We start from the raw sequence: 72,089 nt of genomic DNA on the forward strand, positions 1-72,089 counted from the left end.
ATACATTGCTGTTAAATTCCTCCAAGATGTTTTCAGCTTCATGTCATTTCTCCATTTCGAACCTGACCACTGTTGCATGCCGCCGAACATTGTTAAAACTTTCTTCAGCGCCAAGACCTGACAATATCTTTTGCTTTACCCTGACAAAAGAGATCCAGTATACAGGGATGCACATGTAATCAGTCATCTGACGACTGGTCCAGACGTCTGGCATCAGGTGGATGGTGTGAACAACATTTTGCTGCAAAGCTTGTCCAACCAACTGCACCACATTGTGATGCAGTACTGGAACGGCCACTCTGATAAAATAAGTCCTACTTGGTACCTTCCATTTTGGGCATCCACAAATTCTGATATTGTTGTTGCATGCACACTCTGCTCACCTGGGTATTGTAAAGACTAAGGAGATGTTACGAACACAATTTTGGTGGCCTGGGATGGATTTGGAGATAGAGAGAATGGTTAGAGAATGTGTTGAGTGTTGCGCAAGCGATAAAATTCTTAAAACTAAACAAATGCCCATGGTTTGTAGGAATTTACCCAATCACCCGTGGGACGAGATTGCCACTGATATTCTAGGGCCTCTCCCTGGTGTATCAGACACTCCTTATCTGATTGTTGTAATTGATTTGTATTCTAGATGGATTGAGGTGTGTGCTGTAAATGATATTACGTCTCATTCTGTTATTAAGTTTCTGGAAGAAATTTTCAAAAGGGAAAGTTTTCCTAATAGTATTTTGTCGGACAATGGTCCCCAATTCTGTTCTTCTGTTTTTAGCGATTACTTGGATCATCGTGGTGTTTTTCATAAGAAATCCTCATTGTATCATCCCAAGACCAATGGTGCTGTTGAGAGGGTGAACAAAACGCTAAAATAATGTATTCAGCTTGCAAGGGCTAATGGTTTAAATTGGAAAGTGGCCCTCAAAGAAAGGATAGATGCCTATCGCTGTTCACCTCACTCCACCACTGGAAGATCTCCTTTTGAATTATTTAAAGGCAGAATTCCCAATACGATGTGGTGTCCTGCTTGCATGAAGTTGAATAAAGGTTTGGTGGATAATCGCATTGGTCCTTGGAGGGAGAAGGAGTTGGAGAAACAAGCCAATAGGAAATTGTATTTTGATGATAAAAAATGTGTTCATTTTCAAGAAGTCAATATAGGTGATTTTGTCAAAATAAAGGCACCTGTTGGACGTCAATCCTGGTCTAAATACACAAATGTAAGATCTGTAATAAAAGTTTTTAGGAATGCTATCAAAACTAATGATGGAAGAATTTGGAACAAAAGTCGTGTAGTTGTAGTAAAGTCCAGGGGTTGTGAACAAGATGATCCTGTTTCTGATAAACATTTGTTTGGTCCCATCGTTGTTCCTCCACTTAGTTCTAGCAGTACTCCTGGTGTTCGTGCTAGGAGCCAAAGATTACGCAAGGCTCCTGCTTACATGAATGACTATGTATGAACATGTTTTCCTTGTCTTTTGTTTGTTTCCATAGTCCTGTTCATTTTTCACATTTATCTTGCCTGTTTGTTTTTCTTTGCTTTGTTAAGAAGGGAGATGTGTAATGCCAAGCTTTGCATGCCTTTCTCTCCATGTCCTGTTCTCTTTAGAATATAGAACTTGCTCTCTGTGGTGTTCTGTACTAGGAATGTCCTGCCGGGATTCCTGGCAGTTGAGCCTGTGCTTCCTGTGGATGAGGTTTAATAAATCCTACCTCGTGAAACTACAACAATTGTACTTTATTATTTTAGTGGTAAACACCACAAGAGTCCCACTCCTTCCACAAATGAAAAAGGAAGGCGGTCCAGTGCTAACATTTTTGCCAGATTCCCGTTTACAAATGTGCGGTTGGGTGGTTTCGCTCCTGGGGCTACTCCTGCCTAAACACGCCTGTAATAGTAGCCTAGATTGTCTCCTTTTCTTGGGACACTGACACAGGCATCTTTTGAAAAGTAGATGTTAGTAGTCGACTCAATGCGCGTCATGGTGGGGCAGTCACTGTATGCCGTGGTGTCTCTATCATCTCACTTCTAATGCCATTGTGAAGTCGCTGAGGTGGGTGAATCTGCAAGTATACTGCTGGGGACAGGGCTGCTTTGTGCAAAAATGTCACCCTTTTCTTCATCATAAACACCTTCCCCCATAACTGGACTGATAACTGCTTTTCTCCGGCTCCCCCATCACCATGTTCAGTCATTTTTTTAAGGTGCTTCTCCCACTTGATTGTGTGGTGTTTTTTTATATGGGTCATCTGGCCTCCAGCACCATATTGTGTACCAGGCTTAACTTGATGAACATTCACGTGTCAAATGGTACATACTGCAATGTGCTCCCCCTCTTTACTAACTATAAAAAAGTCCCAAACTGGTGAGGAATACTTTTTTACCAGGCCAATGCCTTAAGAAAAACTGAAGGTAGGTGGGCATTTCATCGATTGCCTCTCTGCTTCTCCTGAGGAAGGGGTTGGTGCGGGACTCAGCTGGGGATTCGTAAATATCGGAGCTGGTGGCAGTCCTGTGTCATATCCCTCTGAGCTGGTTGAATAGCAATGTCAGATTCCTCTGTGTCTCCTTCCACCATGACTACCTTGTAATCATCATCCTCCGCTTCATCCCCTTCCATAAGTCTAAGTCTTTCAGGTACTTTTCTTTTCCCTTGCCTCTTTGTTTGTCTCCTGGTCTCTGTCGGGGTCCACTCCACGTCCCTATCATCATCATCAGAAGTGGTGCTTGGAGAAGATGGTGCTCTAGTACCATTCCTTTTCCTTGCTGGAGATCTTGAAGCCAATGATTCTAAAAGAGGAGGTTCAGCTTCTTGCTCTGAAAGAAGCTCAGCTCCAAAATCAGACAAATGTGCCATCGCTGCATGCAGCTGCTGTCCACTTTGCTGTGTTTCCATAAACGATTGTGTACTACTTTGCAAAAGGGACAAGTCCAAGTCAACATCACTATTCATCAGCGTCAACATGATTGCACTGGCTGCTTCACTGACAGGCATGGCCCTTGGCTTAGATTGGGGGTGCTGTTGATGTAGGAATGCTGTTCTCATCTTGTTCCCCGGACGGCGGTGCGGCAGGCATAACTTTCCTGGAAAAGTTTGCGGCACACCAGTGGTGAAATCTGCAGCTTCTGCTCCCCACTAGCCACTTTGTTGGCAGCACCTTTCCTTGAGGCCATCTTGAAGCTGTCAGTTGGCAATGGCATTTAGCTTCACAACAAGCTGAGGAGATGACCGTGTTGCGTAGTTAGTCCAGCATCACGTCGTCCACAGGCCTTCTGTCTAGCAGTACTGTGGGTGATGTCTCTTCTCTTGTGCACCTTAAAGCAAACAAGCAAGAAAAACATCAGTAAAAGGTAGCATTGTTGCAGTTTAAATAATAATACAAACAAAGAATATCATTTAGTGTGGTTACTTAAGGTATTATAAATAATTAACAATAGAATTCGCTCTACAAATTGATGGCAGTCAAAGGAAACTGGAACCCTGCTTATTAACCGTGTGAGAACATGCTATTGAAAATCCCGTTGCTTTAGTTTATATTGGCAGTTTGAGCACCCAGACATGTTTCTTCTCTCAATCGCAGGCTCGCAGGCAAAAGACACACAATTGTGGCATTTAAGTGGTGTTTTCAGTCGTCTTTAGATACTCACCGTCACAAATATTAACGATTTTTGGTCCTAGGACTGTTGTATTTTTTTGCTGTATTTTGGCAAATTGGACGTTTGTGCTTTTTTTCTTTATAAAGAGAAAAATATTCTCTTTTCTACAGTTAGCTTAGTAAATATTGTGTCCTTGTTTACTGCAACTGGTGCTATGTAAAGCACTCTGATACTCGATTTGGGTCAAGTTTGCGCTATATAAAACTATGGGGAAAAAAACCAGTGTTTCCATCGCAAAATGGAAAACAACTCCAACATAAACTTTCATGGAAGGATAAGAAAGAGCAACAAAACATACAGATGTAACTGTTCGCTTTATTTACATCACAAGGGATGTGGCTCTCAGGGAGGTGCAGCCATCAAATGATAATAGAATAATCCTTACACAATGAATGCAGTGGTGCACCTATAGCAGACATGGGGTTGATTAATTGATGGCAGATGTTAGGAAAATGGTTGGAAAAAAAATCTAAAAATAAAATGATAAGATAAAAAGGAATAAAAAAAGAAATTAAAATAACAAATATTAAAAAGTAAAAAAATCTCTCCGGCAAATCAATCCAGATTGGAGGACATACGTTAAGTTACAACTATCATTCTTCAAATAGTTGTAACCTCCGGACTCTGACACGTACTAGACCTTAGCTATAAAGCACTTGTTCTTTTTTTTATTTGAATCTTAAGGTATGTCCCCCCCGTTTTGGATTGGTTTGCCGGTAGATATTGTCCTGATATGTGGTCTATTCAAGCAGTGGTTTGAATATGACAGGGTGCTGACCATAGCAGTAAGTTTGTTTTCCTCCTTTAATGTTTCATGAATTTACCCGTGCAAGGGAACCTGCTTTTACAGTTAACTACTTTAACCTGAACCGTGAATATAGAATAATAGCAGTATCAAAAAACACAACTGCAATGGACTGAACTATCATGATTTGACTCATTCATTGAGTAAGAGACAACATATTTACCATGATAAGAATAGTCTAACCCTACTATGGATGAGGGTTGTTTTGACAGACACCTTACTATTGCATGTGTGTTTCGCTCTCTCACGCCTGTATCCCTCTGGAGTGGCTGGACCCGCCCGTCCTCACATGATTTTCTTGCAAAGTTATCCTTTGCCTACTTACTGTAATTATGAAGATGAGTACATTTATTGTCACCACCCCTTTAGATAACCATAAGCGATGCTTCAGCATTCTTTCATTTTACCCTTAGGTGCCCAACCTCTTCCATGTTAACTTCAGTCCTGAGGAAGACCCTGGTAGTAAGGCTTACAGGGACCTACACGCTTTCAGGGGTCGAAACATTGATGCCCGTATCATCAACAGTACTTGGCTTACTGTGATTTTTTGTTACACATTCTATGTAAACCATTGTGTGAATTATCTGATTTATCGTTTTTTGCCTCTCAATGATTATGCCAACGGAATAGTAAATTTGTGTTATGCACTATTCCTTAACTTCACATACCTCACTACCTTCACTTAAATCATCCACACCTTACCCGAACCTTGTGCCAACCCTCTAGTTGGGCACTCGAACAATGTTTTTAAATGTGTTTCTAATTGGAATATGTGTTCAGTGTGATTAAATAACACTGTTGCAATAATATATTTTCCGCTTGATTTTGTTTGCATGTAATTGTATAGTTTTTTGTTTACACGATTTGATGCAATAATAATTGGGACCACCCTTTATTATACTGTCTTACACCCAGATCCCAGTGATTTTGGGTTTAACCTGTTTATATAACAATCATCCATGCAAGCAAATGGCAAATGACCACAATGGTTGGACACACAAAATGGCTGCCTGTCATTGCCACATGGTCATCAACAACAACAACACAGAGCAAAAAGGCATTGGGAACAAAGAGGAGACATGCAGGCCTATGGCAAAAGCACACTGGCTACCTAAACAAAATAACCACCGACTGATCCCAGGCTAAACCAGCAAACAACATGCCATGTCCACAACATAATGAAAGAAGAACAACACCTGCAAGTATATGGCAAAAGCACCCTGGATGCCTATGCAAAATGGCCACTAGCCACATGGTAAAACAGCAAGTAAGGAGGCATGGGGAACAGAGAGAAGATATGCAGGCCTATGGCAAAAGCACACTGGCTGGCTACACAAAATGGCCACCAGCCACATTGTCAGAACAAATACAACTAGCAAGGAGTCTTGGTCACTGACAAACAGAGAATACATGCAGGCTTATGGGAAAAGCACACTGACTGGCTACACAAAATGGCCACCAGCCACATAGTCACAACAACAACAACCAGCAAGGAGGCATGGTCACAAACAGAGAGACATACAGCCCTTTGGCAAAAGCACACTGGCTGGCTACACAAAATGGCCGCCAGCCACATGGTCAGAACAACAACAAGCAGGAGGTCTTGGAAAACAAAGAACACATGCAGGAAAAGGGTCGACACTGACTATACAAAATGGAGCCTGCCTACATGGCTTAATGATCAACAAAGGCATTTGGTTGCCTATGCCAAACACAAATACACACACACACTGGCCCGACAAAAGAGGCATGGTAACACAGAGAACACAGCATTAATTCAGCAATGTCAAAAATGAAAATTCACAGGGCTAAAAATGTTCAAACACACATCCTCCAAAGGCATTACTTCACTTAAACACTGTCTTCAGGGACAAAAATGTGAAATACCACAAAAGCACATTTGAATACAATGCTATTCATGGCCTAAATGACCACAAAACGAGTTGTTTCATGCACCCATGAACAATACAGGGCCTACTGGCTGGAAGGCCCATTGGCAGACTAAGCCACTTAGTGAATTAAATCAATCAATATTGCAAACTTATTAAAAAACATGGAGAAGAAAATCCACTCAACTGTGAAACTATTTTCCTTTACAAAAGAAGATACATTTCATGCAAACAAATAACTAGAGCCCTACTAAAACTGCAGGCCAACTGCCACAATACATTTTTAAAATTGAATCAACGAACAAATAAATCCAGGTGCACACCCTCAGTAAAACAAACTACACCCTTAAACACCATTTTTTCAACTTACCTTTTTAATATTTTTAAAAAAGTCCTTAAATCCAATAGCATATATGCCGCAGAGAAGGAGAGTGATTCTCCTAGCTCCAAATGCAAAGGAAAAGTGACCAAAGTCCTGGGAGGAGCCTGTGAACATGGACAGGAAGATGGAGTCTCTGGGGCACATCCTTCTGGTTTGAATTTCTTTTTTTTTTAGAAATGGCTTCTCACACAAAAAATACAACTACAACATCAGTTTGAGAAGAAAATCCACTCCAAATGTCTCTCAGCTGCATTGTCCAGCAGAAAAGCTGAATGACTATTCCATTTGCAATTCCGTTCTGCACTCAGAATGCTAGATTGGTGCCGTTGTGTCAGGAAGCCGTGCGAGTGAGCATGAAGTCTCATTGAAACTCACTAGCGGTGTGGGACATCTCACGCATGCTTGCAAGAGGCCTGTGAGTCTCGACACTCAAGGTTGAGTGGCTAAAGAAAACTCAGCTGTGCGAATGGAAAACAAACTCAGCTTTGCACCGGAATGGCAGAATTCAGGAATTTCACATTCCTCCGCAGAGCTCGCAGTGCCCGAATTTCACAAAATCTGCCAAGTGCCCCAGCTTAGTGACTAAGTTGTGCGAATGTCTGTATGAGACTATCAGTTGGTGTCTAAGTGGCTGTATGGGTTGGTGAGTGGGCACGTGAGTAGCTGTATGGGTGATTGATTGGTTTTCCAAGTACCTGTGTGATAGTGCGAGGGTGTGTCTGACTGCCTGCATGGATGAGTGAGTGGGTGAGTCAAAGGCTGTTTGGGTTAGTGAGTGCATCTGTGAGGGGATGTATGGGTGACTGAGTGTGTGTATGGCTGTGCCAGTGAGTAAATGAATGTGTCTGTGATATATGGGTGAGTAACTACATATGTGAGAGACAGTATAGGTGTGTGTTGGAGTATGTGATTTACTGTATGTGTGTGTGATTGATTGTGAGAGTGGCTGTATGGGTGAGTGTGTGCTTGTGTCAGTGACTGGATAGGTGAGTGAGTATGTGTTATAGTATCTGTATGAATAAGTGAGTGTGTGTGTGTATAGCTTTATAGGTAAGTGGCTGTGGGTGACTCTATGGGTGAATGGGTAGGTGTGTGAGTAGCTCTATGGGTAGCTGACAGTGGGTAAGTTTTTCGTTTTTTTTTTTTTTACAGACTTTTACCGCGCACAGCCACCCGAAGGCATCCCAGCGCCTTTCGCTCACTCATTCAATAGATTAGACAGGTGAGTTTTGACCAGCCTCCTGAATTTTTGGTGGTTGGATTCCAACCTGATGAAGTCAGGAAGGTTGTTCCAGAGGTTGGTCGCTTGAAGGGAGAAGCGTCATCGCCCGTACGTACTCTCCTTGTTTTTGGGACCACTAACAGATTTTTGTTGCTAGATCTGAGGGTCCGTGAGGGGAGGTAGGTGGAGAACATGGCTTGAATTAATCCAGGGCCAGTCTTATAGAATGCTTTGTGTACAGTGATCAAAGCCTTGAACTCTACCCTCCTTTGCACGGGTAGCCAATGTAAATGGCGCAACCCAGGTCTGGCGGATGTTCTCCGTGGGATGTCCAGCAATAGACGTGCGGCACAATTTTGCACAGTCTGAAGGGTTTTCAAGGTATTTTGCGGAGCTCCCAAATAGAGGGCGTTAGCGTAATCAAGCCGTGATAATATCAAGGCTTGTACCAAAATCCGCCTGGAATCGAATGGGAGGAGTTTGATGACTTTTCTGAGTTGTCTCAGCAAGGCAAAGCAGGTCCCTGCTACCTTGCGAACCTGTACTCCAAGGTTAAGAGCGGGGTCGAGCAAACCCCAAGGCTCTTAATTTGGTTTCTTGGCGGGGGAGGCTGACCAAGGCATAATGGCCACCAATCATCAATATTAGACGGGGGCTTTTGTCCCAGAAGCATCACCTCCGTTTTAGCACCATTCAATTTTAAGAAGGAACTGTCCATCCAAGCATGAATGTTTTCCAGACAAGAGGAGAGGTTATTATAGGGGGCATTCTTAGATGATAGCGAGATGATCAATTGTGTGTCATCTGTGTATGTCACCAGTTGTACTCCCCAGGGCAGAACCACCTCAGCCAGAGGCCTCATATAGATATTAAAAAGGGTGGGGCTGAGGGAAGAGCCCTGAGGAACACCACACTGGAGACACATTTGAGGGGAGGACACATTGTCCTCAAAGACTGCAAAGGTCCTTTCCGTTAGGAAGGAGCGAAGTCAGTTAAGTACATGGCCCCCAACCCCTACTTCTCTTAGCCTCTGGAGCAAGATGTTATAATTCACGGTATCAAAAGCCGCGCTGAGATCTAAGAGAAGTATTGCGGCGTTTCCTCCATTGTCAAGGATTTTCCTAGTTTCCTCTACTACCGTGATAAGGGCGGTTTCTGTACCCTGGAGGCTACGAAAGCCAGTTTGCGTGGAATGAAGAGTATTCCTTTCCTCCAGGAAGGTCGAGAGCTGGGAATTCACATATTTTTCAGCTAGTTTGCTGACACATGGTAGTAGAGATATCGGCCGGTAATTTGCCCAATCCTCAGGATTGAGATTCGTTTTTTTAAGAGTGCCTTTACTCTAGCTTGTTTCCACACAGGGGGCACCATACCAGATTTCAATGAGGAATTTATCACCTCCTGAACCAGTGGGGTAACGGTCTCTGAAACCGATGAAGGAACACCGGGGATGCAGGGTCAAGAGGAGAACACGATTTTAAATTTTTAAGCAGTGTCTAAGTGGTCGGGCCATCTATAGGAGGGAAATCCTTAAGCTCTGCCATGTCTTCTGCCGGCCCAACACAAAATTCCGGAGGGGAATGAGGGAAAGAGGAGTAGATATTTAAAACTTTTTGGGAGAAAAAGGTGGCAAGTTCATTGCAGCGTAATTGTGCTTTACTGGGATCGACTAGGGAGGCAGGAGGTGTAATCAATGATTTAAAGATTTTAAAAATTTCGCGGGGAGCATTGGCTGAGGTGTTAATTTTTTCCTGGAAATAGTTGGCTTGGGTAGTTTTAATTTCATGTTTATATCTCTTGAATGCTAACTTATAGCTCTCCTTACTAGCAACAGTGAAGCTTTTCCTCCATTTCCTTTCCTCTTGTTTACAGCACCGCTTAAGTACTCTGAGTTCTCTGGTATACCATGTTTTTTTTTTTCTCTCCTAGTTTATGAGAGAGTTGGGACTTGGGGAGGGTCAAGTCTAGAGAGTTTTCGACCCACTGATTGAATTGGGCGTTAGCTTCTGTGGGGTCGTTCTTTAGACTAGGTAAGGATTCCCTAAGGTTGGAATTCCAGCTGTCTACCGAGAGCTTGGACCAAACTCGAGTTATCCTCTTAAAGGCAACTGCAGGTCTGTCCCTTCCCATCAAGGACAGACTGAAACGTAGCAGTTTATGGTCTGACCAAGGGATTCTGATTGAGTCAGTGAACTTCAAATTTCCTAGATTAGTGTAGCAGTGATCCAGGGTATGTCCAGCTTTATGCGTGGGCCCTACGACTAGTTGTGTTAGCTGGAGTGCTTCCAAGCTGGAAGTTAGTTTGAGACAGGCGGGGAATCGGGCTCATCAAGATGTATATTGAAATCACCTAGGATTGTGAAGTTGGAGGAAGTGCATGCAAGGGTGATTGCGTTAGTAAACAGTTCCTCACAAAATTGCCCATATGTACCTGGGAGTCTATATACTAGCAGTCCTGATAGGGTGCAGGTGGGGGAGAGTGCAATGGTGAACATAAAACTTTCAGCTCCAGAGATGTTCACTTTCTCAATTCTGCCTGTCACTTCTTCTCTTAGAATAATGCCGATGCCTCCACCTCTCGTATCCATCCGGTTTTGCCTTAGGATAGTATAGCCAGGGGGGAGTGCACGGACAATATCAGGGTCGGAACTCTCGGTAGTCCAGGTTTCCGTAAGAAATAGGACATCGAGCTCTTGTTCCTCTAAGAGTAAATGAAGCTGGATCGCATGACCAGGAAAGGATCTACAATTGAGTAGTCCTAAGGAAATTGGGCGGGGAGAGGCTTCATTGTGCCTGGTGATGTCCTGGGTAAAGCTGAACTCGCACCCTGTACATGAAGGTAAAGTTCTGGTGTGTGTTGTTAATATTCCACATTGAGTGTTTACATTATTCCTTAGTGACAGTAGGGTATTGCGACTGTACGTTATGTGACGGTGGATAAGGTCTGAAGAGGCAGAGTGGCTGGGCCCTGGGTCCGTCCTGGCCCGGACGGGCCCAGACGGGCTTACCTCAGGCACACCTCCGGTGCTATTACGGCGCGTCCGCACTGCGCGTCCACTGCACGGAGGCATGGGGGCGTGTTTAAGTATCTGCACGAGTGCCTGGGTTAATCAGGACTAGAGCACCAACCGACCATGGGGAACCTCCCCAAGATGGCTGTCGCGTACAGTGCCCTTCGCCTCCAAGTTCGAGGTTGTACTAAGCCCTATGTGGGTCTAAAATGAAATGTCAGCGTGTCCCTGATTAAAATTGCCACAAAGCGAAAATAAAATGAGAACACAATGACAAAATGCAATTTTTAAAATCGGCCTGGAAGCAGGCTATGTAGCGAGTGTAATGGGTGTAAAAGCTGGTGTAAGCTCTCCCGGCAGCCGCCTACGAAGAGTGGCTGTATTGGTGTTGAGTGGATATATTACTGGCTGTATCTGTGAGTAAGTTGGTGTATGAGTGGCTATATGGGTGACTGAGTAGATGTGTGTATGGACCTATGAATCAATGAGTGGGTGTGTAAGTACTGGTATGGGTATATCAATGTTTTTGAGAATGTTTGTATGGAACTTGGAGTAAGTATATAAAATGTTGTATTGGGGTGTGAGTGTGTGTGTCAGAGATTCTATGGATGATGTTATCATTGATGCCATTAGTGATGTCATTTGATATATCATCAGTGATGTTGTCAATGATGTCACTGACCATATCGTGAGTGATGTAATATGTGAGGTCATAACCAGTGCATTTTGGGGGCGGGTTATAGTTAGCTCAGCTATATATAACTGGTGAATTTCTCTGGTTTACAAGTGAAACCTGAGCCTAACCTTGACGTCTCTGTAACCTTTGTTTTCTTCAGTGAATTTCTATGTTTTTTTAACTAGAAGTCACGTTTGCAGCGTGGTGGAGAAATGGGGCCAGGCCTCCGACCAGCTCTCAGGAATCCCACTTTGTAAAATGTGCAGAAGGTACCAAGAGGGTTTCTTTGCGCCCAAGGTCCTTCAGGAGTAAAATGGACTTCATCCCCCAACAAGTAGTTCACCACGAGACACGTTTGCAGAGTGGTGGAGAAAGGGGCATGACCTCGGACGACCTCTTAGCAATCCCGCTATGTGGGACTTATTGGAGAAAACAGGAGGGGTAGTTGGCCCCCAAGTATCTGCTTGGGGGCCAACTACCCCTCCTATTACCTCCAGTAAGTCCCACAAAGCAGGATTGCTGAGACCTGGTAGGAGGCCATGCTCCCTTTCTCCACCACTCTGCAAACGCTCCTTCTGGAGCACTACTAGTAGGGGATGAAGTTGCCTTGGCTATTGAGGGTCCTGGGGGAAAACTACCCCTCCTGTTAACTCAAGCAAGTCCTACACAGTGGGTTTGATGAGAGGTTTTCAGTTACCATGCTCCCTTTTTCCATCTCTCTGCAAACGTGTTTCCTGGCACACTACTTGTTGGGGCTAAAGTCCCCTTGGGTCTTGAGGGTCCTTGACTCCAACTAGCCCTCCTGTTACATCCAATAAGACCCACACAGGTAGATTACAGAGAGTTCATCAGAGCCCACGTCCCCTTCCTCCACCACTCTGCAAACATGCCTCCTGGTGCACTACTGGTTGGGGGAAGAAGTCCACTTAAGTCCTGAGGCCCTCAAAAGGCAAGGGGACCTCATCCTCCCACCAGCAGTGTGCTGAGAAGTATGTTTACAGAGTGGTGGAGAAAGGGGGTGTGGCCTCCGACCACCCTCAGCAATCCCACCATGTGGGACTTACTGGAGGTAACAGGAGGTCTTGTTGGCCTCTAAAGACCCTCAGCAGCCATGGAACTTCCTCCCTCAAACAGCAGGGCACCAGGAGGTGCCACGTTTGTAGAGTGGTGGAGAAAGGGGGTAGAGCCTCCAGCTAGTTGTCTGATTATGTTTTTTAGAAAGGGAACACACATAGCCCGTCCTTCCTGGACCATTTTGGATCTTTGGGACCCCATCCCCTGGGCTCTCACCATTTACAATATTTATAATATAAAAATGGGAGGGGGGCTGGGATTTCGGCCCCAGGGACCCCATTCATCAAGGTCTAACCTTTATTTTTTATAATTGAAAGGAAGGGCACCAAGCTGCCTCCTCCTGGGACACTTTTGGCCTTAGGGACCCCATCCCCCTGTGGTAAATAAATAATTAATTACCGGTACTATTTTTCATATAATCAATAAAACAGGTAGCTCAATAAATAAGAGTCAGGATTCGAGGTATCTTGAGTCGACAGGCTTTAATCAGGCATAAAGGACAGGAACAGGACAGCCTGTACGGGAAGGGAATGAAGGCAGCTGCCGGGGGCAGGATCTGGGAATAATGCGGGACTGGGGATAATGGGTAACTTTTTGTAACAGTGCACAATATATATATATCAAAACAATTGCATTACATTCAATACAGTAGGCGTAGCAGTAGGCGTGACTCGTAGCAGTCGCGAAAGATAAGGGCAAAATGATGTAACAAGAAGGCGTGTACAGGGCGTAGACATAGACATGTGATGTAAACGTAACAGAAGTGTCATAAATGAGGCGGAAACATGGAGGGGGCTACCTGAGCAGCTGGGACCTCTAACCTAGTGGTGCGCGCAAACGGGCAATGACGTGTTACCAGGGAAAACTGGGGGCTATGACTTCTGTGCTAGAAGAGGAGACTAAAGTCTGGAGTGTCAGAGCGACATGTACCCAAGGCATATCTGGTATCTGGTGTTTAGAGTACATATTGATAGAATCCAAAAGTTATCAGGGCAAAGGCTAATAGACTTTAAGACTGATGCGTGCATAATTCTACATGTATTGCGTGTGCGAGGAATATTCTATGAATATTAATACAGTATTTCTCTTACATGGAGACATAAAGGCTAGACCATGACGGAAACTATTGATGCGATTCAGTAGCTTAGGAATGCAGAGAAGGAGGGCTGGACTGATAACTGGAAGCATAACATACTCTTGGCAGACTGGGAGGCAGAGCCAGGCCGGGCCGGGCACTGTGAGGCATGAAGTAAGCTAAGGGTCAGGGATGCAGGTGGGGGCTGTATCGCTCCTCGGAGAGGGTTCAGAAGACTGGAGCTGAATCTGAGTCCGGGCCCTTTTGAGGCCCAGAAACGGGGGCAATTCAATGAATTAACGTGCACACTGTGAGAGGTGGCAACGTAAGTTTACATAGGCCTAATATTCGTTGTTTTCACGAAGACTGGAAACTGGCGTACTAGAGACGGACACAACTGTAATTGTGTCTTTAATCGATCAGAGGGGAGTACATGCATATCGATCATGCACATATAACATAAGGTGGGGAACACGTAGGCACATACAACATGGCAAAATTTACTTTTCCACATTCCCTCCTTGTGCCCTACGTTTCCATCAGGAAACATCAATATTCATGATACCATCTACCATTTCATATAGCATCATTTGTTCGTCTCGAATTGTCTTGGAACGGGACTTAGGACTGGGGATACAAGAGGTAGCACACATGCCGCAAATCGCAGGGCCACATTGTATACAGAGGCAGCAACTGAATATGATCATTACTGCAATACCTAGGAATGACAATACTTTCCATCCCCAGGCAGATATGATACTCCAGAGCCAACCGGACCATGTCCAGGTGCCTGGATTCTGGTGTAACTGATGGGCAATTTTATGAAGTCTGGTTATAGCTGAATAAACAGACGGCGCGTTATTGGGAATGAAAATGCAGCAACTAGATCCGATGACTCTACATGCTCCTCCTCTATCGGCCAATATGACGTCAAGAACGAGACGATTTTGGAGCACGACAAATCTCATAGCAGATTGCTCTTCGGTTTAGTTACCTAGAGCGGAAGTAGTCTCATTCACTACTGCTTCAAGGGTTCTGGTTAACCTACGTATTAGCTTACTATTCTGGATAGGTCCTATAAAGAAGAAGAAACCTTTATTGAAGTCTTGATGATGTTCTAGAGTAGTTTCAGTTTGATCGACAATTGGGGACTCGATCTCCCTTCTATGTCTGACGTGTACTAGATGTGTGTTTCTGTGATAATCAGATGGGGCTAGAAAAACTGGTGGCAGTAGGAAGGCAATATAACATGTTCCATCCCAATCGAGGGGCAGACGAACATATGCGGTCTGACCACAAACAAAATAAGAATGACGTGAGGCTTTGAAAATAGATTTCCCACTGTCACTATACTCGATAGTAGTAGTACAATCACTATGTCCCACATGTGCGGAACCATTCTTTCTGACACATAATTCGCCTTTGACTGGTAGTACTGAGATAGCAGGCAAATCTGGAGTAGTATCAGACTGAACATTCAGGACCATGAAATTCGAAGAATAATTACCTAAATCATATACTTCATTTTCTAGATCTAACCCTGTTCTATGGGAGAGACCTTGCTTGTCTGGAAAACATGTTCTATTCAGAAGGGACATGTCATTGGAGGATGACGTTAACGTGGACCATGCTCCACACGAACCATTATGTGAAAACGGATAAGGAAAGAGTGGCAGAACTCCCTTCGGAGTCTGGAAAGGGGGGAGTCGACCACACACCCAACAATTAGTGGCATTGCTGGTCTGGTGTGAATAATGCAACATTCGGATGAATGTATTATTTCGCATAGCAAGACGATAGGATAGCTCGTGAGGAGGCAGATCACTAAATGTGTGCTCTACTGTAGCATTAGAAAACATATTTACATGTGAAATTGGAAAACATAAATGTAAAGCATAACTTGTGCAGGTAACCATAAGACTCAAAAATAGTAAAAAACTTAGAACAACGATACATCGTTTAGAGTTTTGACTAACTCTCTCACTATGGGGGTCTATCTCATACATGTCAGGAACCTGTCTAACCGTTTCACCCGAGAGGGACTTAGACAATTAAACTGGCTGACTTATTTTACTAGACCGAAGTTTCTCTTTATACTCCTGTTGCGGAGTTTTCTCTAACAAGGGAACTTTAAGTTCAGAGTCTGTTTTTAGGCAGTCTTTAGGAATGAGGTAGTCCTTAGAAAAAGTCTTGTCTGGTAGTCCATGGAATTTCTTTATGTGGGTCAGATGGACCCATCCTTTTCTCCCCTCGAGCTTCACTGCGGTCCTTGTTGTAAGCAAAACGAGGCGGGGCTCCTTCCAGCGGGGCTCCAGCGAACTTGAACGATCAAAATTCCGCACCAATACCAGGTCGCCTGGAATGACTTCATGCGGTTTCACCTCGGTGTTGTCTGGAAATGCGGCGGCAACCTGTGAACGACAAGAGTGTAGGGCAGACATCAAGGAAGCTAGGTAATCTGTCAGCATATTACTGGAAACATCGGTAATACTGCGGGGTCTAGGTGTACCCCACATATTTGGGGGGCGGCCGAATACGACCTCATACGGGGACAGACCTGATCTGGAATGTGCAACCATCCTCATAAAAAATAAAGCAACTGGCAGTGCGACTAGCCAGTCTACACCTTTTTCTCTACAAATTTTAGCAATGCGGATTTTCAGGGTCTGATTATGTCTCTCTACGAGACCGGCTGCTTCAGGATGGCGCACACAATGGAACTTCCACTGGTACCCTAACAGAAGGGAAACATGTTTCATGAGCTCAGATGAGAATGGCTGGCCGTTATCTGAATACACGACCCTAGGGAGTCCATAGCGGGGAAAGAATTCACGAACCAACTGCCTGGCAGTGGTCGCGGCTGTGTAATCTGGAACTGGATATGCTTCTGTCCACCTGGACAAAGCGCATACAACTACGAGGACATACTTAAAACCTCGACATCGCTCCATCTGAATATAATCCATCTGGAGGACTTCAAAAGGGTGGTCAGGGGGTTGGAATCCACCTTGTTCCACCGGGACACTTTTACCTGGATTGAACTGACAACATATCATACAGGTACGGACTTTCTGCTTGGCTGCAGCTCGTAAGTGTTTGTTGAACCAAAGGTTCTGAATACTGTCTAACATAGCTTTCTCTCCTAGATGTGCAGGACTATGTGCGGTATGAATTATGACTTGAACCATAGAGTCGGGGAGAAACCATGTGGCTTTTCCCTTCGTCAACCACCCTTGATCTGTCTGGACCCCTCCTTGTTCGGACCATTTCTTGATTTCTTCGGGAGTAGCATGTAACTGTATGTCTATGACATCTTGTGTAGGGTCCTTAACTGTCATACAAGTAGTCGGATCTGGAGTGAGTGTCTGTGTCGTGTTAACTAGAATGTCTGAAGCCTGAGCTGTAAGCTTGGCTGTTCGATCTGCTAGATCGTTACCTTGGGAAATGATGTCAGTAACTTTCGTATGTGCCTTGCACTTCATGATAGCGATAGCTGTCGGTAAATGTATTGCATCTAACAGAGCTTGAATGAGGAGACCATGCTGAATCTTGGTTCCATGAGAAGTCATGAAACCTCTCTCCTGCCAGAGCACTCCAAAGTCGTGTACGAATCCGAATGCGTAACGTGAATCTGTATATATGTTTACTTTCAGGTTCTTGGCACGTATGCAGGCTTGGGTCAGAGCGACTAGCTCTGCTGCTTGAGCAGACAGGGTGTCAATACGATGTGTTTCTATAACTTCGGTTTCAGTAGTCACTGCATACGCGGCTACTAGTTCTCCTGTACTTGTTCTCATACATGAACCATCCACATAAAGTGTCAGGTCGGGGTTAGGTAATGCAATGTCTGTCAGGTCTTGTCTTGGCTTTGTCATAGTGTTAACCACTTCCACACAGTCATGTGTGGTCGGATTTGGAGTGACTGACGGTAACAGTGTAGCAGGATTTAGAATGTTGCAGCGTCTGATTTCTATGTGTGGCTGGAACAGTGTCAGTTCATAACCTGTTAAACGTGCAATGGTCAAGTGTTGAGTCTGGGTTCGGTTTAAAAGAACTTCCACGGAGTGTGGAACTTGTACTGTCAGGGAATGTCCTAACACTATGGAATCACTTTGTCTGATAGCTAGAGCTGTGGCTGCAACTGACTTGAGGCACGCAGGCAGAGCCTGGGCTACTGGATCTAATGTGCTCGAAAAATAAGCACAGGGCTTGTATTGTCCTGCTTGATCTTGTGTGAGAACAGATAATGCAGTACCATCACGTTCTGTAACAAAAAGTGTAAAAGGCTTACTGTAGTTGGGTGTCGCTAGAACAGGTGCTTGACATAAGGCTTTCTTTAATTCATTGAATACAAGTGTATGTTCCTGGGTCCAAGGGAGGACAGTCGATACGGCTGCCTCCTGTGTCGTTAACTGTATCAGTGGCTTGGCTAGAAATGCATACTGAGGAATCCATTGTCTGCAGTAAGAAGTGAGGCCAATAAAAGCTCGTACCTCCTTCTGTGTCTTGGGCTGTGGAAGACTCGCTATTAACTGGATACGGTCTGGTGTCAACTGCCTACCCCACTTGGACAGTAAGTGTCCTAAGTATACCACTTGCTGGACACAGAATTGTAATTTGGAAGGGGACACCTTGTGCCCCTGCTCGGCCAGAAAATACAGAACTGTAAGTGACGCACGTTCGCAGTCACGTTCAGAACGGGCTGTGATCAGTAGATCATCGACATACTGGAGCAGGGCAGTGTCAGTTGGCATGTGAATATTGTCTAGTTGTCTCTTAAGTGCTTGACTATAAATACTAGGACTTTCTGTAAAACCTTGAGGAGCTCGTGTGAATTTATAGCTCCTTCCATTTAAACAAAAACCAAAAAGGTACTGGCTGTCTGGATGAATGGGGACACTGAAAAATGCGTTCTTGAGATCGATAACTGTGAAAAATGTAGCTTCAGAATCAATGGCTGTCAATAGGGATGAAATATCTGGGACTACTGGATACTGGGGTATGATACATTTATTAAGCTCTCGAAGGTCAATCACTAATCGATATACTGGAGGTGCATTTGGATCAGTACGTTTCAGGACCGGAATGATAGGAGAATTACATACATTGGAGTCAGTTTCTACAACCACTCCTTGAGCAATGAGCTCGTCAATAATTTTGGATAAGGCTACTACAGCCTCAGGTGGCAATCTGTACTGTCTGATTCGTGGCAAAACTATACCTTGCTTGAGAGTCACATGATGGGGTGTGATATACATACAACCTACATCAGTTGGACCTTGCGCCCATAAATGCTGTGGTACATTCAATAATCTTGGATCAAAATCACGTAATACATAATGACCTTTAAAGTCTCTCAGAAACAAACGGACCCCTTCTGGGGAGCAACAAATTACTGCACCTAATTCTTTTAATGTCTTAATGCCTAACAAATTTTCTGGACATGATTTCGTGAGTAATAAATCAGTAGTTCGGGACAATGGACCAACTTCTAGAGTAACTGGTTTCGAAATTTCATTAACAATCGGCTTTCCTGAAAATCCAAGGGAAACATTTTTAGAGCCTGAGAGCGGAGCCCCTGGAACCTCGTCATGACTGATAGTAGTCCTACTTGCCCCTGTATCAATCAAAAACTTTCTGTCTTTCCCTAATACTTGACTGTGTACATAGGGACCCTCTTGATCTACAGGTATCTCGATGAGAGGCAAGCCTACCTCCCTCTCTAGGCTGTTTCATGAATACTGTTGATACTCTGGATACTCTGTCTGAGCATACTGGTACATTTGCTGTGTAACATGCTGTGTTGCAGCGATAGGCTGCAGTGCTGGAACTGTCTGTTTTGCATTCTGTGGTGGCTGAGAAGTCTGTGAAACTTGTACTTGTCTAGGCGGACGTGGTCTTTCTTTAGTCTTACCAGTAGCTATGTTGTGTTTCAGAACTGCACACTCGTTTATAAAATGACCTGGCTGTTTACAGTAATTGCAGGTCCCTTTAACGGGAGCTGCAGGATGACTGGCTTGATTCGGACCCCTCTTCTGACTGTCTTGTGGAACAGATTATGCAACTAATACTTTCATTTTCGTGTCTTTCATACATCTCCTTTCGTGTTCTTGCTCTTCCCTGATTCTATTCTGGTGATACTGGAGCATCTGGAGCATTTGTGACGGAGTATTAGCTTGCCAACTACTTTCGACTTTCAAAACTCGATTTTTAACTTGTGGACTTGAATTCTCGACTAGTTTGGTAACAAAAAGATGAGGGTACGATTCACTACTCGTTTTCAGACCACTATTAATAATAAAACATTTTTCAAATCTAGAATAAAAATCACTAGTGTCTTCCTCCTGTTTCTGTTTACAAGCTGAGATTGCATCCCAATCTTCCTTTTTCGTGGCTAGTAATCTTGGCAAAACCTGGATCAATAACTCGGGCAATTCTTTAACTTTACCCCCAAGACCGGTACCTGGTACTCGTGAATTGTCTTCAGCTTCTAGAGCTGTCCAATCTATCTTTTTCTCTCCCACCTCCCATTCTTTTTCCTTGAGTTTTTCATATACCCCTGCGGGCAACAGGACCTTTAACATTTTAATAATATCAGGATACGTGTATTCTCCCATACGGAGCATGTCTTTTAATTCTCGGTGGAACCCTGCTGGATCTTTGTCGTGACAGGGAATTAACTTTTTCATCTCTAAGAGTTCCATCTTTGTTATAGGGGTGTAAACAAATACTCGTTCTAGATCACCACCCGTTGTCCTAACTGGGTGTACTTCTCATAACGGATGCTGTCTATCTATGTAAAATGATTTACTTTCTGGAGGTGAGACATGAACAAAATGCGGATTCAGAAACGTTCGATATTTGTGGCGCTGTTCTAGAATGATACTAATTAAATCAGTACCTAGACCTCTCCATCTATACTGGAGTAACTCGTTCAGAACATCATGTAACGGACCTGGATCAGAATGCTGTCCCTCATACAATGTAATGAGGTGCTGGATCATATACATACCCACCAGTCGCTGCTCGGCTGGGGGCAGTTTCAGAAACATTTGTGCCACTATTTCGTCTGGAAAAGTGGTAGAATCAGTAGTCCATCGGACTGCTGATCGGGCTAGTTCTTGTTCATGCATGGTACTAAGTTCACTATAACCTATTCGTGATTTCAGAATGTGATCGGTAGCTTGGAATACTTGCTCAAGAGAACCTTGTTCTGGTGCTGGAGGAGGGAAAACTTTCTTGTGATCTAGGCGTGAATGTCGGTCGGGAAGTCTAGTACTACCTACATACGCTATCCTGGAGGGATTCTCGTCGTCTACCTCTTCAGTAGAAGAGTTGTCTTCTTTCTCGGTTACTCGTGCTGCTTCTCGTTTGTCGTGTATCTTTATTATTTCCCTACGGTTTTTCTTGTACATACTCTCTATACAGTTCTGTGTCTTGTGTCTTCCCTCGGCTATGTGGTCACTCCACCTGGTCAGGACTTTCATTTCTTCCGGATCTTTATCCGGATAATCTTGTTCTCTTATTAAACAATTAATAAAAAAATTTAAAAGCATGAGTTGAATCTCGACTTTTCTTTGAGCCATGGCCTCGCCAATGCTTCCTGGATCTGCTCCTGTACGGATAAAACGATATATTCTGTCTAGATAACCTTTCATATTCGGTAGGGTGTCCAAATATTCGGTCACCCGTCTTACACGTAATGAATATAGGACCATATCATCATCGCCTGGGACTGGATCATAACGGCATTCGGTAAGGGCTCGCTTGATATCGGCGACTGACTGAAGTTTGGGCGAACGCTGTAACGCTCGTGCATGTAGCTCGAGTAGCGTGATACGTCTGGGTTGAGGCGGGGTTCCAGGAGGACTTCCCCCCGTGGCCCCTAGACTAGAATCGTCAACGGGTACTGTACGTGCTGGGAGAGTGACTGATGTAGCGGGTACATGTACTGTAGGCTGGACCGGGGTTGCCGTAACAGGTGCTGTAACAAGTGCCCCGGTGGCTGGAGAAGCAGGAATTACATTATTTACGGGAGCTGGCGGAACAGGATTTGCATATTCTGGGACTGTGTCGTCCAAATAGGACGAGAGAAAAATATCAGCTGCGGTCGGTTTGTGACGTAACTTAATCGGAACTAATGGCGGCGGAAAATTACATGGTGCTTCCGGGGTTGCTTTCGGCAAGCCCTCGGCCAGAAGAGGATACATACCCTTAATAAGGGCATTTCTCTGTCTGTCTGACTGTTCGGCTTTAACTCGTTCACCTACTTCGATTAATTCCCTTTCTTGGGCTCTTTCGGACGATTCCCTACTTAATTCTGTCTTTCTGATTTCTTTTTCGGTTCTTCTATGAGATTCTTTGCGCCATAACTCGATGGCATCTTTCTGGGACTGTCTGGATTTCTTTTTCCATAATGCTTCTTCTACTCGCATAATGCACTCGGCATCCCACGTACCTGATACGGGCCATCTATATTTCTCTTCTAATTCCTTGGTGTAATCCACCCATAAGTCTAGATATAATATGGCACTTAAGCCATGCTTATGATACATAAAATGACCTGGACTGTCCCTCGGCGGGACAGGAACTGCTTCCTCGAGCAGACCTTTTCTGGTTTTTAACTGACGTAACCTCGAGAATAGAGGCATAGTTTAGGCTGAAGTCTGGACACAATACAATACACGATAAACACAATAATAACTGGAAAAACAAATCACTCATACCACGACATTGAAAACACATGAAATAACATTTAGAATAACAGTTCGAACAGAATATTACCTGGTATACTGAGAACAGAACACATGAATTTGTCGAGAACAGAACTTGCTAGAATGACTAGATGTACTGCTAAAACAGCACGAAACTTACCGGTCCCATAAAGAGACACGTCAGGACCCGCATCCACCTAGGTGAACACTTCATGTTGGATCTGCGTACCCAAACCCACGGACCAGAGACAAATTAATTGACCCTGTCTAGATACTACCCCAGCAACGGTACTCACCGGGCAGCAAGAACGGAAGGCCTCAGACTGGACTGGACTGCTACGACGACGGACTACGAACTTCGGACTACAGTTACAGGTGGGCCTCCGGATACCTCGGACCTTGGACTCTCGGCTTGGGCTCTGGTCGGGACTCGCCGCGTTCCTCACCGCCTCGTCTGGATGCTGGACCGCAACCTCCGTCTCCTCCGTGGGCCTGAGGGATACTTGAAGCAGAAATATCTGCACGTGCACGGTATGGTTCCGTCACGGCTGCAGAGGATCAGGGGGCCTGCGTGGCTTCTCCGGCGCGTGGGGAAAGGGCAAGTCCCTATTCGGGCGCCATTATGTGGTAAATAAATAATTAATTACCGGTACTATTTTTCATATAATCAATAAAACAGGTAGCTCAATAAATAAGAGTCAGGATTCGAGGTATCTTGAGTCGACAGGCTTTAATCAGGCATAAAGGACAGGAACAGGACAGCCTGTACGGGAAGGGAATGAAGGCAGCTGCCGGGGGCAGGATCTGGGAATAATGTGGGACTGGGGATAATGGGTAACTTTTTGTAACAGTGCACAATATATATATATTAAAACAATTGCATTACATTCAATACAGTAGGCGTAGCAGTAGGCGTGACTCGTAGCAGTCACGAAAGATAAGGGCAAAATGATGTAACAAGAAGGCGTGTACAGGGCGTAGACATAGACATGTGATGTAAACGTAACAGAAGTGTCATAAATGAGGCGGAAACATGGAGGGGGCTACCTGAGCAGCTGGGACCTCTAACCTAGTGGTGCGCGCAAACGGGCAATGACGTGTTACCAGGGAAAACTGGGGGCTATGACTTCTGTGCTAGAAGAGGAGACTAAAGTCTGGAGTGTCAGAGCGACATGTACCCAAGGCATATCTGGTATCTGGTGTTTAGAGTACATATTGATAGAATCCAAAAGTTATCAGGGCAAAGGCTAATAGACTTTAAGACTGATGCGTGCATAATTCTACATGTATTGCGTGTGCGAGGAATATTCTATGAATATTAATACAGTATTTCTCTTACATGGAGACATAAAGGCTAGACCATGACGGAAACTATTGATGCGATTCAGTAGCTTAGGAATGCAGATAAGGAGGGCTGGACTGATAACTGGAAGCATAACATACTCTTGGCAGACTGGGAGGCAGAGCCAGGCCGGGCCGGGCACTGTGAGGCATGAAGTAAGCTAAGGGTCAGGGATGCAGGTGGGGGCTGTATCGCTCCTCGGAGAGGGTTCAGAAGACTGGAGCTGAATCTGAGTCCGGGCCCTTTTGAGGCCCAGAAACGGGGGCAATTCAATGAATTAACGTGCACACTGTGAGAGGTGGCAACGTAAGTTTACATAGGCCTAATATTCGTTGTTTTCACGAAGACTGGAAACTGGCGTACTAGAGACGGACACAACTGTAATTGTGTCTTTAATCGATCAGAGGGGAGTACATGCATATCGATCATGCACATATAACATAAGGTGGGGAACACGTAGGCACATACAACATGGCAACATTTACTTTTCCACACCCAAAGGCCTGCCCTTTCCTTGAATTTATTTTTAAAGGGAAGCGGGCCACATGGCCCCTCCTCCCAAGGCTGATGTCACCCCAGGGACCCCATCCTTGGGGCCTTGCTACTTCATTAGGGACCGCTGATTGAGCCTGAAGGTCCCTGCTGGCTCCCAACCTCCTGCTGGTGTTGTTTTTAGACCCAGGGAGCTGCTTACATGCAGATCTCTGGATCTCAAAGAAATGTCTATTTCCCTGCTCTCTTGATAACTGGCCGGGAAACACACATGCTCCTCTTTCAGCAAGCAAGAACATTTTCTGCTCTCGCTTGCTGAAAGCTGAGCAGGTTTGCTATGGGTTGTTGGGAGCGGTGGTCCCACAAAGCCATACCAAACTGCAATGTCCCTGGGGTGGGCACACCAGGACATTACTGGAACTTGCCCTGGGGGGTGGCGGTCCACACGGCAATCTAGGATTCCATGAGGGATGCTGCGCAGCCCCCCTCCCTTGCTTTTTAGATCCTGAAGATGATGTGTGGAGGGGCAAGACCCCCCACAAATTAATATTTTATTATAGTTCTGGGGAGGTGGCGGTCCCACCCACGAAGCTACATGGCCCCTTACATTTCGGTAATATTTACCCTCCAGGAAGTGACAGTCCCTGGGGCAGTGGGGAGGCCATAGGGCCTCCCACACATTATTTAGTATTTACTTCTGTTCCCCGGGAGGTGGCAGGTCCCAAGGCAGCATGGGGGGGCCGGATCTCCCCAAGCATTACTATTTCATTATAGCCCCGGGGAGGTGGCTGTCCCCAGGGATGCGGGGGAGGCCGTAGGGCCTCCTCTCCATTATTTAGTATTTACTTCTATGCCTCAGGGAGAAGGCTGTCCCCAGGTTGGCGAGGGTGGCTGTAGGGTCTTCCCTGCATTATTTAGTATTTACTTTTGTGCCCCGGGGAGGTGGCAGTCCCTGTGGCAGTGGGGGAACTGTTATGCTCCCTTACATATAATGATGTTACTGCCCCAGGGAGATGGCGTATCCCGGAGCTTTGTATTTCGAGAGGAGTTGGGCCCATGCACCCTCTCCTATATTTATCACATACCCCCAGGACCTGTCACACCTGTTTTTTTTTATTTTGCTGTGGATTCGCGGATCCACCCATGAGTCTGTGGCAATTTTTTTAATGCATTTTTATCTATGGCAGGGTACCTGAAGGACCCCCCACCATTCCTACCCTGCCCCCATTTCTTTATTTTGTACTTTTTTTCAGGGGTTCAGCTTCAAGCCAAGTCTCAAGAGGGTTGCCAACAAGTGCTGGTTGAAGTGTTGGCCACCAATCAAATTTTTGTGGGATCTTCAAGTCCACTGCAAGGACGCGTTTTCCCAGATATTTGTATTTTGTTAAGTAAAATATCTCAAAAACGACTGAACGGATTTACACCAAATTACAAAAAGCATGCTTTCTGGACCAACATCTAGTTTTCTGCCCAATTTGGTGTAATTCTGTTCAGCAGTTCGGGTTATGGTCATGTTCAAAAATTGACAAATCCCAATTTACTTAACATGGGGAAAACGAACTTTGGGACCCCCGTTTTCTCTCGCCTCAGCTTGACAGATCATCCAAAACCTTTAAACATAGCAGGGGATGTTTAATAACAATTCCTTCGAGATTCGTCAAGCTGCACCAAAGTTGCCAAAATGCCTTTCCTGCATTAATTTTCTTCAATAGGAAAATTGAACAGCAATGCCGCAAAAACTGTTCTATTACAAAATAATTGGCAGAAAACTATATCTTTATGCAGAAAGTGTGCTTTGTGTACTTTAGTGTAATTCTATACAGTAGTTTTTGAGAACCTGAGGCTCAAAAACACAGATTTCACACTGCCGAGGATCCTTGGAGCCAACAGACCTTAATGTAAGGTCTGATTGGCTACTTCCACATCAGCAAAGACATGGTGGCAACCATTTCAGCACTATATTAAAATTGGGGTATAGGCATGCAGCCACACTTCCCGGACCTTTCTAAGGCCATAGGGAGCCTGAACCCTGGGGCTAATTTTAATATTGGGGAGGGGTTCATTCGGCACCCCTCCCTGAGCCCCAAGAGGCCCTGGGGCCGACAAACATATTTGGAGGACGGGGCGCTTATCGCCCCTCTCCAAGCCTTTTCTAGGCCCCAGGGACATGGTCCCCCAGGTCCGACTCAGTTACGGTGTCCTGAGGACCCAATGCCCACGGCCCACCATTGTTTCCCTGCCCCAAAGAGCTAGGGGAGTGAAGTCTCCTATGTTCCGTCCCACCTGGTTTGGAAGAGAAAGGTTTTTGCCGGGTGGGAGCACAAAAGTTTCCTCCTGCTGAGCAACGCTTGCTCCAGCCATACCCGGGATGTGTGCTGGCCAGGGGGATGAGGCAACAGCACCCAGCATAAAAATACTGGCAAAACATGTCACCGACTCCTATGCATGCGGTCCCATGGAAGAAGGCCACTTGCAGGGAGCCAGAAAGACCGCAGGGGCCCTGGGGCTTCTCCCGCAGTCCCAGCATAAAATAATTTTGTGGTTGCCGAAAGATAGTTTCCGGCGATGCTTAGCGATAAAAAATGTGTTGCTAAGCCTAGTTAGTGATAAATATCGCTAATCGTTGGTAATATGCCCCATTATGCGTTGGGGCTGCGTAAACTGGACCCTTGTGTGTATGTGCTCATAGCTTGAAAATCAACATACAGAATTACACCCCATACACTTTGCAACCTCTCACGTCAGTTCTTTTGTAAAGCTTTAAACTAAAACATGAAACAACCTTTATATCAATAATTAAATATGCTAAGCTGACTGACATTTTACCCACAATTTAAAGAGCCAAGTATATCCAATCACAAAGTCATGCTTTTTGAAAGCAGCAATGTTTCTTATGCTATGTATCCCAAGCAAGCTTACTATTTCAATTTACAAGCAGAACCTACACAAAAAGATTTAGAGGTTTTTCACTCTTAACTGATCTTTATATGTTAAGAATTTATTTCCAGTAACTTGTCTATCTTTTTAATCATTCTTCTCCGATAACATTTTTGAACAGAAATAAATATATTTTCCTGTAAAAAATGAGCTCACATAAAATGGACTGAGACTAATGGCTATGCCTAATGCACCACCAGATTTACAGAGACATTATATTTTGAACTGAAAGCCAGTGAATATATAGCTTTGCAAATTATTTCTGAAGTAAGAGGCTTTATTGTCTGTATGAATATTTTGAAGTATTCACTTGACAAATTCATGCTGCCCTCTTCCCAGACAAATCTTGTCCTCGTTTTGGCCTGGTAGTTTCAGAGCATGTTATGGTTTTATGATGCTCGCATTCAATTTAGCAATGAAATTGACAGAGGAGGACAGCTTTTTAATATCACTGAAAAATAGTTGTTTACAGCCATTGGTATCACTAAATACGATCAAATAACCTACATCTTATGATCTATAAAACATCAACAAAAGTCTAATCAGTTCGACGGTACTAATCAAGCCAACATGATTTACTTCTGAATACCCTATGCGCACACAGGAATATAACATTGATCCATGCACCAAGAGTAGACAACACCCATACAACCACTCAGTGACAACACCCATGAGCAGGTATAAAGATGAGCGAAATTCACACACATAATCACCTGCATAGCTAAAGCACAGCGAAAAGTTCTCCATGACTGTTTGAGCCAGGCTTGTTAATAAGGCATAAGCATTGCAAATGCTTGGAATGTTTTTATTTTTTGTCTGGCTGGGAGAGCTTTTCTTCATATGCATTGCCTATTCAATTCATACAAGGAGATAGCATGACAAAAGGTCTGTTATCCTTGCCTACTTACTCTTTACAGTATATTCCAATATTGTTGAACCGGCCGTTATCAACAATTGGTTGACTGCAATGGTCCATCTGTATGTCTGAAATATTTTCTCTACATCAACATATGGTCACATCATTCGAACAGTGGTTGCCTCTCCTTGGATGAACACATGAATTTGAACCAGTTGGTCTTTCCTGTCGTTTTCCATGTGCAGTGCTCAGCTGGAATACCCTGTCATGAGTCTACCTAGAAAAGTGTGTCCTATTTTTTTTCGTGCGTTTTGTAGCTAGATGGATCACTTCCATAGAATTAAACTGAATAGCCAATATTTGAGATGCATCAATAACCCCAAACAAGGTAATCCATGGTGATTGTGTACAGTGGCCAGGTGGTCAAGGCACCTGGAATTCTCTGTCATGGGTCTCCCTAGGAAAGTGTGTCATATTATTGTGTGTGTTTTGTAGCTAAGTGAACCACTTCTATCAGGTTTTTCAATTGCTATCTTTAACTGTATATCAGTCTTCTTATTTACTTTATGCTGAGAAGTTTTACGGACTTTCTTTGCTTTAAAACTGAGCAGTCCTTACTGCAGTTTGCTCACCGAGTAAATTATTTACCTTGTGTTAGGCTCTAAAATGCAGATTCCGACGTGGTCGTGATCCAGCGGGCTATAGAAAATATATCATAAACTACGCTACCCAATTTCATAACCTATAAACAAAATTCTAAACTATACATGGACCCATTTATGAACCTGATATATTTTTGGGCCTACTGAATCAGGTGGTCAAATAAATCTATATACACATTATTTACAAACTATAAACATATTTATACATTTGCAGAAAGAATATTGTCATTAGAATAAAACCCAATCATTTAAATGACCACTATAGGCGACGTGATCTAGCTAAAGGTAACCTATACTTCAAAATAACCAAGACCAGCTTGTTTGTCAAAAGTAAGATTTTATTTTCTAAATTATGGTATATAAATTGTAAGTTTTATAATTGAATTTTATTAGCATTAAAGCAAGCATGATGGTAAGAAATAAGAAAATTACAATTTAAGCAATTGAATCAATTTAAGGAATTTATATAAAGTTTAGCATTTCTAAAACCTATTTCCCTAACTGAGCTAAATAGACAGAAATTAAAGTAAAGTTCTTTGAGGATTCTTACGTGCTCCACGCAAAGTCCAGCAGCACATCACCCTCATCGGAAAGTCAGAAAGCAGCAGCCAGCCCAACCCTAAGGGCATGACTTTTTATACCTTTCTACGCTAACTAAACTAGCAAAGGAAAGTTTTCAGAAATACTCGACGTCCCATTGGCTGAGAGTGACAAGTGACATGTCACCCGATTCTTAAAAAGTTCCACAAAATCATGTCTTACAAAGACCATTGTCTCTTCCACGTGAAGCCAGAGGCTTCCTGCGATTGCAACTTTGTTTTAAGTCATCCTCGCAGCTTCCATAGTCTTACGGTGCAACTTCCGCGGATGCCAAGTTAAGGACTGACAAAAAGTTCACTTTCGACCTTGGCCATGTCCGACAGAATGATGTCAGCTCATCAGTTTTTGCTTTGTGAATGCAGCTTCAATAGACGTTTTAATTCAGAATGGGCGTCTCGTGACTTTCTGCAGAATTACAGATCAGCTTTTATTTTGCGGCTCAAATAGCTAGGCCTCAAAAGCAGGCAACTTATGATTTCTAGTATAAAACAAACACAAGAAAAGTATTAATGTAAGAAATAAAGTATATTCTGTATCCACCCCATGGTTTACTAAATAATTAGCCCACCCGATTAATCAAAATGTTACCTAGCCATTGCAAACAAATAAAGCAGCGTTTATATTTACCAGTCTCCGTTTTTCTATGAGACCCATATGCACCTAGAATAGTAGAAATGACATCACACAGACAAGAAAAAGCAAAACAAGCACATGCTTATTTTAAATATGCAGCAGTTAGTAATGACAAAAACGAAAACAATAAATTATTTTATTATTTTGCACGAACAAAAAGATGCAACATTTATGCACGTTTATGAGCACACATGTTAGTCCCCCCACGTGTAAAGTTTAATCTAGGTTGTATTAGCACGACATATCACAAATCATTAATAATTTTATTCATGTTATGGAAATGTGACTTTGCGAGTTTAAACAAAATTTTGTTTTCTATCTCGCTCCATCAACTCCCTCATCTGGTGATTAACAAATCACCACACCAGCACTCAAAATTTTGGTAAATTTAATTTATAAGAAATCGATTCAAATTCATTGTATTAGTAAACCTAAAAGTCTGTTTCAGCATAATCTTTACAATTAACATGACGCTCTCTATGTAACTCCTGCAACTCAATCTCCCTTTCCTCTTCTTTTCTGAGTTTATAAATTCTCTTCTTTTCTCTTAAATGCTTCTTTCTTTTATGCAACAGACAACCTACTTTAGTCAAAATAAAAATGAATATAATTATAATCAAAGGTGCCAGAATCTTGCCAAGAATTGAACTTCCGATATTATGAAACCAGTTTTTAATTGCTTGAAACCTATTTGAAAGTTTCCCAGTAAAATCTTCTTCTTCTAAAGGAATTATTTCAGAATGCATTTGTGTAATATTCTTAATATACATTTCAATATTTTTACTTTCATCCGGTATATATGTACAGCAATGTTGGACATGTAAAATGCCACAGACTCCTCCCTCTTTTGCTAGGAGTATGTCTAAAGCAAGACGATCTTGAATTACCATGGATCTAATAGCAATAACTTCAACATTCACTAATTGAAACCCATCAGCAGTGTCAGTTGATAATCTATCAACTATAGTGGACAATTTTCTGATTCTCCCTGCATTTAGGGTTATACCAACAAAAGGTATTACAGCTTGGAAAATATCTCCCAGAACTTCAGTAAAAGTTTCTCTTTTAGCTCTATTTACATAATTATGAATTTTAAATAATCCTTCTGAATCTCTGTCAACATGAAACACTTTAGGAAAAACAATTCCCACATAACAAGTTCCATACCAATGGTCTGGAAGGTTGTAGTAGGCTTTATCACCACAAACAAAATAAATTCCAGGAAAGATAGGATCTTTTCCACCTTTAAATCCCCAACCTCCCAAAATCTGATAAGTATCTTCACAGTTGCTTGCACCTACAAAATAATTATCAAAAAGTGTGTTATCTCTTCTAATGCAAAGCTTTCCACTAACAGGTTTGTCTATGTGAATTGCAATATTTTCAAGCATTTTGCCATTTAGTTTCTCATCCTCTTTTTGCCAGAATGATGACTTAGTCTGCTTGACTAATTCATTTCTCTTATAAATTGCTCTTCTCTCCTCAACCATATTCAGAAATTTCTTCCCTTCAGCACTTAATTTACATGTTAGATTATTCTTGTAAGCATACTCATAAGTGAGTTCGTTAGTAACAAGGAAATATTCTCTTAATTGTTTAGCTTTCTTATGCTTATTTAAAGCATTATCAATTTTAACATTAGCAAAAATCTCATCATAATTTGAATAGTAATATTCTAAACGACCAGTTTGATAAAATAAACTAGTTAATACACTACATGTAACAGCATAAGTGAGAGGAAGCATATTATATGTTACTCCCTCAGAAACAGAAGCGGGTAACTTAACGCACACATAACAATCCTTTGCATCCATTACCTTTACATATTCACTCAAAAGCTTTGTGAAAGTATTGCTTGAAAAATCACCTATTGATTTATCTTGATGAATGTTAGGCTGATGATCAATTACTTTTGCAGATGCACTATGTTTAGTTTGGCTAACCAGAGCTTTGCTTGTTATGTTAACTTTGTGTAATTCTCTATTCATTTCTAAAGGTATAATCACAGCTAGTACCAACCAGAGCAGAACTAAAATGAGCAGACATACCAGAGTCATCTTACAGCATCTTTTAAAAACAGAGCATTTTGAAGTGCTCTCCTTAATGTAAGGCATTTTTAGGTTAGTTTTAGCCTCAAAAATAAAATTAAAAATAAAAATAAATTTTAAAATTTATATACACCCCCCTTTTAAAATATTTTTCTTTTTATAACCCTAAACAAGATTTCTTCGACCTTATGTCATACATAAGTTTTCTTCTATTAGACAGTTTTCTTCGACCTTGTGTCAACTAACAGGATTTCTTCAGCCTTATGCCAATTTAATAAATTTGTACTTCAATCATTGTCACTAATTTCTTGGATTTCGTTTTCTTCTTCACTACTATCATATATATCAATAACAGGTGGAATTACTAAGTAAGTCCACTCAGGAGATTTGTATTTCTGGTTTGGTCTAATTATTCTCTTCCCTTTTCTCGATATCACTTCTATTTTCCTTCCAACTCCAACCTCTTTTCCAGGACTCTTTTGACTACTGATTTCTTCAACTTGTTCTATTGGCTTTTTAATCAATCTGACTCTCAATCTTCCACCAGGCCAGTAGTCTGCTTTTCTCACGTACTTTTTCTTTGGTTCAGAATTATTCGATTCTGACTTCCAAGTCCTTTTCTTTCTGCTTTCACTTCCACCTTCCACGTCACTTTCCTCAGTTTCGTAGTCTGAAATTTCAATTGACTCAGGAACTTCTCTATACGGCAATTTCACTCCTTCAGGAACTTCACTTTGTCTTCCATCACTGGTACTCGGTAATTCGATCTCCTCCTCTTCCTCGATTACCTCTAGCTTCCCAGATTTCGGATTTTTGTTCCTTACTTCAGAGCTTGTTCTCTGCCTTTCGATACTCTCCTGGTCTGAAACTTCTTTTGGTTCAGCTTCTTTATCTTCAATATAGACAACTGAATCTTCAGTTATCTTTCCTTTTAACAGATTCTCTTCACCTTCAGAATCTATTTCAATTATTTCTAAGTCTTTTCTTGTCAGATTTCCATTCACTGGCACAGTTTCCAGATGTCGATTTTCTTGTCGATCTTCAGAATCTGGAATTACTTCACCTTCTGTTCTGTCTTCTGCTTCAGAATCAGAGTCATCTGTGGTATCACTTTCAACATCAGAATTCTCAGGAGTTGGTATTGGAATAGTATGACTTGGATGAATCCAGCGCTTCAATCCTCTGCACTTTACAGCATTAGTAGTGATCAAGATTACCTGCCTAGGTTTCTGCCATCTAGGAGATAGACAATTCCTCCTCCGATGTACTTTCGTTCTGACCCAGTCTCCAGGTCTCAGATCATGTGTCAAAACTTTGTCATTTGATTGTGCTTCAGTTCCCACCTGATTAGACACAGAAGTTACCATATCAGATAACCTTTTACAGTAATCCAAAATTGCACTGTCATTTATGCTCAACAGTTTACCTACAGGTACAAAAGCTTGCCTCATAACTCTTCCCATCAAAATTTCATGAGGACTCAAACCTGTCTTTTTATCTGGTGTACTTCTTATTGACATCAAAACAAGTGGAAGAGCATCAGTCCACTTAACTCCTGTTTCTAGACACATTTTTCCAATTCTGTTTTTGATAGTTCCATTTATTTGTTCAACTACACCTGATGCCTCTGGTCTGTATGCACAGTGTATTTTCTGCTCAATGCTCATAGCTTCGCAAATTAACTTCAACAGTTTATTATCAAAATGGCTTCCTCCATCACTCTCAATAGTGACTGGAAAACCGTACCTTGGGATGATTTCTCTGAGCATTAGTTTTGCTACTGTAATTGAATCACAATGTCGTGTAGGGAAAGCCTCTACCCACCTTGAGAACAAGCATACAATTACAAGTACATATTTCAAACAGTTGTGTAAGGGCATTTCAATGAAATCTATTTGTAACCTGGTAAAGGGACCACCCTCTCGACCAATTATTCCTGTCCCCACCACTGATTTTCTGTTTGGATTCATTTGTTGGCATGACAAACACCTTTGACAAAAAGATTCTGCAATGGTTCTAAATTTGGTATTGAACCATGTTTCTCTAAAAAGTCTGACCATGGAATCTCTTCCTAAATGTGCAGGACCATGATATAATCTGGCCATGTCAGAAATCATGCAATTTGGTAAAACTACTCTGCCATCTTTGTAAACCCACACTCCATCTTCATCACGTTGTCTACAATCTGATCTTAACCACTGGTCTTTTTCTTCATCATCTGCTTCGTTTTGTAAATCTCTAATCTCATTCCATGTTTCTACAACAGTTGTTAGCATTAATGAATTTGAATCAGTTTCTGTACTTCTATTCCGATTGTAAGAATAATTTTTCCTTGCGCAGTACTTTGCTGTTTCATCTGCGAAGGCATTTCCTTTGGAAATATAATCAGTTCCTCTAGTGTGTGCTGCACACTTGACTATGGCAATTTCTTTTGGCAATTGTATTGCTTCAATTAATCTTCTAATGAAAACTGCATTTTTAATTGGTGATCCTGTTGATGTCATGTATCCTCTCTGTGACCAGAGTTGTCCATAATCATGCACAACTCCGTACCCATACTGACTATCAGTAATGATGGTAACTCTAATATCCTTTGATATTTCACATGCACGAATTAAAGCAATCAATTCAGCCACTTGTGCTGAACGAACTCCTTCAAGACATGATGCTTCTTTAATGTTTTCGACTGTACAAACTGAGTATGAAGCTTTCAAGACACCTCCTTCGGATCTTAAGCATGAGCCATCTACAAAGTAGACAAAATCCGATTCAGGCAAAGGTCTGTCTTTGATGTCTTTTCTTGGTTTAGTGCAGAATTCCATGACATCTAAACATTCATGTTCTGTCTCAATGTTATTAACGATTTCTGAATCAGGCAGTAATGTAGAAGGATTCAGATTCAAACATCTTGAAATCGAAACATTATCTGCTCCTAGTATGATTTTCTCATACTTTGTCAATCTGCTACTTGTTAAATGTTGAGTCTTACCTCTTGTCAGTAATATTTCAACTGAATGAGGCACAAAAACTTTCACAGGAAATCCCATAATGATTCCTTCACTTTGTTCAAGACTGATACTTGTAGCTGCAACTGCTTTTAAACAACCTGGTAATGCTTTTGCAATTGGATCAAGAACTGCAGAGAAATATGCAATAGGTTTCTTTAGGTTTCCATGTCTCTGAATTAACACAGATAATGCACATCCTTCTCTCTCACTGCAATACAGTTCAAAATCTTTCTCATAATTTGGCATACCCAAAGCAGGAGCTTGGCATAAGCTCTTTTTCAAGTTTTCAAAAGATTCCATCTCAGCATCATTGAGAATGATTGGATCTTTTACATCTGATTTGGTCAGTCTTTGTAGTGGTTTCGCAATTACTGAAAATCCACTTATCCATTGTCGACAGTAACCTACCATTCCCAGGAACATTCTGACCTGTCTTTGTGTTCTTGGCGGTAACATTGCTTGAATCATTTTTATTCTCTCTATTGTTACTTGTCTTTTTCCCTTTGCAATTCTGTGACCAAGATATTTCACTTCTTGTTTGCAAAACTGTAGTTTTGCTGGGGACACTTTATGTCCTTCTTCTGCAAGGCGATTTAACAGAATTATTGTGTCTGTTACACAATTTTCTCTTGTCTTTGCAGCTATTAACAAATCATCAATATACTGCACTAACGTAGACCTACCTGGTAAGTCTAAATCTTCTAATGATCTTTTTAACAGTTCGTTAAAGATTGAAGGACTTTCTGTATAGCCCTGAGGGATTCTTGTCCATCCAAGGGTCTTACCTTGGAATCTGAAAGCAAAGATTTCATAACTGTCTGGGTGTAAAGGAACAGTAAAGAATGCATTGCAAAGGTCAATGACTGTGTACCATTCAGCATCATATGGAATCTGAAATAGAATCACTGCTGGATTTGGAACCACAGGACAACATGGAATAACAATTTGATTAACCTTTCTCAAATCTTGTACGATCCTAAATGTTCCGTTAGCCTTTTTAACTCCCATAATTGGTGAATTACAAGAGCTACTCTTCATTTCTTCCAATACACCTTGCTTGATTAATTTTTCAATTACAGGTGTAATACCTTCAATTGTCTCTGTTTTCATTTTATATTGTGGAGTGTTTGGAAATTCTATTCCCTGCTTCAATGCAATTTTAACAGGATCTACGTTTTTCATCAGACCCATCTCATTCCCAGTAAAATCCCATATCTCAGATTTCACTGTTTCTTTTAGCTCTTCAGGTAAATCTTTTTCTTCAAATGCAGGAAACAATTTTGTTTCTTCTGCTTCCATCATCATCATTGTCATTCTGTACAAACCATCTTCCTCCATTGTTTGTAATTCAACTCCTTCAGGAGAACAATATATTCTGCAATTCATTTTACATAGGATGTCTCTGCCTAATAGATTTACTGGACTACTATTACAAACCACAAATCTGTGTTTGTCTCTGTAATTTCCAATTTCAACTGGTACTGGATCAGTTAAGTCTGTTTTAATTTGCTGATTACTTACTCCGACAACTTGGATGGTATCCCCAGAGAGAGGTAGGTTTTCAATTTCCACTGATCTAACAGTAGAACGGGTAGCACCAGTGTCCACTAGAAAAGTGATGTCTACATCATTAACTTTCCCGTTTACATAAGGACCAGACTGGTCAACCTCAAGAGTGGCTCCAACAACACACTCTTCCTCCTCTCTCGGGCACCGTCAGCAATAATCATCAGAATCACTGTCTTGGCTTTCTGTCAATAAAAATTGTTGTGAAGCATTTTGCATTTGAACCCTTTGCTGCTTTTGCTGTTTTTGTGGTTTTATTACCTGTTCACATCCCTGAAATCCCACGTTTGGATTATATTTTTGAACTCCCCCACAATTCGGAAAAGGTGGTTGTGGCAACTGGTCCTGACGATTATTCACCTGTTGTTGTTGCTGTTGTTGTAATTGTCGCTGAATATTAAATTCATTTAACCCCTGTTGCATCTGTAGCTGTTGCTGCACGTTAACACCATTCTGCATCTGTGGATTCAATAAGGGATTCTTTAAGTTTCTAGGAGGATGAGGACACTCGTCCCTCCAATGTCCAATTTCGCCACAATTAAAACAAGGTAATCTTTGTTTCAGCTCTTCTATCTTTGGGCTAAATTTCTTTTGGAAATTATTACCTTTAAACTTTCCTTGTATCTGGTTCGTATTTCCAGTTTGAACAAAATTAGTGTTCTTATTTCCCATGCTGGCAATCTGTTGCTCAGCCACTTTTACCTGTGCCCACATGGCTTTCTCCTTCAGCTTCTTCTGTTTTACTTCTAATTCATCGCTACAATATTTTGCCTTTCTCAGAATATCATCAATAGATAGTGCTTGCCATCCGACAATACTAGTTCTGATCATTTCTCCAATTTCAGGTTTTAGTCCATAAACAAATCTATAGATAAAATGACTCATGTCTTTCTCATCTAATTTTTCATAACCACTGTATTGTTTAAAGATTAACAGTAGTCTTTCATAAAAAGAATGAACTGATTCTTTTGTTTCCTGCTCTGTTCTTTCTATTTTAACCCAATCAACTTCTTTGGGTGGAATCTTGTTTTTCATCCAAACAATTACTTTCTCATAAAAATCCATTACAAGTGGATTTGGGGCACCTGTTTCTTTGATTCGCTCAGGTTCTGTTTTTGGCCAACTAATAGATATTTTACATTCTGTCCAAAGATCAGATGGAACAACAATGTCAAAAAATCCATCCAAATCAATCCACAGAACTTTTGACACTTTGATAAATCTATCGACTTGTCTGTACCACTCAACAGGTTTCTCTCTTAATTTAGGAAAATCATTTGTGAATAACAGAATGTCTTGTCTCGACCATGGGACATGAACATATCCTCCACCTGCAACTTCTCTCATTGGAAATTGTTTTGACATTCTTTCTAATCTTTCATCTTCCTTCCTTTTAGTCCATTTCACTCTCCATTTGTTCAGTTCTCCTAGCTTTTTGATATACACAATTAAATCTTTAATGTGTACTATTCTTCCCATTGAATTCAAACTCTCAATGTCACTTTCTGAGAAATCTAATCTGTAATGTTTTGCAAAATTCTTTTGTTTACTCACATCGATTTCAAGTTCTGCAGCTAGATCCTCTAATTGATCATATTTATTTTTCGTTTTCCATTGAATACTTTTGCAAATGAATAATAGTTCATCATCCCGATAGTAATTTAAACTATCTGGGCCAATTGTTCCAATTATTAATTCTTCAATATTTGCTTTTAATTTGGCTACATCAAGTTTTGGTGTAGTTACTCTGACTTCAGGACTTCCTACATCTGACATAGCACCCATTGGTGTTTTTGGAGATAAATCCTCATTAAAGGTTAAATCAGGCATTCTCGATCTAGAAGTGTTTAATTCTGTCAAATCTGAATAAAATTTTTCAGCAGGCTTTTGAATTTCTGTATTTAAAGGAATAGTTAATCCAGTTTTGTTTGTATTTCTTTGATCAAATATAGGCTGAACAGGACCTATTGTTACTGGAACTGTGACAGCTTCCATGCCTTTTGTCATTCTTTTGATTAATTCTTCTTTAGACCTTAAGTATTCATTATAATCATCATCCTCAACATTTCTTGTTTCTCTTGTATAATCTTTTGGAGGTTCCCTTGCTCTTGGAGTCATTGAAAAATGTCTACCCTCATTTCGAGCATTCTCAAATTCTGGTCTTCTAGGAGTTTCAGTGATTTCACAATTATTTGGATAAAGTTTAGGAGCTTCATTAATTGGAGGTGCACTCGGTGAAGTTTCAGTAGAAACCACCGGAGTAGACCATGATCTAGGAGGTCTCAAAGGCTGATTAGGCTGTTTCTTTCTAGCAGTTGTATATATTTCTTCCATAACTGCATCCTCAGATTCACTTTCCATAGATTTCCCTGTAGGAGAACCCATTACCATTTCATGAATTAAATACAATCCTTCACTCATGTTTCCCTGTCTCCACATTCGTAATCTATCTTCATGAGTTTCTCTTTTCCATGATGGATTTTTAGAAGGTCTTTTAATTCCACTAGCTTCTCTTTGTAACTGATACATTTCATCTTCCCACTCAACTAAAGCTTCAAATTGAGTTGGTCTCGGTTTTGGAACAAGAGCATTCATTTTCTCTCGTAAGTTTCTTAAAACTCTTACATTAAATGAACCATCATCAGGCCAAGCCAAAACACCATCGTTTTTAGTATAACGTTTCCAACTGTCGAACCATAAGACAGTATGATATCCGTATTCACCTTCCATGTATGCTGCAGGTGTTTTATACTTATGAAGTAGTTTACCACCTCGCGTTTCGATTTTCTTGTCAGGTGAAAATAAATTCTTAAATTTCTGAAATAATGTTGTCTTTTTCTCAGCATATTTAAAATGATAACTCATTTTTAAGAGTTAAATTTAATTCACAAAATCGTTCGTAAAATATTTCCGGGATGTTCCGCAAAACAACCAATCCGTGCGCGAAACACACTAACAGGCCAATGGTAGTTGAGCTGCGTCACTTTTCAGCTCGACCAATAATTTTGGAGATTTTCCGAAAGACCAATCAGCTCACAGGCCGTCAGAGACTCAGGAGCCAATCAGAATACAGCTTGTGACGTAGGTCACCCAATCCCAGCGCGGCTCTGTGACGTACACAGCAGCTGCGGTTTCTCGCTTCTCACTCCTGGCGCTTACCCCTCCTTCACAAAATCTTTTCACAGCGCCATTTTAAGAACACTTTTCAGTGTAAATTAATTCTTAACAATGACTTATAAAGACAACATCTGTTCGTTTCACTAATTAGGATAGTTTACATACATTCAAGTATCCACACTTCGGAATAGACGGCGCTATTCACACTAAGGATAATATTCAATTGTCAGTAGAGTAACCTTACCCCACCCTTCTAACACGTATAATTATGAACTCGCTTTGCTCTGAACCCACCGCGAAGTGAAAGTTCTAAGAGTTCCACTTGAACATAAAATACAACTCAAACTCGCACTTTTACACGGAAAATTCCCTAAATTCAAACACACACGAAATCCGTACAGGACTCTCACCTGTTTATAGAAATCATGCACCGTTAGCAAAATAACGACGTTATCCGTACAGGGCTCTCACCTGTTTATAGATATGAAACATGTACCCGTACAGGACTCTAACCTGTTTATAGATAATCATGCACCGACGCTAATTTTACCCTTCACTCAAGCTTGGATATAACTAATACTCTCATCACAGTGAGTTTTATGGAAGGCGCTTTGTCCCTATTCTCATGCTGCTTTGATTTCTTAGAAAACCCTCACTATACAAGATTCAGACCTAGCCCTAAAACTGTGCTGCTCGGCGACAACACTATGGTACACGGCGATACCTCTTGTGATACTCGGCGATATCACTACAAACGAACAGATGGCTTGCGTGACTAATTTCTCGCCACACAATCTATACCGGTATAGCTTACAGATAGGCACGAAAAACGAACTTAACAAGTGTTAAAACATTGATCCTATTTTCATACCATGACGCAATCCTTAGCAACCAACATGTTACCTTGGTTACCGCTTAGCAACCATCAATTTCTGCTACCAGATAATTGATCCAGCGGGCTATAGAAAATATATCATAAACTACGCTACCCAATTTCATAACCTATAAACAAAATTCTAAACTAGTCTTACGGTGCAACTTCCGCGGATGCCAAGTTAAGGACTGACAAAAAGTTCACTTTCGACCTTGGCCATGTCCGACAGAATGATGTCAGCTCATCAGTTTTTGCTTTGTGAATGCAGCTTCAATAGACGTTTTAATTCAGAATGGGCGTCTCGTGACTTTCTGCAGAATTACAGATCAGCTTTTATTTTGCGGCTCAAATAGCTAGGCCTCAAAAGCAGGCAACTTATGATTTCTAGTATAAAACAAACACAAGAAAAGTATTAATGTAAGAAATAAAGTATATTCTGTATCCACCCCATGGTTTACTAAATAATTAGCCCACCCGATTAATCAAAATGTTACCTAGCCATTGCAAACAAATAAAGCAGCGTTTATATTTACCAGTCTCCGTTTTTCTATGAGACCCATATGCACCTAGAATAGTAGAAATGACATCACACAGACAAGAAAAAGCAAAACAAGCACATGCTTATTTTAAATATGCAGCAGTTAGTAATGACAAAAACGAAAACAATAAATTATTTTATTATTTTGCACGAACAAAAAGATGCAACATTTATGCACGTTTATGAGCACACATGTTAGTCCCCCCACGTGTAAAGTTTAATCTAGGTTGTATTAGCACGACATATCACAAATCATTAATAATTTTATTCATGTTATGGAAATGTGACTTTGCGAGTTTAAACAAAATTTTGTTTTCTATCTCGCTCCATCAGTCGAAACGGCTCCGACCACCGTTTTCACCACTTCAAAATCAGCTGTTCGGATTCTTTTCCGACAACCCATTTTAATGGGGTCGGCCAGAAAGAGATTTTCGAATGGCTTGCAACGGGCTCAGAGAGCCTGGCTGCCATTCGGAAATCCTCCATCAATTCCTTGGGTAGCTCTTTGCGTTCAAGGAATTATGATGGAGGATTCCCACAGCCTTTCTGTGCCGGCCTTTCTGACACAGAAAGGCTGCAGCAATACCAGATCAGATTTCAGATTTTAATGTCTTTATTTCGATAATAAAATCATAAAAGACAAATTAAACACGATGACAAATACAATTCATAAAAAACTCCACAGTTTTACAAAATCATTAAGAACGGAGTGTATCTATATATTAAATAGGGTATAAAAGATATAACGAAATATCCCTCAGTTAAGACATTATTAAACTATGTTTTCGAAAAACCAGACATTATAAAGATTTCATCAGCAAGATAGAAAGGATAAAAACAACCCATGCATTGGAAACACAATTTGCACGTGATACATTATAGACGGGAGACAGTTGCCATCCTTCTAGCTCTTATTGCCCAAGCCCACCCTAAAAACTTGGCAAGACATATCACAATCAAGTTAGAAGTGTTTGTTTTTAGGGCCCATATAGCTTCCGAGGCTTTCCTGCAGGACAAAAGTTTAAAAATAGGTTTTAACCATTTTGAACGGGGTACACAATATTGGGGACAAGCAAACAAAAAATGACCCTCAGTTTCCCTGCATCCTGAGCAAAATATACATATGTTAGAGAATGACTTATCCCAGGATGTGGTAAAGGAATTCAGGGGTAGGGACCCCACCCGAAATTGATGGTAAAGCTTTTTGTCCGTCGGTCTGGTGATTAGGTCCCAGTATGTTTCACGTACAGAGTCCTGTTTAAAGCTTAGAAAACGACCCGTCAAGTTCACCAAACTGGAGGCTTGGACCAGGGACACACGGGTTGAGGCCCAAAATAAACACCTAAATTCCTTTTTTGATGGAAAGTTGTTAATACCCGGGGAAACCCATAAATGACTAAGCCCCATTTCACACAGGCTAGTTTTCACTGAGCGAAGCCACGGGATGCGTTCCGAGCCCCCCATAGCTTTAACCTCGGCTAGCTCCTTTGCGAAGAGCTCCAAGTCCTCAGATGTCCATATTCGCCTCCACAGTGACACCACTCTAAATCTGGCCGTATCGGTTATTGGTGGACAGCCCATGTCGTGACAGAGTGGGATCAGTGGGGATGATTGGGGCAACCCCACCAAATTACGTAGGAACCTACATTGTATTCTATATAGTCTAGTGAGGTCCTTATGGCCCCAGAGCTCTGCCCCATAAAGTGTAGCTGTGTTGATTTTGACATCATAAATTTGGAGGGCAGGGGCTACCCTTTTTGTGATAGTTTTCTTTTGCTCACGCAAAAGGCAGCCAGTCATTTGAGCGAATTTCAGTTGTTGGGTCTCTATTTGTGGGTCCCAAGACAGGCGAGAATCCAAGGTGACCCCCAGGTATGTCATTTTGTCGACTTGTTCCAGGTTAACCCCGTTCAATTGAACGTTACTACGTATGGGTTTTTTCCTAGAAAAAACCATGAACTTGGTTTTCCCCACATTGATTTGGAGACCATTTTTATTACAAAATTCCTCAAAATGATTTAAAGCCTGCTGTAACCCTCCCCTGGTCTTAGACAAGAGGAGGGTGTCGTCGGCGAAAATCAACATTGGGAATTTCGTTCCCGCCAGGGATGGTGCATCGGTATTGATCAATTTAAAAAATTTGACAACCTGGTCTATATAGAGTAGGAAGAGGGTAGGGGCAAGAACGCACCCCTGGCGCACTCCTCGTGATACCGGAAATGCGTCTGTGGTTTGCCCCTTGGCCCCCCATCTCACCCTCGCAAAATTGTCTTGGTGTAATCTAATGATCATTTCGACCAAGTCCCCCGGCATACCAAGGTCCCTCAATACCTGCCAGAGTTTCCCCCTCGGCACCAGGTCAAAAGCCGATTTCAAATCTATGAAAGCGGCATAGATGGTACCCCCGCCAAGTAAAACGACTTTCCAGAAAATCATGCAAAGCCGTAAAACCTGGTCAATAGTGCTTATGCCATATCTGAATCCCGCCTGAAGAGGAGACAGTATTCCCTCCAATTCCATCCATCCATGTACCCTTGCCAGAAGAATGCGAGCAAATACCTTCTGGAAACAGTCAATTAAGCTGATCGGGCGGTAGTTCCCTGGGATAGATTTATCACCCTTTTTGTGTATTGGGAGAATCTCCGCCCCCTTCCAGGTCTGTGGAATACGTGCACCTCTGGCTATAGCATTTGCAATGCGGGTTAGGTAAGGTACCCAGAGGCCTGTGTTTGCTTTAAAAAGATCTACTGGAATTGCATCCAGTCCTGGGGCCTTCCCCCGCTTCGTTAACCCTAAAGCAATCTCGGTTTCCCTTTCAGAAAATATCATGGTCAGATTGCTAGGGAGAATGGTTTGTTGCGGGTTGAATGAATCCGTTGGATCAGCCACATCTTGACAAAATTGGGTGGAGTAGTGATTTATCCAAACTTCAGGGGATACATGATTAGATGGTATACGGAAGTCACCATCCTTTCCACATCTAATGATGTCCCAGAATTTAGTCTGGTTGTTTGATTTACTGGCGGCCAAGAGGTCCGCCCAGAAATCATCCTCCCATCCTCTCTTCGCTTCCCATTGGACTCTTTTGTACCTTAGCCTGGCCGCCTTTACTGCACTCATATCTCTGGATTTGACTGACTTGATTAAATGGCCATGGGCCTCTCTACACTCTCTATTATACCACTTGGCTCTAGCAGCAGGTTGGATCACAGCATTTGGCTTGCAGGGTTTAGAGAGGAGAGTATTGAGCTCTACGAAGCATTTATCATGTATGTCCATAGTCATATCTAAGTGAGTGTTGCCCATACCACCATCTAGGGACCTCAGGTTATTAAGTGCGTTCAACACCACCTTTTCTAATTTAGCCTGTGATGATACATCATTGGATATAGATGTCCATTTCAGTCTCCTCCGGTCATTGGATATGGTGACGACCCCCTGGCCCCTTGGAACGGGCTCCGCTGGGCTTGAAAAGTCCTGCATTTTAATTGTTAGCGACAGTGGGTTGTGGTCACTTTCAGGACGCGTAACAACCTCCAAGTCAAGGATTAGACACCAATGTTCCAAATTGAGGAAAATATAGTCGATACGACTCTTTCTAACGCCATTATCAAAGGTAAAATTGGCTCCTTGGTCTGATTTAGTACGACCATTTACCGCCCTTAAACCCCAAGAGAGGCAAAAAGCGGACCAATTTAGAGCGGCCTCCGTTGCTTTTGCTAGATTTTTATTTGAGAGATCCGGAATATTCCAGGACACATCTTCTGCGGACCCCCAATTATCCTCAGGCTGATACAGTGGCTCGAAGGTACAATTGATGTCTCCTGCTAACATTATAAAGGACCCTTTGTTCCAACCCGAAAGCAAAGTGTCTAAAGCCCCTATCAACTTGGGGCCACGGCCACCTGGTAGACCTCTAGAATATATATTGATGATCAGCATATCCTGCCCCCCTACTTTACTCAACCGTATGGCCAGTATGTCTGGGTTGTCCACTGAAATTTCAGAGACGGAATATGACCAAGCCTGTTTAACCCATATTGATAACCCCCCTGACGCCCGTCCTTTAGGACCTTTGATGGCGGGTTTAAAGAAGTTTAGGAAGCCAGCCCTAAAAAACGGGACGGTAGCCCATGTTTCTTGCAGGAGGACGACCTGATAGTTGCCTATGAAGTCCAGCCAGTCCTCAGATACAAGACGTGACTTGACTCCAGCTACATTCCAGGACACCATCCGAGAAGTTAACATGTCCCTGACCTCTGGGACATCACTAACTGTCGGAGTGGGAGGAGGATTCGCTGGAATATCCCTTTCCAGCCTAATTTCTGCTGGAATAGGAGCGGAGGTCTTCTCCCCCAGTTGTTCCCCCTGTGATCTAAATCTATTATAAGGCAAGGACTCCCCCTCTCTTAAGATATCCAGAGTGGGGCTAGGTGTAATGGACATTACTTCCCCGTTCCCTCTAGCTGCAGTTGGTGACAAAGATAGTGTGTGTAGTCAGTCAACCCATTCCAAGTCTGAAAATACCTCGAAATGGTTAGAAAGTGGGGGATAGTACTGGCGATGAGGGATTAAGTACTCTCGTGGCCTCCCCCCACGAAGGTTCCAGTGATTATGGTCCATTGGATAGTTATGACGTGACTGAGGGTAGAAATAATCTAAATTTAAGGTCTGAATGTCACCTACACGGGCAAATCTAACTTTCCTCTGGATTTTTTCCACCACCCATGGGTCTCTAAAGGAGATCAGAATACAATCCCCTTCTAGGTCTTTATCCCCCTTCCCTACCCAATCAACTCTCCTTACGTAGAGGATTTCGGTAGGAGAGGATGGTGGGAGTGGGCGATGTTTGTTGAGCCAAAAGGTGACCTTGTTCCGTAGATCCTCATGTGACTCTTTTGTGCCCTCTCTTAACGGTGTTACCCCAGTTAGGACGATGGTGTATTGGGCCGCTTCTGGGGGCAAATTAGCTCTAGGAGGGTGTGGTATTTTCTTATTAACTTGCCTATGGTAACTATTGGGGTCGGGGGTTTTCTTTTTATTTATTAATGAAGGGGGTGGCACTATGATGTTATTGGTTTGTTGTTTAGCCGGCGCGTTATTGGGTACCAGAGGGGGGTTGGCTTTTGACATCGCTGGGCCGCTAGCTCTACTTATAGCAAGCGATGTCGGAGCTACAGGCTTAGCCCCCGGGTTTGACTTCTTGTTAATTTGATTGTTTGGTAACCCTACAGTTGGTATAGTGTCTGTCCCACCTTTATGGTTTGCCCTCCCTCCGATATTGGGACCCCCCATCCTAACACTCGAAGTTGTAAGTTTATTCAGAAGGTCCATATTAATATTAGCTGCCGCTTCCAGGACATCAATTTTGGCGGACAATATCTTTGTTAAATCTAGGACCGGAAGCAATAAAGATTGAAACATAGTTTCTAGTTTAGCTAGTAGGACCTCGTCACTGCTAAGGCAAGTAGGACATGTATTGGATGACCCGGGGTGAACCAGTGAGGGGCAGTATGTTACAGGTTGTTCGGGGGTGATCTGTGAGGGTGAGTGACTAACGCTATTCGCAGGATCTATTTTAAGGTGTTTTTGTTCCTTGACGCTCTGTGGGCTTGAGGCGTGTTTTCTTTTCCGTGAGGTCTTTTTAACCGTGGTTGTTTGCGGGGCTGGTGCAATGGTCGAAATAGGGACCTTGGGTGTGGCAGGGCCACCCGTGCTACTCACGTCATCCTCGGGGTCATAACTATCATCTTCAAGGCTAGATAGGATAGAATCAGAGGTTGAGTCCACAGTTACATTAACCGTGTGAGTTCTGACCCCATCCCCATCTGCATGCACAATAGCTTCTGTATCTAAAGTTGTAATACAGTTAAAAGCTGCGTTCGTTATGGGGCTTTTTACATGGGCCAGGGCGCCTATAGAGGAGCGTTTCCCTGTAACTAAGTCCAGGGACAGTCTGTGTTCTGCCTGTTCAATTTCCTTTTCTAAAATTCCCGTCGCTCTAGAAATAAATGCATCTAGGGGACCTGAAACTACACCCTTAGAGGTTTGAATGTGCACAAGGCGCTGTTTCCCCGATCTTAAAGACATATTTCAAAGGTAGGGGTGAAATTTTTACTAGGGAGAGGACCTCTAGGTAAGGCTGGGTGGGGAGGATATATACAGGATATGTAACAAGCCAGGATCTCTGGCCCAACCCAACCTTGTCCGACCACGGACGGCCACAGACGGTCCCGCCCTTGTCCCGGGCTTCTCCCGGGACGCTCCCGCACGCTCCCGCGTAGCGGGTAGTTACCTTCACTTAAGTAGGAGGTCCATAAGATTAAAGGCGGGGCGCGGTGATGGCCAGGGAGAGCGGCCAGCTGGTCAGAGGCACGGTGCGCAGGGACTTCTGGGAATGGAAGTCCTGCCCCGCTGCTCGCAGCCCTGGTCCTCCCACGCAGATGACTCACAAGATTCCCTTGTCCTCAGGGGCGCAGCGGGACCCGCGAAGCGGGTTCCGCAAGTCGTTGAATAAAGTACAGGGGCCACAAACAGTGTCTGTTGAAGGCAGCAACAGGCAGCAAACGCCAAAGGTTTCCCACGTCGAAATGTCTAATTCCGCCCTTTAAAGGATTAAAGGCGGGGCGCGGTGATGGCCAGGGAGAGCGGCCAGCTGGTCAGAGGCACGGTGCGCAGGGACTTCTGGGAATGGAAGTCCTGCCCCGCTGCTCGCAGCCCTGGTCCTCCCACGCAGATGACTCACAAGATTCCCTTGTCCTCAGGGGCGCAGCGGGACCCGCGAAGCGGGTTCCGCAAGTCGTTGAATAAAGTACAGGGGCCACAAACAGTGTCTGTTGAAGGCAGCAACAGGCAGCAAACGCCAAAGGTTTCCCACGTCGAAATGTCTAATTCCGCCCTTTAAAGGATTAAAGGCGGGGCGCGGTGATGGCCAGGGAGAGCGGCCAGCTGGTCAGAGGCACGGTGCGCAGGGACTTCTGGGAATGGAAGTCCTGCCCCGCTGCTCGCAGCCCTGGTCCTCCCACGCAGATGACTCACAAGATTCCCTTGTCCTCAGGGGCGCAGCGGGACCCGCAAAGCGGGTTCCGCAAGTCGTTGAATAAAGTACAGGGGCCACAAACAGTGTCTGTTGAAGGCAGCAACAGGCAGCAAACGCCAAAGGTTTCCCACGTCGAAATGTCTAATTCCGCCCTTTAAAGGATTAAAGGCGGGGCGCGGTGATGGCCAGGGAGAGCGGCCAGCTGGTCAGAGGCACGGTGCGCAGGGACTTCTGGGAATGGAAGTCCTGCCCCGCTGCTCGCAGCCCTGGTCCTCCCACGCAGATGACTCACAAGATTCCCTTGTCCTCAGGGGCGCAGCGGGACCCGCGAAGCGGGTTCCGCAAGTCGTTGAATAAAGTACAGGGGCCACAAACAGTGTCTGTTGAAGGCAGCAACAGGCAGCAAACGCCAAAGGTTTCCCACGTCGAAATGTCTAATTCCGCCCTTTAAAGGATTAAAGGCGGGGCGCGGTGATGGCCAGGGAGAGCGGCCAGCTGGTCAGAGGCACGGTGCGCAGGGACTTCTGGGAATGGAAGTCCTGCCCCGCTGCTCGCAGCCCTGGTCCTCCCACGCAGATGACTCACAAGATTCCCTTGTCCTCAGGGGCGCAGCGGGACCCGCGAAGCGGGTTCCGCAAGTCGTTGAATAAAGTACAGGGGCCACAAACAGTGTCTGTTGAAGGCAGCAACAGGCAGCAAACGCCAAAGGTTTCCTTACCACTGTGGGGGCCCCAGCGGAGCCCCCATGGGTGCAAGGCTGGCGGATGGCAGCCTAGGGCGCACCTATGGTGGCCCTCGTTGATCATTGAACACAGTGGCAGGCATTGTGAGGTGCCTGCCAAGGGGTGCAGGGATGAACTGCACCTCAGCTCTTTGCACTGAGAGCATGCATTCCGGTTGAATGCATGCTCCCAGTGTAAAGAATAGAAATGCGACCGAACACTGTTCGGTCACACACTAATTCCTGGGCTGGAACCAATGACAGGAGGTTGTCCGGTATGTCCAACATTGTAATTGGCCCTTAAGTAGTTCTAGCAATATTTCCAACCTTATGCTAATTTTTATTATTAGTTTTTGAGCATTTATTGGATGGCTTGATTTAAGTTGACTTTCGACATGTTAAATAAACATTCATGGTTTGTACTTGAATATTGTCCCATGTGAATTTTCCAATGTGGATTTCTTGTGTGGATTTTCTTTTGTGACTTTCCTTGAAATGTAATGCATTTGGACTCACATACAGCCTGATCCGTCTTATCAGCGCTTTAATGGCAAGAAGCACTAATAGATTTGGTAGCAGAGAATGGTTTCAGGAAAAGACTATGGTTATCGTCAAATCAGATGGTTACTGGCCACTTAAATGGTGACTATTTCAAAGTGATTCTATCACCTGGATTGCCACTTTCTTAAAAATTGTTAAAGTCTGGATCATTTAACCTCAGTTCTTTGAATTGCGCGGATAATACTGATGTATCCCTCCAGTGGAAGTAGCTAGGAGGTGCATAATGAGAGTTTAATAGGGCTTTGTAAAGTGAGTAGTCTTGCCTGTTTGATGTTTTGTTATGCAAATTGAGGCAGCCTATTTGTGTTGTCTTGCATAGTAGTGCTTGATTTGAATTGAGTAATTGTTTTGTGAAAATTGCACGGGCGACTTGACTGAATCCATCTCAATGCTCCCACACTGAATGTGAATAACAGGCTATTGTAGCTTTGCAGAAACCCACACAGTATATACATACAGTGGTGACAAATCTTTTGGGTTACTAACAGATAAGCCCGGATGGTGAACTACGCTCTATTCGCAGAGTATTCTGCACTCTGTGCACCATGGAGCTTACACAGAGTTCTGAAAAACTCTGCTCTGCGCAGTGCAGCAGAGATTTTTTCCATCAAGTTGGTGAGTGCAAAAGAGGAAAGTCCACCTCCCGGTGAGATTTTTCCTCGTTCACACTCCCTAACTTCAAGTTGGTGAGCGCGAGCAATATAAATTCACCTCCCGGCGAGATTTCTCAATGCGGGCAGTCAGATTTCTCAATGCGGGCGGTCACAGGAAGTCACGACTGCTTGCACTGAAAAACCTGTTCGCGTTGAGAAAGTTGCTGCTTGAAAACAAAATCTACTTGATCTGCAGAAAAGAAGCAGTGCCCTCTTGGTCTGCGCATGGTGCCATTCGCGAGGATTTTCAAGTGCAGGATAAAGGCCCGGTGCTGAAAATCAACGCTAACAGGCATGACCAAGCACACTCCGCCACTTGTCATACTCCGAGTAGCGCGGCTGAGTTTTGGGTCACTTCACGGAGTTCTGCATGCAGAACTCCGCAAGCTCTACCCAGTCTTACTAACAGAGAGCAGTGGTAATCCAAATGATCTTTCATTAATCACTTACACACACAAGATCACTAGAAACGGGATATGAATTTCAACATATTTAATTTGAAATAGTTATTTCAAAATGCTGGGATGTAGTGCAGTTAATATTGGTAACATCACAGAAGATAATAAAAAGCAGCTACATTTTTCAATAACAGTTAAAACAAGGTAAAATTGTAACATCACAAGTTATAGCTATTACACCTTCACTGTGCTATCTGTAAGCCCCATGCTGGTTCTAGCAGATGAATAAATAATAAACCTGAGGTTTGGAGGTTGTGCGCATAGGTAGACAATAGGGATTGCTGTCCGTTTTGAATAGCTTAGTGAGCTATGCTAAGCACACAGGCAAAAACGTATGCGATTGACTCTATGAGAGAACACAATCCTGGCACCAGTTCATGAATGCAGAATGGAATGCTTTGCAGAGCCGCACCAGTCTTGCTGGAGGCTTCTTCAGTTGACATGGAATCCGGTACCCTGCTGAATAGTCTAATTAAAATGGCAACTATAGTCAAAATGGAACCAGTCCTTGATGTGTTTAAGAACCTAAAACTTAAAGAAAGAAGCCTAGAAGCAAGTAATTAAAATTGATAAAATAATAGAATTATTGAGGGAAACTGTCATAATATTTATGACATTCCAGGGGAGTCATCCCTCAGCGTCATTCTGTAAAGTCTGGGCACTGAGTCTCAATCATGGGAGACAGTGCAGATCGCTGGCAATCCACAGGTGCCTCTCAATTCTGTCGGTCAGGCCAAGGAATTCACTCTGACCACCTTTTCAGCTCTTCGCCCCAGCGCATAAAAGGTGCAGTCTCTGGGGCTTCCCACGTAGGCATCAGGCTATGTTGCAGGCGTCATGGGCCCAGGGCAGTTCCGGTCCAACATGCGGCCCTCCCATGCACAGGAGTCTTTGGCAACAGCTTAAATGACAACCACCTCGCATCTTCATATTGTTTTGTTTCCATAAAACAATTAATCAGATATTTTAGAGAACGGCAGAGTATCATATGGATGTTCTTTTCTTTGGGCCAACCATTGTTATGTGACAGAAACTACAGTCAAAACGCCATTGTTCCCTAGTTCAGTAAAATACTCTGGAAATCTGCTCATTAAACAAGCGTCAACAGCAGCTATCAAACACTCTTTTTCATCATGCACATCAACCTCACTGTCATCAACCACAGGCATGGGAGACTTTGATAATGTTTTTACCACCAGGTATATTTTCTACTTTAAAATTATACTGAAGCAATTTAGAAAAAAATCAGTTAAATCTCGGTTTATGATACTCAATAACATTTACTCTAAGAATATATACAGGAGGCGTGTGATCCATCAACAATTGAAATGATTTTCCCACAAAAAACAATTAAATCTCTCAACCACTCAGCAAAATGCAATACGCTCTCGCTTTATCTTAGAATGTTTTTTTTCACTGGAATGGAGAGCTCTGGATACAAATTCTATAGTATGCGCTTGACCCTGACTGATTTAAGTGATCATCCCTTCAAACCCATACAAACTCGTATCAACAAATACAATGCATTCTTTTGTAGGATCGTATGGAGAAACTACTTTCCTAAACAATATTTCTTCTTTAAGTCATTGAAATTGCCTTTAACATGACTCATTCCAATAATCTTACTTTTCTTAAGTAAAGAGCTCAAATTTTCAGTGTTTGCAGCAAAATGGGGTACAAATTAAGAAATAAATTCCCCACCACCTCCAAAAATAATAAGACTTACTCCTTGTTGACCAGACTGGGTGCTTAATTATTTGTTTTCAACCAATCCTGGACATGGCTTAACTCCATCAAGAGAAATCACATGTCCCAAATATTCAATGGCATTCTTTACAAACTACAATTCTGGCATTCTCCAACTCAGGTAAGACTACCTTCAGCATTTCAAACTCCTAATTGCTGTACGGGTTCTCATCAGGACAAGGGCTGGGTGAATTCTGGTGCATGAAATTTGGGAAAGTCAATTTCTTGCAGCTTAGGACAGCTTGTCAGTGATGTTGGAAATGAAGATACCAACCTTATGGACTTTAAAACTTAGCTCAATTAGGGATTTCTGGTGGCAGGCACAAGGCAGGGCACTCCTCTGAATCACTGCAAGAAATTGACTTTCCCAAATTTTGCCCACCAGAATTCACCCAGCCCTTGTCCTGAGGAGAACACGTAAAGGAATTAGGGCCAAAATCAAACATCAAAGGGATGAAATGAGGAAATAGCATCCTTATTCAAATATTAAGAGACTCAATCGTCTTAAGAATTTCAAGAACCTGAAGAACCACAGTAGCATAAGAACAACAGGTGCATAAGGGCTTTGGCGAGATGAGATCAGGCAGGGAAAGACGAACTGTTACATTCATTCTCAATAAAAGGAAAAGAAAGAGCAAAGGCTTAACCGACATATCCAGCAAGGAGAACTCAATGATGGAAGAAAAGCCCAATCCGATTCTGGTAGATGTTGCAGGACCCGAACAGAACGCAAAAATCATAACAAACAGTTACCAGCCAAAGATAGACACAAAATTTGCTTTTTTGAGGTATGCAGGAGCAGCCCTCTGCACAAGCAATGAAAGTCTAAATGGCCTTCCCTCTCCCTTGTGCCTGGTGAAAACGGACCATCAAGGTCTCAAGGCAGACACGCCTAAGTCATGGCAGCGAAAGTACGGAAGGCACCAGAGGAAACAGGCCCAGAGCCACAAACAGCCCACATTGGGGAGGACAGCAAGGGGGGGGCAGGGCCCAAATAAAAAAAACTGTGACCTAACAAGCAAAGACACTATCGGATCTTGCCAAGCACCCACAACAGAAAAAGTTCCCGGGGTGATCCAGACAACGATAGCAGGAGCATACCACTTGAACCAACCAGAAACATTTTTTCATGGAAAACAAACTCTATTCTTGACATTCTCGATATCAATTCACAAAATATTGAAAAAGTGCCAACCACTGCCCCTAGCTCAACTCCTGCATCCATAACGAGGCACTCACTGAGCACCCAGCAAGCTTGGCATATGGTCCCACTCCATCATATTAAGAAGTCATGCAAATCGAGGAAGAGAACTGAACTGATCCTCCAGTGCCACAGTTGCAAAAGCCTCCGGGACAGAAGGACTCAAACTATACCCGCCCAGAGACAGGTTGGGAAATATGGTGCACTGAGACCAGCCTTAGCACGGCAAAGAAACTAAGGAGCAAAGACAATAGAACACCACAGCGGGATAACTCAACCGTAACCAACTGCTCCAGCATTGACTCTCCCTTCTTGCCCAACATACAACCTATTCATTCTTTTAGTAGCTCAAACCAAAAAACTGGGGACAGAGAATTGGGAACTACAGAGGATTTAAAAGGCAACATAACCTGCAATTTAGCCCAAATATCTCATAATCAAGTTTGCCAAGAGCATTTCCATTCTGGCAGGCTAAAGCCATTTCTGCTTAGCAAATTGACACCAAAAGACTCAATCGATAATACTCAGATAAGCTCTGGGAATCTTTACTGGATACCATGCATCTTTCCATCAAGTCATTGCAGTATCATTCCAATAAGATGGACGTTCAATTATCAATCCTTAACTCAGTGGTCATCCACATCTCAAGTATTGACAGCAGATTATTAGACATGAATAGCTTGATCAAAAGGACCCAGGCAGAAATGCAACTACTCCCAATGCAGTGCACCTGCGTTGCTATTGTTGACAAACTCTCCACCCTTCCCTTCCAGTGGTAATAGGGGACATCCTGGCAGATATCAGGAACATATCAAAAAGCCCCAGCAGACAACCTCAGGAGGTTCAAACCAAAGGCCCATAAACGTGATCAGCCTTTACTCAGAGGACATTGTCCTTATAGAGCAGACAAAGGGTCCCTTAAAGGATTCTCACAACAAAACATGACCAGCCAAGGATTCAAATGCCAGATTATCAGCGCTGCCCAAAAAAAGGCTTATCAAATAAGTTAGTATCCTGGTTGACACAATATATTAGAGCATAATAGGGGCCCAGAACTTAGCCATGACCACTACCTGGAGGAATCATCTCTAATAAAGCTTGAATCAGAAGCTTCAGTAAAGCTCCATGCCGCAGGAAAAGATGATCCAAAACATAGTCGCAAGCAGAGGGGGAAAGGGAAAAAAGAAGAAAAAGACCATATTGGATTACTTTACAGGTAGCCTAAGACCTGGAACAAAAAGTCTAGCAGCAAGCAAAACAGTGGAAGTGTTGTCCCAAGAAGGGGATAACAAATTGAGCCACCTGACTACTCCAATATTAGTGGATTAAGATACCAAACTGCATAATTAACAGGGCCATCTATAACAGCATCAGATGGAAGCGCAAAGAATGTAAGCACCAGCGTTTCAGCATTTTCCACCAAGAACATACCGGTAGAGGCAACCATTCCTAGGAAAATAGTAGGAGACAACAAACCAAGCCCTTTGACTACTCTAACACTAGGGGATTTAGACACTTAACAGGATAAGACAGCAGATGAATTAACAGAGCCATCCATAAAGACATCACTTGAAAGCAGAAAGTATGAATGCATCGGAGCTCCAGCACACTTTTGCAAGAATAAACTTGGAGAGGAAGCTGTGTCAAGGAAAGGACTGTAGATTCCAAGTGGATTTTTCCAACCCTCAAGTTGAAGAGGACCTAGCTATCCAGTCAAAACTGCCAACTGTCTACCAACTACAACTTAAAAACAACTCAATTCCGTTTATCCCTGAATATAAGTCCAGACGTTTTGGGGATATTCTCAACAGTGGGAACATTTTACATTTAATTCAAGCAACTAGAAACTTGGTGGATGTAAGCTAGCGTGATCTTGAAAGAGTAGCATTTAAAAACATTAAAGACATTTCGAAAAAGATAAATAACAAAGACAACATGGTCCTCAGAGGAAACAGTGAGGATGATTCTGGACAAAAAACCCCACTTAAAAGCATGGGGAATACAAATTCTACTCTATCAAAGGACCGGCTATCTGAATCCACTGATTTTAAACAAAAGAGAGCAAGTAAATCCACCCAGCACACTAGGGGTTTGCATCAACAATCTGTGCTCAAAGGTGCGCAAAGTACGAACGCACAGCCACCAGAAAAGAAAGATCAGTACTGAGTAACTAGATCGGAAGATGGGACTTGGCTAGCGAGGACAATAAACCAACAAGATGAGAGTACACAGGATAAAAGAAACACCTCCAGGCGATCATTACCTAAGAATTTCTTCCTGGATTATAAACGGTCTGGGTAATAAAACATCGGACAAAGACCTTCTGGACTACTTCCAAGGCTTCGATCTCATCCTGTTACAAGTAACATGGTTAAAGGAACCTTTCCATTTATTTGGTTTCAAAACCCATCACACTCCAGCAGTGAAAGGCTCTAAATTTGGACATTCAATGGGTGGTCTGACAGTTTATTCATCAATAAAAACAATAACAGCGACCGAAGATGTGGTCACCTTTACATCTCCCACCATGCAATTAATATATACAGGATGGAAACACCAAACAACAAATACTACTCCTAAACATCTATATACACCCTCGAGACAAAATTAAAGGTGTCAAAATGGTGGGGGCAGAAATAATGAGGCTACTATCAGAAGAGCCAACATCCAATTTACTGCTGACTGGCGAATTTAATATGTATTCAATGGGGCCACAGATGAGGGACGAGCTATTTGAAGTACAACATACCACCAGGAATATCCCTTTTCAGGAGCAGAGTACCAGGACGCAACATCCAGTACTCGCTAGGAACTTCGTGAAGTATCTGGAACACCTAAGCTTTGTGGCACTAAATAGGCGCTTCCCTGGAGACCAGCCCCCGGCGGTAACATTCCACATCGCAATCTCAAGTACGCTAAAAGATTACACCTTTGTATCTCTATCATTCTTCAGTATGATTACAGGTTTCCAGGTAGGGACCCAAGACCAAAGTGACCATCTGCCACAGGAAATCTCCAAAAGAATAACTGGCTCCCCACTATTTCAGATTGTAGAGGACCCTGAGTCTATATATACACACAATTTTAGGAGGATCCAATTTAAAACCAATCAACCAGAAGAGCTACTGGCCTCAGCAACGTCATTATGGGGACAAAGGGGAGAGACCAACATAAATGAGATAACACACTGGGAACATTTCATTAAAACACTAGAAGCACAGCACATGGCAAGCTATCCTCCGGCTTCAGCAATAAACTGGCTTTTAGACAGTCAGGAGAAACACTTTTTCACTACAAAAATTCCAAATCTCTGCAATCTCAAAAAAGCAATAAACAAAACATTACGCCGGTTTTGGCGTACATGGCAGGATCCCATGATTAAAAGGGCGCTAGAGCAATTAAAAGCGAAAAAGAATAAGCAATCTGGCAGGCAAAAAGGAATAGGATGAAAACCTGTGGGCTAGACTACTACACGACTCAAAGTCAAACAATAGCGCAAGATTCTTGCACACAATAAACAGCCTAGCCAATGTGAATGCTCAAAGAATCAATGCACATTTGACAGAGGAAGCTTGGGCCTCACAATTGCTTCATCATTTTAATTCTGAACAAAAGCAGAACTCCCACTATATTCCTGAGGTAATCTCTTCCAATCAAAATGTAACACCAGGAAACAAGCATCTTTCATTCACAACTCACCAGATAAAGGACAGGGTTACTTAAGGCAAGCAGGAGGGCGCCCTTGGCCCCAATGAGATTCCACCACGCCTATTTGAAAAATACCCTGAATACTGGGCTTCCATATTCCTACTGTTGTTTGTTCAAATCACAGTAGGAGACATCATCGCAGACTCCTGGAGGGGGTCAATCAAATCCTGAATATACAAGAAAGGGGACAAGAACTCAGCAATTAGCTACAGGCTTGTGGCTTTAATTGATATTGAAGATACATTTTATGCTGGCCTACTCCTGGAAGACCTAATTGTCTGGTCAGACGAGAAATCAATCACACCCATCAATCAAACAGGCTTTTGCAAGGACATGGGAACAACTGCAATCATATTTGCCCTGTCCCTATTAGTAGATGAAGCCAAATTAGCAAAACACCCTCTATTTATGTGTTTTATTGACTATTCGTCCGCTTTTGATAAAATTGACAGGACAAACTTTGGCACAAGCTTAAGGACAAGAAAATCTCACCTGCTCTCCTAAATCAGTTAATACTTTTTCACACAAATATGTGGGTTCAAGTTAAGCTAGGAAATGGAAAGTTCCTGTCCAGAAAAATCCCAACAACTATGGGGCTCAAACAGGGGTGCGTCCCTGCGCCAACACTTTTCAACTTATAAATGTCTGATCTATCGACTGAAGTGGACATCTGCAATTTGCATGCGCCAAATATAGGAGGGTTGCTACTCTCCAACCTCCTGTATGCAGACAACCTCGTTGGTGAGTCAAACCTCCATTGGCCTTCAACACTTGTTAGACATAACCAGTCGATATTCAGCAACTAATAGTTTAACTATCAACCATGACAAAATGAAGGTAATGAGGATTCATCCAAGAAAGGAAACCTCCAATTTCTGCTGGCACTTGGCTAACTCAACAAAAAAGTTAGTTGATGAATATAAATACTTAGGAGTAATAATAGACAATAGAGGCGCATTTAACTCACAAAAGGAGGCCATCAAAAGACGAGGCAACTCTATTGCGGTAGCAATTAAATCTATCAAACATAAAACTATCAGCCCAAGTCTTATCCCACTTCTACAAGTCTGGCAAGCAAAGCTCATTCCGGCAATAATTTATGGGAGCGAGTGCCTGAGGGGAAGAGACGTGGCCATCTTAGATAGCACTGTCTCAAGATCACCCAGAATGATTTTTAATCTACCTAAGTATGTTTAGCCAGCCCAAATAACATTAGAATTTGGCCAAGAATTAGCCTGCAAAGGAGCTTATGTCAAAAGCTGTTATAGGATCAAAATAGCAGAGACAGGAACATTGAACTCCTATCTATGGAATGACAATCACCAAAAGAGGGACTGCACAGCTATGAGATGTCTGACAGCATCAAAGCACCTGGGCTTAGAGGAACTCAAGGCAGCCTAAGGGACTTATCATTGCTTCAAATATTTAAAAAAACGATCCCTAGTAGAAGACAAAGCGGCACTCACAGAAAGAGCCCAAGGTTGGTTTGTTGTGCATAGCTAGGTCAAGTCCTCTCCGCAACCTTACCTAGGTGTAGGTTTCAACAGGAGGAAGAAATAAAAATACCTTCATTTCCAAATTGGCATTTTACCATCATTGCCGCATCTTCCCCCTCAGAAATGATCGCTGGCTTAGACAAAATGTTGATTATGTGAGGAAACCAATGAAAGTGTATAACACCTTTTGTGCATCTGTAGAGAACTACAAGTTGAACGGTGACAATTACTGAAGCCATTTTTTGCAAACAAGGGGATAAGAAATTGTAGAAAACTGTGAAGGCATGCTATGGAGCTGGAGATGTTCAACTAGAATGTCGCTTTGTTCATTTTATGGAAGCGACAGGGGCAAAAATCCGGTCGTCAAATGACCGGCATGTTGTATCACTGCAATAAAAATACTTTTATAGTGTCACATTACAGCAAATATCATATATTCAGGTTGCCCCTTACCAGAATGCCACATGCTCCAGCATAGCAGTCAACAGCAACCTATTATTTATTTTTCATTTTTTTCGATCCTCATTTACCACCATGGTTTCAAGCTGCTGAACTACCCAACGAGGGAGAAAGGCACAAGAGAATACAGTTGTGCTGCCTCAGTCGGGACTGGCAGGGATAGAAAGTATCGAAAGGTGACCTATTCCCCCACAGCGACGACGGATTCCATACCAATCTGAACACCCCGTTACCCAGCCAGCAGCTACCAACCATTGAGCCAATTACCACCATTGCTGTTACCTGCCAAATTTTCCACAGGAAGAGATAAAATGGCGTAGCAGGGAGATTGTACCATGGCTACGTAATCATCAGACCTGGGGCGGGGGGGTGGGAAACCCGGTATGGTCAGTGGAATCAGTCGGGAAGATGCCAGAATGCTCTCTTATCTTGTCTTTCAACCCTGGCGAGATCTAATTTCGGGATTTGAAGGATTGATGTACGCCAGTCATGAAAAGAGGGAGCGGAAGCTTCCTTCTATTGCTTGAAAATCTCTCTGTGAGCGGCCAGGATGGAATAAAACAGAAGGTTCTTGGCTGTACTTCGAGTCTGGTCCACGACTCCAAAGATTACGAGGCGGAGGTCGATCGTTACTGTAAAGCCCAGAGAGGATGTGAGCTTGCTGCTTATTGAGTCCCAAAATGATGCCAGATAAGGACAGTCAAAAAACATATGCGCATCAGAGGCTTCTTTTAAGCCACACCGTGCGCAAACCGCTGAGCCCCCCGGGGAAAACTTGGACAACCTCTGTGGAGAGTAATATGCCCTGTGTAGGGTGAAGAGATGATTTCTACGGAGCCAGGCTGGTTTAACTAAGTCCCACAAAACGTTGCAGGACCATAGCCACAGATCTTTCACATTCAGGCCCGGCATCAAAGAACCCCACAACAGCTCGGGAAGATGGAATTCCCCATCAATTTCTTCCAAAATTAGATTGTACAATAGAGATATCTCTTTCTTTACAGGTGGTTTATCCAACAAAAGAGATTCAAGATGACAACCTCCCCCTAATGGCAAATAATTCCAGCGTGGGGTTTGGGTGGGAAATGCTTGGGCCCAGCTCGATATTTGCAAATATTTAAATCTAGAAAGATTGGGCCCCACCTTGTTTACTAGATATTCCCAGGGAAGCAGGGTCTCTTCCACAAATAGATCTCCTCAAGCTACTATTCCGGCCTCTCTTAGTGGGAGTGCTAGAGTGTCACCCACCCAACCAGGAGCCACGGGAAGATGCCATATTGGAGATCTGCTAGAGTAGTACCCTCATTTTATTGAAGACTTCTACTTAGCCCAAGTTCTTGCCAGGCCCTGCAGAACCTTCAATTTTACCTTTTTAAAGAATTTGGGGTCCCCAAATTTGAATAAGAAGCCCGACTGCCCTATTCCTTCACCCTTCAATGAGGTCAAAAACATACTCCCCAATGCCTCATCTGTTGGCATTTTTAGCAGCATTCGTGCGTGTGATAGTTGAAATGCCCATGGTTAGATCTGCAAATCAGGACCTGCCTGCCCCCCCTTCTCCCTGTGGCGCCTGATTTTCTTCCACTCTATCCTTGGATTTTTCTTATTCCAGATAAATGAGGTAATATCGCCCTGTAACTTAACCAACCAAGACGGGTCAAAGTAAAGTGGGATTGTATTAAATAAAAACGAATCCTTCGGGAGAATAGACATTTTCACCAGATTTACTCGGCCTAATAAGGACAGGGGAAGGTGCAACCAAGCTCCCATTAGATTTCGACATTATTTTGCAACTGCAGTAAAGTTAGAGGAAATGATCAAATTAATATCTTTAACGATGTTTAGCCCCAGGTATCGTAAACTTGTACTAAGTTGCTCATTGAATCCCGATACATCCTCGTTCTACACCATTATCTCAGTCTTCGAGGCATTTACCTCATATCCTGAGACTTCCCAAAATTCCAGTGCTAACTTAATGGCTGCAGGAAACGCGGTACTAATCTCTGATGTCATGATCATTACGTCGTCCGCGTAAAGGGCCACCTTTTTTCCCATTCTCTATAAATAAAAGATTTGATGGTATTATCCTCTCTTAATTTATGAGCAAAAGGCTCAATATAGAGATCGAATAACAAAGGGGATAGAGGGCAGCCCTGCCGCGTTCCTCTGTAACTGCAAAGGATTCAGATAAGCCCCCATTTATCAGTACACAGGCAGTAGGACTTTGATACAACAGTTTTACTGCTCTGCGAAAACCCTCGCCCACATTGAATTTGGCCAAGGCCCCCGACCGGTACAACCAATTGACCCTGTCGAAGGCTTTGGTGGCATCCAACGTGAGGATAGCCAGTGGCATGGAGTCCATGGTCACCATATCTATGGCGCCAATTAAATCTTAAGTTAGTTCAAAGAGTTGGGGACCCCTGACAAAACCCTTCTGACTGGGATGTAGGATATCTGGTGCGACCTGGCCCTACCTTTTAGCTAAGAGGGATGCAAAGATTTTATAATCTGCATTCAGAATTGATATGGGGCGGTATGAGCTGCAGTTAGTAGCTGGCTTACCCGGTTTCAAAATGAGCGTAATGGATGCATTGTTCCAGGTTGTTGGTGGAGGCACCCCCTCCTGTAAAATTTGGTTGAATAAGACCGCAAGGAAAGGGGATATTTCTTCCACCAAATTTTTATAGATCTCGGCGGGCAAGTCACCAGGGCCTGCAGCCTTTCCCCCCTTGCTACCCTGATTAGCCACTGCAACTTCCTCCTCTGTAATCACCTTATCCAAAGAGGCTCTTTGTTCTGAGGATAGTGTTGGTAAAGAGATACCACTCAGCCACTTACATATGCTTTCTAGGGAGATGTTCTTGTCCTCCTGCTATATGTTTTGAAAGAATTCTTTGAAGGCTGTTCTGATATCTACGTCCGATGAGAAAGTCCCAGCATTAGTTGTAACTAATTCAATATTATTACGTGCCTGATCGGTTTTGGACTTCCAGGCGAATAGTTTGCCGGCCCCCTCTCCGTATTCGAAGTGGGCTAATTTGCTCACTTCCCATTTCTGTTGGATGCGTTGATTTAAAATGGAAGTCAGTTCCCCTTTAAGTGCAAGCAATTTCTCATGCAATAATAATAGATTGGGGATAGAAGCATTGCTACTGGCTTCTATTTCAACTTGCGTAGTGAGTATCTTAGCTTCAATAGACGCAACTTCTTGTGCGTACTGCCTCCTTCGGTATACAACCTTGTTCTTGATTATGCCACGCAGACAGCACTTAAAAGAATCCCATACTATACTGGGCTCAGCAGAGCCGATATTTTCTTGCATGAACTTCCGAGTTTCAGATTTAATAAATGTGACTTCTCCCAATAACAAGAGAAGGGATCGGTCAAAAGACCAAGATCTGGAAGAGGGTTTAATAAGACCGCTGCTGTCCCATGCATTCCTTCAGAAGTGAGCAGTTTTCTGGGGATGGCCAATTATTGGGGTCACTTCTTGCTCTAGCTTGCTACACTTACGGTGCCTTTGAGCGCACTCCTAAAAAAAGATGTCCTATGGGAATGTCAAGGCAGCCCTGCTACAGATACCACCATAGCGTATTTTGATCTATCAAGAACAAGGGAGCTGATTGTGGATGCGAGCCCCTCAAGTATAGGAGCTTTACTACTACAGATGGAAAAGGAAAATGAGTAGATCTCCATAGCCTGTGCAAGCAGGGCTCTGACAAATGTGGAAACTCACTATGGGCAAATTGAGAGAAAAGCTCTAGCCATTTGAGGGTTCTGCAAACATTTCCACCTGTACCTTTCCTAGCAAAAGTTTTAAGTAGTGACTGATCACAAGCCCCTAGTGCTCCTCTTTGCGGGAACAGCCTGCAACAGTCCTCCTAGAATAGAGAGATGTGCAGTCCAATTACAGAAGTACTCCTTCAAGGTAACCTCCCTGGAGTCAACAGCCTGGTGGATTACCTGCGGAGTTATCTAGTAATGGAAAAAACAAAATCTGACTAAAAGGATGACCTGGGGACTGATGATTTCATGAGGATGGTCGCGGTGTGGGGAGGCATGGAAAGGTTGAGGGCCTGAGATTTCCCAACATTGATTTGAAACACCCCCAGCTCCCTTAAAAAGGCCAGGAAGGAATTGGCCATGTTCTCCCAGGTAGCCAGAACATTGTCCATATATGGAGTGTCTGTTACCACCAAACAGCACTCCTGTGATGTCCAGGTGGTCCCGAATACTCTGGATCATTGGTTCCAGGTAGAATGTGAAGAGCAAGGGAGACAGGGGGCAGCCCAGCCTGATGCCTCTATGGAGCAGGAACGGGATGCATGTGTACCCGTTGAGGCGAACTGCTTCCATTGGGGCTTGATAGCAGTTAAGAATACATGTCCTGCATTTTTCCTCAAACCTGAAGTGTTTAAGAATTTGTTCCAGATATGGCCAGTGGACCCGGTCGAAGGCCTTTTCTGCATCGACCACTAATAACATATATTGCCCAACTAGCCCTGTCAATAATATGGAGGATGCATTTAGTGTTGTCACTAGTTTGTCTACAGGGAATTAAGCCTGCCTGGTCCAGGTCCACTAGAGAGGGGAGATATGCATTGAGCCTATGAGCAATGATGCTCATAAATAATTTTAAGTCTATGTTCAGTGAAGAAATGGGTCTATAGGAGCTGCAGCGTGTTTTATCTTTACCCGGTTTGGGCAAGACTATTATAGATGCCTTGAGCATCTGGGCTGGAATCGCCCCCGGTCCAAGAAAGAGTTAAAAAGTCATGTCAGGATTGGCACCACTTTTGGACAGAAGGTCTTATAAAAAGCCGCTGAGTACCCATCTGGCCCTGGTGACTTAGCGAGTTTAAGGCGGGCAATGGTAGATATGACCTCCTCTGTGCTGAAGTCGCTGTCAAGAGACTCCATCTGATCAGGAGTGAGCGAAGCAGTGAGAGCCTTCCTGAGGTACTGAGCTCCAGTCCTGGGTTCCAGAGGTTGACATGAGTACAGGTGTGCATAGAACTCCTTGACGGTGTTCGTTATGTCTTGGCCCTCAGAGGCCAGTTCTCCTTGTGGGGTGTAAATTGATTGGATGTCTTGCTCTTCTCTTCGCCCATAGAGCATTAGCCAAGCAGTAAACACACTTGTCCCCCCTCCACATTGTATGAATGGCGCAAGCAGAGAGTGGCGTACTCTGCCTTGTCTGTGTCCATCGCTGCCAGTTCAGCGCAATTGTTGGTAAGCTGATGACAAACCCTGGTGGCACCCGTTCGTTGGTGTATGCGTTCAAGCTCTAACATTCATTTGGTGAGGTCCTCCCTCTTTTCCCAGCAGATTTTATTTTCTGCTGATGAAATTGCAATGAGTTCTCCCCTAATGACTGTTTAAATCTTTCCCACAATACTGTGTGTGATGTCTCAGGGGTGTTGTTGTGTGTGAGGAAGCCTTTAAGTGAGTGCTGGATTTGCATTATGACCTCCTGGCGGTGCAACATGGAATCTCGTAAGCACCAGTGTCATGTGGGAGGAGCCACAGGGGGAGGGACAGCAAGACAGCGACTGTTCCATGGTCTGACAGTGCAGCTGTGTGAATGTCTACGTCTCTGGTAAGCGAGAGAATCTACCATGTGTCCAGGAAGTAGTCCAGCCTAGCATAGGTTTAGGAGTATTCCCTGGACTGTGGGTGCCTAGCCTTCCATAGATCCACCATTCCTATCTTGTGCAGTCATGATTGATCCTCACTTTACAGGGCCCTGTCTGTCCTTGTCTCTGGGCCAATCTGTCCAGTGAATTGTTGAATACTAAGTTGAGATCCCCACCCAGTAATGCTAGATGTTCCCCGAGTCCGAGCAACCTTTCTAGGGCATTATGTAAAAAATACTCCTGTCTCTCATTGGGGGCATAAATAGAACCCACAACGAATGGCCCCCCTGCAAGGGAGAACCGGTGTATTAGAAGTCTGCCCCTGATCTTGTTGACTTTCTGCTCCTCCATGCCCCGAAAAGATTTAGCCACCAATATAGCCACTCCTGCCGATTTGGACGGGGCAGAAGGAAAGAAATACTGCTGAAAAGCCCTTGACCTCAATCTGTGATGGTCCCCAGCAGGGAGGTGGGTCTCTTGTAGGAGGGATATTTGCATGTGTAGATTCAAGGTAATTAAGCATGGCCCTACGTTTAACTGGGTTGTTGAGACCACGCACATTGAGTGTGAGAACTCTAAGAGAGTTACCTGCCATAAGGTTGAAGAAAGTGTTGCCAGCCCCTGTCACCACCAGCCTCGCCTCCCCCTCCAGGGTTGCAGTAAACAGAGCAAAACACGTTACAATGCAATTATGTGTACTGAGATGCGTTCCGTGTGGAGGTGAGTGTGTGCCCCAAACAAAACCCAACCAAAAAAAATTAACAACAACAATGTGTAATCGATGAGTCTGTCTTACGAATAGTCCTGCGGACAGACGTGACTGCACGGTGTATCCAGTGGGGTTTTGATGTGGCCACTGGTTCCGACTCCCCCCTCCTGCCTCCCGGACCCAAGTCTACCGTTAGTGCTCTTTAAGGCCCAGTGCTCAAGTACCTTCAAGTTTCACCACAGTGGAGGGAACTGCCTCCAGGACAGCCTACTGGCCCTTAGCGATCTCCTCCGGATCCGGTTTGTTTGTTGTTAGACGACTTCTTACTCTCTGCCATCTGCTTTTCTGCTTTCTTTGGGAGGGGGTGGGGACCCCTCTGTCCCCTGATCCTCTGGGGACTCTATTCCCAGCAATCGGCAAGTCCCTGTTAGTGAACGCAGATGGTGAGGCCTTCCCTTCCAGTGGAAGATCAGATGGAAAGGGTGGCCCCAGGAGTAAAGAATCCCATGGCTGAGGAGGTGTTCTGTTGCAGGACGGATTGAGCTGCGTTTTTGCAGTGTGAGGGCTTCAAGGTGCTAACAGAGGTTCGGGAGTGTCCCTAATAAGCGATGGGGTGCATATTGTGTCCCTTTGGCAAGATCTCTATGATTTGGAAGCTATAAACACAGACGAGTATGTCTGGTGGGTTGGAAGCGCTTTGTCTAGGGGGCCCTACTCGATGGGCTCTGTCCAGTTGGATATGGGACTCCTGAGGACCCCCAAGATGTGATGAAAGAGGACACAGACAAAGCCGAAGATGTCATCCCCCTCCGCCTTGGACACCACTCCTCTTATGTGCACGTTGTTCCTCCAGGACCGATTCTCCAGGTCCTCAAGATGTGATTGCAAATTGATGTGTTGCTCTCAGAGGTGGAGGACTTCTTGCTGGAGCGCCTCCGACTCCCCGTCCCAGCCCCCTTCTTTGTCCTCCAAATCAGATACCCGCATCTCTCCTGGTTTCCTTGATACCCTGAGATAATTCACGCCGGACGGAGTGGAGATCATCCCGGAGAAATGTGAAGAACACCTCCATGAATGTGTGGGTCACTTGCTCCTCCAGGGACTGACCGTCCCAGGGCCCCCACTGGGTCAAACTGCTCGGTATTGTTCACAGATGGGCCCACCCCAGGACGGGAGAGCAACTCCTTCTTTGTGTGATCTTTTTTGGGACGTCCAATGGCCATTTGATCCTACCGCCATGAGGGGCTTGATATCTCACTTTGGGTTCTTCCAGAACCAGGGCATCATCCCGTGGGGCCCCGGTATCCCTCCTCACCCATGGTGTAGGTTGGTGCCATCTGAGCAGGGCAGTGGTTATGGCGTACCTTCCAGTGCAGGTGCGGCCCCACAAACTGCAGCCATCTGCTGTTGGTTTGGGGCACTGGCTACTGTGGCCCCCGGTGCTCTTTAGGCCCCTTGTCTTTTCTGAGGGCATCTTCCCTTCAGTTGATGTCTGTCAGGTAGCACCCCGGGTCCCTGCGTGTAGAAAGGGTGTACCGTATTTGTCGGCGAGTTCGAGCACTTGTGTGTTCCTCTCACGTGAGCGGCCGTGAATAGGCCTCTTCATGGGAGCTGGCAGAGGTGAGGGGGTCAAGTCTGCTCATGCACGGACCACAGACAGCCCCGCTCGGCTACAGGGCCGCCCCCACCATCTGCTCCTCTCAGAGGACTCCCACAGATTCAAGGTGCAATTTCCCCTGGCAGGATGGCGGCCCTCTGCAGCACACTGCTACTGCTTCGGGCCCCTTGAGCTACCGGCCATCCCCTCTCTGCTGTCTGTCCGGGCCGAGTGGCCCGACGATAATGAGGATGTGGGGTGGGTCCTCTTGGGTTCCACCAGCCCCTCTCGGTTCCTTTTGCCTGTAGTGCTTGCAGTCTCAGGAGGTGAACTTGCCCAGGTCCCAGATCCCGGATAACACCACGGAGCCCCTCCTCACCATGGTGGTGTTGCTGAGAGGGTGTGGAGGGCAGACTGGCCCCTCCGAAGAAGGCCTCTTCATGCAGAGCTCTTCTTTGGCATTTCTCTGTACGGTGCCACGGCTCCTGCAAGTCTCTGTGCCCCAGCCATGGGCCTCGTGCTTCAGGCCCAAACCTCGGCCTCTGTGCTGTCACCCCTCGGGCACTCAGGCCTCCTCCCGCCGGGCTTGCCTCATGAAGGTTTCTCATCGCTCCAGAGCTCCCTGCTATTCTAAGGGCCCGCCTGTTCTCTTTGGCAGCTTCAGGGCAGTAGCTAGGGCTCGGGAGCCATTAGCTGGGCCAGTGGCGGGCAAGAGAGTCTTCAAGGCACGCCCTACCTCGGCGCCATCTTGGCCACACCCCTGAAGGCTGCTTTAAAGTGACATGAGTGTATGAATTTCCTTGATGGGGCAGAGGGGCTGACACACGAAAAACAAGAGGTGCAAACCCAACTGTGGTGATGTCGAGAAGAGCTAAGTGAAAGTGAGGAAGGACTCGGGCTATGGGGACATCCTCACCTGGCCCCAATATGCACTTTGAGCATCACACACATCCCACAGGAATAAAAAACATGGCGCCTGACTGCTCGAGGTCAGAGTAGATTAAACGAGAGTAAGCAGTTGGCTCTGTCTGTGGGTTGCATCCTGGTGGCAGAATGGGCCTTAACATAGAGGCCGGGGGGAGATCTTACTATAAGGTAGGAGTTAATTTATTTGGCACAGTCTCTCAGCTCCCAGGAATGTATCTGACCAGAATACCTGGATCATGCAAATGGCAACATTCCAAATAGAACACTACACATGCATGCACATTTCATAAAGAATACCACACTAGTGTACTTGGTATATATGCCTATGCAGAAAAACACACACAGATAAATTGGTTAAACTCCCAAAAATATTGTTGTGTGAACAATTTGGCCTATTGGTATTTTTCTACTTTTGAAAGAATGAATACACATTGGCAAGAATTAGTTAAATCCTTTTATTCTATTTACTAGCACCACGCTAAACCCGTGTGCACACTATTGAGACTTTTTAAAGGGGCTAAATTATTCTGATGACGATTTCAAAGAAAACTCATACATTTATGCAGAGCTTAATTTGAGCTGATGGTTTCTGGTGCTCTGCACCAGAACTTAATTGTCAATACTGGTACTAATGACAGCTGCTACATTGTGGCACTGTTTGTGTGAATTGGAGATAAGCAAAAGAACAGTTGTTTTATTAATTCAATATGTGTTAAAACAAAGCCTACCTGCCGCCCAAACCATTCTCATAGCTTTGGGGTCTTCGAACAGTTTGAACTATCCTACTTGTAGAAGTGTGATTAATAACTGTGTAGGTACTGTGAACAAAATTAAGCACTGCATTTATGTGAGGAACTGTAATTTAACATGATGAAAAGAATCTAAAAGAGGCCATACCTGCTAGATCATCGGATCTTATTCAAATGAGAAGCACAATTGATTCCCTTGACAAGAAGTACACAGACATTTAAATTTACAATTAAATACATTTTATAGGCTTAGCTGTCCGGGTTTGGGGAGGCGCTCCCTCCAGAGTTAACTCAGGAACTCACTATGTGCAATGATTCTGCTGATTCTCTGAAGAGCTTAAAGAATGTTGTCTTAAGTTAGGATTTTGTCTTAAATTAGTATTTTGTCTTAAGTTAAACTTAAGTTAAACATAAATTAAACTTAAGTTTGTCTTAAGTTTTGGTCTTAAGATAAAATTCTAACTTAAGACAAAATACTAACTTTACTACTACATAATGCCTTCTGTGAATACCAAAAGTAGTAAGTTTAGGATTTTGTCTCAGATTAGTTCTATGAATTGCCTTAAAGTTACTGGGTGGTAGTACAGTTACACTGCAATAGAAAACTTACACTAAAAGTATAACTTTACCATTGTGAATCAGGCTATAGTGTACATTAGTGCTACCTGGGACAGTCATTGTTCTAAGTAAGACTCTGCACTGTGATGACAGTGTCTCTTTTCTGCCTGGGTGGGGGTAGTAGAACTGGTGTGAGCTAGTATTGTTCAGAAGATCCTGTAACAGTGAGTTGGAGTTGTGTTCACCTCATCTGTCCACCAAGTGTGTGATCCATTTACGGTGTAAATGATTCAGTCACACCTCAATAGATCACACAATATGTGGGACAAGTGTTAGAGGTTTATTGAATGGATGGGAAGTGTGAGTTGGGGAAAGGTGAGACAAAGACAACATTCATTAAGTCGATGAGCGGCACATTCTCTGATCTGTTGTGGAAGGAATTACACAGTTCAGCTACCACATGCATTGCAAACAAAACTGTCCTTCAGCCCCAGAGTCCCAAGTTATTTTATGCTACCTAGGGTTGAACAAAATGGAAAATTGGGAGGACCCACACAAATCTACAAATAGTTATTGTTGAGAACAAGAAAATGATACTATGTATATACATATATAAATGCCAGAATGGAAGGTGCATCTCCATTCTGCTTCTCGGCAAGTCTGTCTTAGGTGCAGAGCTGAACTGGTCCCATAAGCAGGAGTGTTATGTAGCTATTGTGCAGAAGAAGAGAAGGACAGAGAAATGCAAATAAGTACATGTAACTATTGCACAGTCAGGGAGAAGGTAAGCTCATGGTTGATGAGAATCAAGAGGGCAGAGTATGGACTGGTGTAGTTGTGTGTGATTAACACAGAAGTGAGAACAATCTTTTACCACCAACCTCAGAAAAGTAGCTGCAGGTACATGGCTGATCAATCATACAAACGTCAATTGTCTGTGCCCATCATGTGACATGTGTCCAAGTACAGACTGCCAAAGAACACATGAACGTAATTATAGTTTGACTGACATTTGAGCCAGCACACCACTCATCATTTCATGTTCTAAATCGATGCACGTCTCTCCAGTCCACAGGAGTAGGCATCCTTGATTCAGGTTGCTTATTTCCTATAGATATTGTTCATAACTTCCTTCTTCTGGCTATTTGGGTAATCCTATGTCTTTCCTGGCTCTTAGTCCCATCGTGGCCCAAATGAGATAGACCTGTAGTTTTGATGAACAAGAAGAGCAAAAGAATTTGAGCACTGTGTGTATTTTTGTGAACAAAACTGACTGGTCTCTGAAGAACCTGAAAAAAAATGAAAGAGTTGGAGTGGACCATGTAAATAATTATAGTGAAATGGGTAAACAAGGCAATCATTCAGGCAGAATCATCCATCAGGCCCCAAACATTACAAATCAAGTTGACAAATTAGTCACAATATCCTCCCAGCCACAACATGAATTATCAATCACCGAATATATAGCTCATTGGTGCATAACTACACAAACCAATGTGTGGTGCATTGCACACATTTCTATTGTTTCTTCTTTTTTCCCATAGAACTGACAACCATGGCAGTCTTGTCTTACTAATGATCTTTTCTGGTAGGCAGCCCAGCTAGGGAATGAAAAAAAGAAGCATTGGGATGGGAGGCATTGTCTTCATGTCCTTTAAGCGAATGGGGGAGGCTTCTCATGAGTACACGTGTCCACTCCATGCATGTGAATAAATGAGACTGCATAATTCAGCTACCAAATATATGAATGTTCTTCAATATCCCCCCTTTTTAGGTTTTGCCTAGCAATGCGTACGAAGTACGCATGCGCTAGCAAAACCTCTTGAGTTCTATGTCGGGTGATGACCCGCCTCTGTCTATCATTGGCTAGCTCCATAAATGGAGGCTAGCCATTGGGAGACAGAGGCTGTCAATCGCGCTTTCTCTTGAAAACGCGATTCGGGGGCGTTTCGCGGTGTTTTTTAAGCCCCGCCCCTTTGTCCCGGGCCGCGCTGTCATTGGCTGCCGGCCTGGGACACCCCCGTGACGTCATTCCCGGGCCGCGATGTGATTGCCTGCCGGCCCGGGACACCCCCGTGACGTCAGCCAATCACAGCACGGCCCGGGACCTGACTTGACTTTTTTTTTTGTAATGTCGCACTCCAACGGGGAAACCTACACTTACCGTGATAACAAATGTTTCTGTTACCTAACACAATGGTGCCTATTTTGTCCATTTCAGAAGAATCGGCTGGTAAATTGGGCGTGCAATTAAAAGATTAGGAGTTCGATCCTGTGAGATATAAGTTGCACACAGGTCCCTGCAGTTTTCTCTTAGAGACTCGACCACAGATCTATGACTATGAATAATAGTCTCCCATAACCACTCTCGTCTTGTTTGCTTTTTGGCACCAATTAAGCAGAGGATGTGTTGGCGCATAGAGGACTCTAAACAACTTTGAAGTGCCGAGTAACTGGCTTGCTGTATATAACCCGCAGTCTGCTGGTGTGAGAGCCTTCAAACACGGCGACTTTCATTTTAAATGGGCGAGTCTGAATAACTTGTTTTAGTTTTTACGAGGCACTTTTACCAGCCCGTGTGAAGAAGTACAGGCAGGGAGTTCTCAATTGTGCTGTTCATTGGACGTGTCACAAGCAAGGCTTATTCAGAAACGACGTGAACCTTGTAATAATTCACGGCAAAACA

This window comes from Lissotriton helveticus, chromosome 8 (assembly GCF_964261635.1).
Source record: "Lissotriton helveticus chromosome 8, aLisHel1.1, whole genome shotgun sequence".
Classification (NCBI taxonomy): Eukaryota; Metazoa; Chordata; class Amphibia; order Caudata; family Salamandridae; genus Lissotriton; species Lissotriton helveticus.